Source organism: Triticum aestivum, chromosome 3A, assembly GCF_018294505.1.
Source record: "Triticum aestivum cultivar Chinese Spring chromosome 3A, IWGSC CS RefSeq v2.1, whole genome shotgun sequence".
In the NCBI taxonomy this organism is placed as follows: Eukaryota; Viridiplantae; Streptophyta; class Magnoliopsida; order Poales; family Poaceae; genus Triticum; species Triticum aestivum.
This window is the reverse complement of record NC_057800.1, coordinates 643,145,975-643,217,504: the sequence shown is the minus strand read 5'-3', so window position 1 is coordinate 643,217,504 and position 71,530 is coordinate 643,145,975. Positions and strand designations below refer to the sequence as shown.

The 71,530-nt window shown below is 45.0% G+C and overlaps 4 protein-coding genes across 4 annotated transcripts; all 4 read right to left on the bottom strand.

Moving 5' to 3' along the window:
- Positions 1-13,887: 13,887 nt before the first annotated feature.
- LOC123062845 (probable methyltransferase PMT19) lies at positions 13,888-17,770 on the bottom strand. Its single transcript, XM_044486518.1, has 6 exons — positions 17,048-17,770; positions 16,758-16,968; positions 16,340-16,637; positions 15,177-15,566; positions 14,994-15,071; positions 13,888-14,471 (listed from the first exon to the last, which is right to left on the bottom strand). Exons 1-6 carry the CDS (start codon positions 17,693-17,695, stop codon positions 14,258-14,260), a joined length of 1,839 nt encoding a protein of 612 aa, XP_044342453.1. The 5' UTR covers positions 17,696-17,770; the 3' UTR covers positions 13,888-14,257.
- Positions 17,771-36,907: 19,137 nt separating this feature from the next.
- On the bottom strand, positions 36,908-42,388 carry LOC123062844 (uncharacterized protein At3g49140). Its single transcript, XM_044486517.1, has 13 exons — positions 42,112-42,388; positions 40,993-41,100; positions 40,683-40,908; positions 40,394-40,496; positions 40,233-40,297; positions 39,813-39,929; positions 39,610-39,705; positions 38,845-39,001; positions 38,710-38,760; positions 38,522-38,631; positions 38,228-38,380; positions 37,565-37,660; positions 36,908-37,480 (listed from the first exon to the last, which is right to left on the bottom strand). The coding sequence occupies exons 2-13, from the start codon at positions 41,067-41,069 to the stop codon at positions 37,385-37,387; spliced, it is 1,347 nt and encodes a 448-aa protein (XP_044342452.1). The 5' UTR covers positions 41,070-41,100; positions 42,112-42,388; the 3' UTR covers positions 36,908-37,384.
- A 2,455-nt stretch (positions 42,389-44,843) lies between these two features.
- LOC123062843 (extensin-1) lies at positions 44,844-47,429 on the bottom strand. Its single transcript, XM_044486516.1, has 3 exons — positions 47,191-47,429; positions 45,450-46,640; positions 44,844-45,214 (listed from the first exon to the last, which is right to left on the bottom strand). Exons 1-2 carry the CDS (start codon positions 47,414-47,416, stop codon positions 45,475-45,477), a joined length of 1,392 nt encoding a protein of 463 aa, XP_044342451.1. The 5' UTR covers positions 47,417-47,429; the 3' UTR covers positions 44,844-45,214; positions 45,450-45,474.
- A 1,927-nt stretch (positions 47,430-49,356) lies between these two features.
- LOC123062842 (AP2-like ethylene-responsive transcription factor BBM2) lies at positions 49,357-54,218 on the bottom strand. The gene is made up of 9 exons (XM_044486515.1): positions 53,919-54,218; positions 53,142-53,829; positions 52,643-52,725; positions 52,503-52,511; positions 52,290-52,378; positions 51,997-52,070; positions 51,844-51,894; positions 51,643-51,719; positions 49,357-50,652 (listed from the first exon to the last, which is right to left on the bottom strand). The coding sequence occupies exons 1-9, from the start codon at positions 54,031-54,033 to the stop codon at positions 49,730-49,732; spliced, it is 2,109 nt and encodes a 702-aa protein (XP_044342450.1). The 5' UTR covers positions 54,034-54,218; the 3' UTR covers positions 49,357-49,729.
- Between the last annotated feature and the right edge of the window lie 17,312 nt (positions 54,219-71,530).

The following is a 71,530-nucleotide window of genomic DNA, read 5'->3' as shown; positions in this document are numbered from 1 at the left end:
TAAGATTATGATTGCCTGTACGGACTAAACCCTCCAGTTTATATAGGCACCGGAGGGGACTAGGGTCGTACAAAGTCGGTTACACAGAAAGGAATCTTCATATCCGAACACCAGGCTTGCCATCCACGCCAAGGAGAGTCCCATACGGACACGGGAGAGAGTTTTATGTCTTGTATCTTCACGGCCCATCAGTCTGGCCCATGTCCAACAGGTCAGACGTCCGAGGACCCCTTAATCCAGGACTCCCTCACCCACCATGTGGGTTAAAAGTAGGAGGAGCGGTGACATATTGCATGGTCATGATAGCAAGGCATGTTAGAGGGTAGCCTGTCGATTATGTCGGCAACAACGTCGGTACCAAGGGCGAGGGATGAAGAGAACCATTTTCCTGCTCGTTGAACGAGGCGGACCAATAGGCAAAGTTCTCATCCATCGGTGGCTATCGGAATGTCATCAATAATAGTAACAAGGTCTTGCTGACAGAATTGTACACCGAGGTGTTTACATAAGCAGGAGAATATTACTGCTTAGATCATATAGATCACAAGAAACGTTAAACCAACCAATGGAAAGGATAATATTATTATCAAATTAAACATAACAATGGAAAGGAAAATGTGTTCAAACACATATTTCAGGGGTATATCCTTCCCAAGGACAAACAAAGCATGATATCCATGACAGGATAGAAGTAGAAAACCATTTAGGTAAGCGGAGAGGAATTTCATGTAATTACCTAGAAAATTTAGCATTGTGCTTCAAATGTTCTTATTGATGATAGGAGTACCACATACATGCTTCGAGATAGCATTGACATGGTCTTCAAGCAAAGGTCGGACTCTGCGTACATAAAGGATCCATCAGGAACAACTTATAAAATAAGTCTTACGATTTCCTCATGGAAGAATCGCTAAGCTTGCTAAGAAGGGAACTATAACAATAGGTCCTCCGGCCAGGTGTGCTAGGCATGACATCATCTTACCGGGTCATATAAAGACCAATGTTATAACTCTTGGATATATGTTCCAACCATCATATCTGACCGAGATTCAAATCTGATTGGTGTCAGGATACCTCAAACTCAGGATGCTCGAGGAGAAAAGGTGCGACACAAATTGACGAGATGACAATGTAAGATTCTTGGGAAATGAACTATGGGAGCGAGTTCCGACACAAGAATTCATCATTTAAACCAAGGAGAGGATGAGGGGGTAGCTGATGGAGTCAGCGACAATCCTCGAGATTTCCAAAAAGGTGGATTTCCACAGTTATGTGAACAAGGAGATAACATTTGTTGGATCAAATGATATAATGTTGTATGCTCGAGGTAAAGATACACAATTAAACATTGGTTGAAAAGTGTACCCGGAATATGGTCTTAGGTAGCATGATCAATGTTAGAAAGGTGATTCAATAACCAATAGTCTAAGAATGAACGGCCGGCCATTAACTTCAAAGCAATAGGGTTGCTAGAAGTATAGAATCCAAACAGCATAGTTCACTTGTTGGTATCCCGGTTAAAATCAAGACGGGAACCAAGAAAGAATGGCGATGGTGAGAAGTATCACTATACCAAGAATTTTTAAGAGGTGGAGAAATTCTCATGACCTTCTTGACGTAAAAGAGGGTAATACTCCAAGTAAAGAAGAACAGATACTGGATAGCAAGGAACTCAAGATTCATTCCAAAACATGAACACATTTGTATTGAGGGAAGACAAGGATGTTGTCGATGATAACACAAATCATTGAGGGGCAAGGATGGTATTTCTCAACATGAATTCGATTGATATTATGTAAGGAGTCAAAATGTTGATGATGATCGCGACAAATTTTATCGAGAGGCTCCGTGAAGAAGCAATCGAACAACGACTACATCAAGCAAAAGGAGTGTTGTAGCGAAAGATTATTGGAACCACGAATACGTCACCAACTCGGAATCAAGCTTGTTGTTCGAGGTGAAATGATAAGACGAGGAATATCGATGTAGGCTTAGCTCATCTTTGAAAATTGTGCTATGGGAGTAAGGACTAGGTAGCACAGTTAAAATTAGCACGATAATAGTGTAGCCGATCAAGCAAGGAATGACGGGATGGAGTATTAAACTCCTCAACAACAAAGTACTAGGAGTATTGAATCATAGTAATCGGTGTTCTCGATTGACAACAACCCAGAACCCATGGAGTGGCTATGGCGTGGAGAGGTACCATTTCATTAGAAATTCATAAGATGTAGTGCAATGGGCTGATATCCTCGAGATACCAGGGGTTAATACTCGAAGGTAGATTAAAGTAGAGGTTGGGTAGGCGTATTGATCTGCAGAAGTCAAGTACTTTAACTTGTCCGAGAAATGGGATCAAAGGAGAACAATCATTGTCGGAACCACAATTGCAAAGTATCAATTCACAGATATGAGATGATATTTTATCAAGGAAATATTCATTAGTACAAGAAGCTTTCATGATAGGATCTACATCGTGTCCATGGGCATGAACACAAAGTTCAAGGTCGACTCCCACTTCTCCAATGCCTAACCTTTCATTCACTTCTCGTCTTCGAAGGAGCTGTAGAGTAGGAAATTATCTGGTAAAATACAAGAAGGGTATGACTTGTGGTAACTTTTGGGTTCATACGGCTTTAGAGAAGGCATAGGTTCAACCCATCGGGCATCTTAGAAACATATACCCCAAGTTTCAAGAGTAAATATCACCAGCTCGAAAGCAGAGCATGGTTGGACAAATCAGAGATTATAATTTACCAATGGCATTATGTATCAGGGAAGGAACTTCCAAAGTGATTGAATATGAAGGATGTTGTCGGATAAAATCCAACCACGGATCTGGTGGTCCTCAAGGGATCTAATGTGAGCATAGGTACTCAACCAGAGGAAGAAAGAATGCATGGAGATCAGATTATAGAATCAACCGACTAAATCAAAGCTCAAATGCAAAAGAATTATGATTTCCAAATCAATGGATTAGAGGCAAATGCTCTGATGAAGGATGGATAAGTTGAGTAGGATTACGGGTACAATCGGTGGCAATTCGATTGGTCAAGATCCAACCCATGTTTAAAATGATGTCTGAGCCGGAAGGATGAATTCTAGGATTTGATTGAGGATTGCGAACATTAGCAACATATTGAATCAATGGACTCAAAATGATAATGAAAAAGGATGCCAATAAGATTACTAGACTTATGGGATTAATCATAACGCAAGCAAGCAAGAATTTCAAGAGCAATAGGCGGCTGAGGATTTTCAGAAGATCGAATGATATTTTGAAGACTTTTGTGAAATACTTGAATCAACTGGCGATGAGCGAATACTCGATAAGTGCGAGAAATTATTCGTAGGGGTATTCAGGTGGCAAAGAACTGCAAGGGCAGTAGGCACCCAGTATTCTCGAAACAATGGAGAGAATTTTGGGGTATCTTGTAATAACAAGATCAACTGGGAATAAAAGTAAGAATGACATATGTATGTATTTATCCATAGGGATATTTCAGTGGTTGGGAATTGCAAAAGCAACGGGCACAAAGTCTCAAGAGAACATCGAAGAGTATCTTCGGAATCCTTCGATGCATCAAGCAATCATCTGGAGTGAGGGGTTCTTCGGGAGGAAGTAATTACGAGAACCTAGAGTTAGAGTTAGCAAAATCATTTAACCCGAGTAGAAGAGAGATCAGAGTCCCTGAGTAAAGATCGAGGAATAAAAGATCCTAATACCACCCATGTCAACGTGGGCCCATAAGCCACACAGCCAGGTTAGTAAAAGTTTTGCAATGACTAGACTCAACTTCGGCCAAGGAGTTGGAAAGGGGGATTCCTACAGGTAGTCGGCTCTGATACCAACTTACGACGCCCTCGATTCAATTGTATACTAATCATACAGCAAATGTGTACGATCAGGATCAAGCACTCACGGGAAGATATCACGACACAACTTTAGACACAAAATAAAATAATACAAGCTTTATATTACAAGCCAGGGGCCTCGAGGGCTCGAATACAAGAGCTCGATCATAGACGAGTTAGCGGAAGCAACAATATCTGAGTATAGACATAAGTTAAACAAGTTGCCATAAGATGGCTAGCACAAACTGGGATACAGATCGAAAGAGGCGCAGGGCTCCTGCCTGGGATCTCCTAACACGCCTCGAAGCCGAACTCCATGTAGAAACATCCTCGGGATCCTCTGGCTCCTGGACTCCATCATCTGGTTGCGTGCTACCTCTTGAGCACTTGCGTTGGTTTTCCCTTGAAGAGGAAGGGGTGGTGCAGCAAAGTAGCGTAAGTATTTCCCTCAGTTTTTGAGAACCAGGGTATTAATCCAGTAGGAGGCCACACACGAGTCCCTCGCACCTACACAAACAAATAAATCCTCGCAACCAACGCGATAAGGGGTTGTCAATCCCTACACGGTCACTTACGAGAGTGAGATCTGATAGATATGATAAGATAATATTTTTGGTATTTTTATGATAAAGATGCAAAGTAAAATAAAAGGCAATAAAAATGACTAAGTATTGGAAGATTAATATGATGGAAGATAGACCCGGGGGCCATAGGTTTCACTAGTGGCTTCTCTCAAGAGCATAAGTATTCACGGCAGGTAAACAAATTACTATTGAGCAATTGATAGAACTAAGCATAATTATGAGAATATCTAGGTATGATCACTTATATAGGCATCACGTCCGAGACAACTAGACCGACTCCTGCCTGCATCTACTACTATTACTCCACACATAGACCACTATCCAGCATGCATCTAGAGTATTAAGTTCAAGAGAATAGACTAACTCTTTAAGCAAGATGACATGATGTAGAGGGATAAACTCATGCAATATGAAATAAACCCCATCTTGTTATCCTCGATGGCAACAATACAATACGTGCCTTGCTGCCCCTACTGTCACTAGGAAAGGACACTGCAAGATTGAACCCAAAGCTAAGCACTTCTCCCATTGCAAGAAAGATCAATCTAGTAGGCCAAACCAAACTGATAATTTAAAGAGACTTGCAAATATAACCAATCATACATAAAAGAATTCAAAGAAGATTCAAATATTGTTCATAGATAAACTTGATCATAAACCCACAATTCATCGGTCTCAACAGACACACCGCAACAGAAGATTACATCGAATAGATCTCCACAAGAGAGGGGGAGAACTTTGTATTGAGATCCAAAAAGAGAGAAGAAGCCATCTAGCTAATAACTATCGACCCATGGGTCTGAGGTAAACTACTCACACTTCATCGGAAGGGCTATGGTGTTGATGTAGAAGCCCTCCATGATCGATGCCCCCTCCGGCGGAGCTCCGGAACAGGCCCCAAGATGGGATCTCGTGGATACAGAAAGTTACGACGGTGGAATTAGAGTTTTGGCTCCGTATATATAGGAGGAAGGAGTACGTCGGTGGAGCAACAGGGGGCCCACGAGGGTGGAGGGCGCGCCTGGGGGGGTAGGCGTGCCCCCCTACCTCGTGCCTTCCTCGTTGATTGCTTGACGTAGGGTCCAAGTCCTCTGGATCATGTTCGTTCCGAAAATCACGTCCCCGAAGGTTTCATTCCGTTTGGACTCCGTTTGACATTCTTTTTCTGCGAAACCCAAAAATAGGCAAAAAAACATCAATTCTGGGTTGGGCCTCCGGTTAATAGGTTAGTCCCAAAAATAAAATAAAAGTGTATAATAAAGCCTAATAATGTCCAAAACAGAATATAATATAGCATGGAACAATCAAAAATTATAGATACGTTGGAGGCGTATCATTGCGACATCCGAGAAGAAAAGGAAAGGGAGGAAAAGAGGGAGCAAAGCAACCGTGGGTACTCATCCAAAGTACTCGCAAGCAAGGATCTACACTACATATGCATTGGTATCAATGAAATGGGTAGTATCTGTGGACTAAACTGTAGAATGCCAAAATAAGAGGGGGATAGCTAGTCCTATCGAAGACTATGCTTCTGGTAGCCTCCATCGTGAAGCATGTAGAAGAGAGTAGCAAGAGCAGCATCAAGGAACACCGCATAGCATAATCCTACCCGGCGATCCTCCCCTCGTCACCCTGTAGGAAAGTGATCACCGGGTTGTATCTGGAACTTGTAAGAGGTGTGTTTTATTAAGTATCCGGTTCTAGTTATCATAAGGTTAGAATACAACTCCGGGTCGTCCTTTTACCGAGGGACACGGCTATAAACTTCCCTGCAGGGGTGCACCACATTACACAATACACTCGATCCCTCTGGCCGGGCACACTTTCCTGGGTCATACCCGGCCTCGGAAGATCAACACATCGCAGCCCTACCTAAGCACAACAGAGAGGTCAGCACGCCGGTCTAAGTCCTATGCACGCAGGGGTCTGGGCCCATCGCCCATTGCACACCTGCATGTTGCGAATGCGGCCGGTAAGCAGACCTAGCCTCCCTAATACAAGAGCAAGCATTCCAGTCCAATCCGGCGCGCGCAGCTCAGTCGCTGACGTCAAGAAGGCTTCAGCTGATACCACGACGTCGAGTGCCCATAATTGTTCCCGCGTAGTTGGTTAGTGCGTATAGGCGAGTGGCCAGACTCAGATCAAATACCAAGATCTCGTTAAGCTTGTTAATTGAAGTCTTCGCGGATGTCAACCAGGGCCAGGCCCACCTCTCTCCTAGGTGGTCTCAACCTACCCTGTCGCTCCGCCACAAAGATTCACCTAGAGGGCCATTGGGACAAAGGTCCTTTCAGCCCCCAATTCGATAATCACTCGCGGGTACTCTACGAGCCGACCTGTCTTTAGTCATCACATGTATCATGTATAAGATATATAGTATATACCCGTGATCACCTCCCTAGTGATCACGACTCGATAGTATAGCATGGCAGGCGGACAAGAATGTAGGGCTACTGATGGAATACTAGCATCCTATATTAAGCATTTTGGATTGTAGGTAAGGGTAACAACTGTAGCAACAATGACAGACTATGCATAAGAATAGGATTAACCGAAAGCAGTAACATGCTACAGTACTCTAATGCAAGCAGTAGAGAGAAGGAATAGGCAATATCTGGTGATCAAGGGGGGGCTTGCCTGGTTGCTCTGGCAAGAAGGAGGGGTCGTCAACAACGTAGTCGATCGGGGCACCCGTAGCGATGTCAGTCTTGTAGTCTACCGGAGAGAAGAGGGGGGAGAAACAATGAATACGATGCAAACAAATGCATATCGATGCATGACATGACAAGTAACGGTGCCAGGTGTGCCCTAACGTAATAGGTCATACCAGTGAAAGGGGGAAACATCCAGGAAAGTATCTCTGGTGTTTCGCGTTTTCGGACAGATGAACCGGAGGGGGGGAAGTTGCGTGTTTCCTATGCTAGGGATGTGCGGCGGACGAAAGGGCTGCATCTTCGGATTCGTCTCGTCGTTTTGAGCAATTTTCATGTACAAAGTTTTTCCATCCGAGTTACAGATTATTTTATATTAATTTTTAAAGTTTTAGCAATAATCAGAAATTATTATTAACTCGAAATTAATTGGAAAAATGCTATGCTCACCCAGCACAGGGTACAAAGAAGTGTACCCAGGGGATGACAGGTGGGCCAAGGGGGCCCAGTTGACCATTCAAAGTTTGACTGGTCAACAGGGGGTGGGGCCCCCTTGTCATTCACTACTTAGTTAATTAACTAGTAGTTAGTTTATTAGACAAAATTAATTAAGATAATTAATCATTTAATTAATTAATTGACTGATATTTTTATTTATAATTATTAAAAAAACATTTTCCTGTGGCATGGGCCCCGCTTGCCATAGGCCCAGGGGGCATAGCGGGGCGGGCGCGTAGCGGGCGCAAGAATGGAGCGGGCGCCCAGCGAGCACCCGAGGCCACGACAGGGCGCCGGTGGGCATGGCGCCGGCCAGGGGAGGGCGGGCTACGGCGCGGCTGCGGGAGGCGGGTGGCTGCGGCGGTCGGCAAGGGGGCGCGGGGAGCAGGGGGAGCATGGCCCTGAGCGGAGGCGACCGGAGATGGGCGCCGCATCGGCGGGCGCGGCAAGCAGCTGCGGAGGCGGCGACAGCAGCTAGATGCAGGGCCAGCGAGCAGGTGGAGGAGCGGCATGGGGCGGCTGCGGCGCAGGGGCAGCGAGGCCACGGCGCGGGCAGAGCTGGGCGGCCGCGAGCGCATGCGTGGATGCTGCGGCGGACGGGGTCGGCGATGGTCGAGCTTGACCCGAGGGGTGTAGCGCTGGCCATGCGGGCTCGGCCGGTGCCCACGGGGCACGGGACGCTGGGCATGGCAGAACGGCGCGGGCGGACTGCAGGCTGCGGCGGCGGCAACAGATGCAAGCGGCGACGGGGAGGAGAAGGGGAGGGGGTGGCCAGAGCACACAGGGCATCGCCGGGCAGCGGCGATCGGCTCTCGAACGCTGTGGGGAACAATGCTAGGGGATGCTATCTACGACGCGAGGAGGGGAAAACGTCAAGGAGCTCACCGGGACCTGTACGGGTGCAAAGATGGGCTCGGGGGAGGCTTGGAGCAGACGGACGGCGGCGACGATCCACGACGGCTGAGGGCGTCGATCCGTGCGAGGCAGGGGGTCCGGAGCTCAAATGTGTCCACGTAGTCGACGAAGACGACAGAGGCGGTGCTCCCGGCGCAGTCTCAGACGGCGGGGAGGGCAGTGGCCATGAGGATGAGGTCGGCCATGGCGGCGTGGTTTGGCTGCGGGCATGGTGGAAGAAAGCGGCGCAGGGGGAGGGGGGAAGGGTGCTAGGGTTTTGGGGTAGGGGGTCACCGCCGTTTTAACCATCTAGGGAGCCGTGGGATGGCCGGCACGTGCCAAGGCGCCCTGGATGCCCTCCACGCACTCCCAGCTTGCATCCCTGTAGCTGGAGGTAGAGGAAAATGGAGGTGGGTTGGGCTTCAGTGTCGGGTGTTGGGCCAAAGTGCACATTGACTTTAGTCTTTTTTTAGTATTCTTTGCTATTTTGTATTTTCTACTACTGTTTTGCATCAAGTTGGGCCACCAAATGATTTTTGCTTTGAACTAAACTTTGCACATAAATCTAACACAATAGCTAAGGGTGGCACAAAAAAGTTTGGGTTCTGTTAGAATTCATTTGATTTTGTTTTGAATTTAAAGGTGGTGGGTAGGTGCTGTTGGGTCAATTCAAAAATAGCTAGGGGCATTTTTAGAGTTCCGAATAATGTTCGTTTCTACATGATAATTCCTTAGTGAATATTTGCAACCCAACAAACATTTTTGTTTTACCGTTAATTCAAATAATAATTTCACTTGGAATTTAAATTTGAATTTGAATCGGGTTTGGATCAAAGTGAGGTTTAGCAAATTAACTGCGATGACATGGCACCATTAGGAGGGGGCCACTGTAGCTTAATTATCCGGGCGTCACAGTTATGGAGGTGATAAAGAGTTTGTTGTAAAGAGTTACGTCGATGCAAGTTTTGACATCAATACGGATGACTCTGAGTCTCGATCTGGATACATATTGAAAGTGGGAGCAATTAGCTAGAGTACCTCCGTGTAGAGCATTGTAGACATAGAAATTTGTGAAATACATACGGATCTGAATGTGGCAGACCCGTTGACTAAACTTCTCTCACAAGCAAAACATGATCACACCTTAGTACTCTTTGGGTGTTAATCACATAGCGAGGTGAACTAGATTATTGACTCTAGTAAACCATTTGGGTGTAGATCACATGGCGATGTGAATTATGGGTGTTAATCACATAAATATGTGAACTATTGGTGTTAAATCACATGGCGATGTGAACTAGATTATTGACTCTAGTGCAAGTGGGAGACTGAATGAAATATGCCCTTGAGGCAATAATAAAGTTGTTATTTTATATTTCCTTATATCATGATAAATGTTTATTATTCATGCTAGAATTGTATTAACCGGAAACTTGATACATGTGTGAATACATAGATAGAACACCGTGTCCCTAGTAAGCCTCTACTAGACTAGATCGTTAATCAAAGATGGTTAAGTTTTCTAACCATAGACATGTATTGCCATTTGATGAATGGGATCACATCATTAGGAGAATGATGTGATAGACAAGACCCATCCGTTAGCTTAGCATGTTGATTGTTCGGTTTTATTGCTATAGCTTTCTTCATGTCATATACATATTCCTTTGACTATGAGATTATGCAACTCCCGGATACCGGAGGAATACCTTGTGTGCTATCAAACTTCACAACGTAACTGGGTGATTATAAAGATGCTCTACAAGTATCTTCGAAGGTGTTTGTTGGGTTGGCATAGATCAAGATTAGGATTTGTCACTCCAAGTATCGGAGAGGTATCTCTGGGCCCTCTCGGTAATGCACATCATGATAAGCCTTGCAAGCAATGTGACTAATGAGTTAGTTGTGGGATGATGCATTACGGAACGAGTAAAGAGACTTGCCGGTAACGAGATTGAACTAGGTATGAAGATACCGACGATCAAATCTCGGGCAAGTAACATACCGATGACAAAGGGAATAACGTATGTTGTCATTATGGTACGACCGATAAAGATCTTTGTAGAATATGTGGGAACCAATATGAGCATCCAGGTTCCGCTGTTGGTTATTGACTGGAGAGGTGTCTCGGTCATGTCTACATAGTTCTCGAACCCGCAGGGTCTGCACACTTAACGTTTGATGACGATTCTATATTATATGAGTTATGTGATTTGGTGACCTAATGTTGTTCGGAGTCCCGGATGAGATCACGGACATGAAGATGAGTCTCGAAATGGTCGAGAGGTAAAGATTCATATATAGGGCAATGATATTCGGACGCCGAAAGTGTTCCGGGGGTACCGGGTACATATCGGGTCACCGGAAGGGGTTCCGGGCACCCCCCCCCCCCGGCAAAGATTTGGGCCTATTGGGCCAAGAGGGGAAACGCAACAGCCAACATGGGCTGCTGCGCTCCCCCATGTAGGCCGAATAGGAAGAGGAAGAAAAGAGGCGAAGAGAGAAAGGAATGGGGAGGGATTCAACCTCCCCCTTCCTGTTTCATTCTCCCTCCGGAAAACAAGGAAGGGGGCCGAATTGGGGTGGGAGCCCAAGTAGGATTCGGCCTACTTGGGCGCCCCCCTGGCTGCCTCTTCCCCCCTCCAACCTATATATATGTGGGGACGGGGGCGCCTAGAACACACACAAACAATTGTTAGCCGTGTGCGGCGCCCCCCCTCCATAGTTTACTCCTCCGGTCATATTGTCATAGTGCTTAGGCGAAGACCTACGCGGATCACTTCACCATCACCGTCACCACGCCGTCGTGCTGACGAAACTCTCCCTCGACACTTTGCTGGATCAAGAGTTCGAGGGACGTCATCGAGCTGAACGTGTGCAGAACTCGGAGGTGTCGTACGTTCGGTGCTTGATCGGTCGAAACGAGAAGAAGTTCGATTACATCAACCACGTTGTCAAACGCTTCCGCTTTGGGTCTACGGAGGTACGTGGACACACTCTCCCCCTCTCGTTGCTATGCATCTCCTGGATAGATCTTGCATGAGCGTAGGATTTTTTTTTTGAAATTGCATGCTACGTTTCCCAACAATTAGGCCGAGCCATGTTGTCAGATAGAATATTAGCATCATTGGCTAATCCTTCCTAGCTAGCTAACATATATGTGAAGTTCAGATCAAAGTCAACAGTAGCAAGAACATTCTGCCTTGTGTAGTGCTTACTTTCCATGTATGTTGTAGACTGTGACCTCAACACTCTAGCAATCACATGAGTACCATCTATTGCGTCAATGCAATCATGGAAGTGGCATGAAAAGATGGTGTTATGGCTGTATCAGAATAACACAAGCATGTCAAGGCATGAACTATGAGTAGTGCTCACCTTGAAATACGGATACCATCTTGGGCTCGCACGGATCTTGCTAGGAGTTTTATCGGTTGGTGCCTTGATTATCTCTCCTTTGAGCTTCCCAACAACATACAAGACTTGCCTGAAATACCTACAAATGGTCTCTGTTGATCTCCTGAACGTGTTGTGGATAACCCCAAACCTCTGATTATGACCTACAACATGGAGGAACAATGGCAACTTGCTCTTCCACAGTGGTGTGGATGCTATCTTGTAGCAGCCCCCTTGTTCCTAAACGTCTCCACAAGCCCGATGAAAGGTGCTCTTTTCATTCGAAGCATCCGCGGAGCTCTACGTTGTTGCAGTTGTAGATGTGGTTCAGATTCGTCATCCTCTCCCTATCCTTGATTAACATTGGGTCATAACGGATGACAGGCTTATCACTCCGACAAACGACTCTCTTATGGACCAACATGAGCCAGGCTTGAATCACATCTATCAGCGATGTTGCCTGAACAACCAGCTTCATCATATCGTCCATAACCTTGGCGACAACGATGGTGCAGTGAGCAATGGTGAAATCAATCCTACACCTTACGTGATGGCCTAACAAATGAACTAATAGAGGCAGAGGGGTTGTATGCTGCTTACCCCTTTGGAGCCAACGACCCGTCCATGGCACAGACGAGGAGGACAAGACAGAGTCGAAGATGAAGGGGAGGAGCGGGTCCTGCTGTCGAAGATTGAAGTCGCCACCAACGCCGCCTCCACAGATATGAGAGTCATCGCCACCGAGCAAAGCAAGAACTGAGCTAGAGGTCAACGAGTAAATGGAGGGAGGGGTAATGCCAAATTTCGCTCCATCCCGCGCTAGGCGATTTGTTTCTCCCGCCACCTCCACCAGGATTTTGCCTACACTGCCGCGAATGTTGTGACCCACTTTTGCGCCCGACTCAGCCTGGCTCACTGGAACGGTCGATTCGAGCCTTCCTAGCGAGCCAGGCTCTGGGCTGCTTTAAGGTTCGTGCACATGCGAGCTAGGTTTTTCTCGCACCCACTCGACATGTTTGGAGTAACGCATGCTACCAAACATGCCCCAAAATTTTAATTTAATTTAATTTATTTATAGTATTTTTAAAAAAAAGTACTATTCACATGGGTGCAGGTGGAACCATGTGCACCTTTGTATTCATGAGTCGTGTGGTAAGTATAACCTTAGATAAATTTTACCTAACCACTTGTTCAAAAAAGAAAACCTTTGCGGGAATTTTTTTCGTTAATGCTAAAATTCCGGCGTTAGATTTTTAAGCATCGAAAATTGAATGTTTTATGCCAAATTTATTTGGCATGAGGATGGCAAATTTAATTTACAATCACGACATTTTTCTGGCAGAAAAATGAACCAAGACGGATTTACCATGCTTGCCTACTAAACTCGCCATCCTCGGCAAACACAAATTGCCATAAAAAAAAGGTTCGATTTACCATGGTCAAAAACATCTGTCATAAGATTTGCAGTGGAGTCCAATTTTTATCTATGCTCTTACCGTTGTCAGCTGACTGAAGTTACAACACTCAATTTACAGTTCCGAGCTGTTGAGCAACATCAGTAGTATTACTTGCGAAAGTGTCCTTCTCCTCCCGAGCTCAAATGAGCTTGGTGAACAGTAAAATCCAAAAAATCTAAATATTTTTTTGACAAAAAATTTAAGTGCATACAAAAATTCATCATGAAACCACATTCCTGTAAGGTGTGGCAAAAAAAAATTAGTGCTCCAAAATGCTTTTGAAGTAGCATTTTCAGAGTACTGATTTTGTTTTTGTTTTTGCCACACCGTCTAGAAATGTGATTCCATGGCGAATTTTTGCAAGTACATGAAACTTTTGTCAATGTTTGTCAACAAAAAAATCAGATTTTTTTTATTTTACTGTTCACCCAAGCTCATTTGAGCTCAGGCTCAAAAACTATGCGTCCTATTTTCGTGAGAGATAAAAGGCATGTCCGTACTCGATTTGTGCTTTGCTTGTACGGGCACCCCTAACAACGGGCCCTTTTTGCATCAAGCCTGAACCTGGGACAGATTGTTGTTTCGAAAAAGAGATCACAACAACCCAACATGTATTACATATGTGCTCCTCGCTGGTACAGCTATAATACACCACCTCTCACAAGAATATGTAAACCTATTAACCTATAATACAAACTCAAGGTCACTGTTTCTACAGAGTACCAGGGTAGAGGTTGGTGGCATCTACACACACTCAAGGCCATGCATGCTGGGGGCAATGTACCAAGCCTCGTCAGAGGGTTATTTGCTTATCTTATCCGGACATGTAACTGCAAGTGTAACCTCGCCTTCGGGCTCTTCATTTGTACAGGTAACTGATAAGATCATGGTACTGTCAACGGATGCCGTTGTAGTTGTTATACTAGCTCCCTGGCAGTGGGAGGGAATTGTCGACGATGAGAAGCTTCTGAGGATCTGGGCCCTCATCCTCCGTGTTGACAACCCGGCTGCGCCATTGCAGCCGATCAGCAGCCTCCTTCACTTTCAGAACAACATCAGCTGCATCTCGGATTATTGCCGCTCCCCCTGGCCGGAGAATTCGGTCCATCTCAACCAGTATGTCAAGGATACCACACCTGAAGACAAATTAGTGTCAAAATAGTGCGGTGAACCGCAAGACCTTCCTGAGTTGCATGGTGACCATGTGCTTTTTGAAGGCATCATGTTTGTCAGGCCATGCGTTGAAAAAGGAGAAACATAACTTTAGGCCCCTTTTGCGGAACAGAAATTGACAAATTGTACATATACTGATGGTATTCAGCAATTAAGGGATTCAAGCAATTGCTGTAATTAAGCCGGGCGGATTTCATGTTAGCTACTTTTTTTCAGATAAGAAAATTCAGTAAGCAGATATCCATGGTCCAAGGGTAATGATGGGTGCCTCTTGAAGTCTTTATGTTCAGGGAGAGTATGCCCCTGGCAAAACTACGTGAAGCATAGGGTGTGTAGTGGCACAGTGGGTACTCTATATTTTAGTAGAGTTTGGTACCCTCAAGCTAAGTAAATTAGAAATAGCATTTATGTCTCTTTCTGAGTCTGTTCTGCCTCAAAACAGAACAAGTATACTTGAACAAAGAGAATTATGAGGAGTCACTTACTTGTCGATATACAAGCTGAATACTCCATTAGCATGTATCAGATCATATGTACGTGGATAAGTAGAGAAAGCTTCACACCTAACAATAAAAAATTGACTCGAGATAGTGAGTTCTTGTCTATATCTTAATGGAAAAATAGGAATAGTACTCCATTACAAGATAACAGTCGCTCTGTAACATTACCAGTCCATGTATGTTCCAATCAAGCCACGCTCATAGATGATACCGAGGGTGTTGTCTGTTATATTTGCAGGAACCACGTTCATGACCCAAACAGGGTATTTCAACATGGCTGCAGCAAAGCTACCAAAACCAGCATTCATATCCATGACATTTCTGTAACTCCTGTGAGATAAATCTTTCAAATATGTTCCATAGAGTTCAACTCTTCTCTTCCAAATTGAAAAGTCATGTTTGTATGCCTGGATGGACATCCCCTTGATTTCCCTATTGGCTATTCTTGGTGGCACTGCAGCAAGTCTTTGAGGCCATTTCTCCACTGGGCCACCAGCAATATCACCAACAAGTTCAACTCTTGGAAGACGAGTTCTACACATCGAAATATTTACATACCTGCAAGATAGAAGTACAATAATCCTTTTATGAGTTTGTCGATAAAGTAATCATTCAGTGCAAGCAAGAGATGGCTAATATGTTAGGTTATCCAATGATTCAGCAACTGCCTTCTTTTTGTCCTGTTCGGCGGTGAGCTCTTTGGATTCACTGGTGCTGTACTCATATTCTTAGTAACTCACTTCGATGCACCTTTTTGTACATGCTTTAAGTATTGGGTAGAGTTCTTTTTAGTTATTGAGTTGTCTCCTGAAAATTTCCAGGCACGCTTATGTACAGATGGCTAATATTTTAGATTATCCAATGACTCAGCAACTGCCTTCTTTCTGTCCTGCTCGGCTGTAAGCTCCTATTCACTGGTGCTGTACTCGTACTCTTACACTTACTAACTCACTTAGATGCACCTTTTTGTACATGCTTCAAGTATTGGGTAAAGTTCTTTTTAGTTATTGAGTTGTCTCCTGAAAATTTCTAGGCACACTTATGTTCAACTAACCCGGAGAATTAACATTCATGGCCATACAAGCCCCCGCATGTCATGTACAGAGTGACAAACTTCAGATAAGAACAGCTATAATTTGTATGTTTCTTCTTAGCTTCACAATAACACGCGTGGAGTATATAAACATTAACCCTGGCCAAACTATTCTGTGCAGTGTCAACTTCTTGGGTGGTATTGAGAGGACTATGGAAAATGAAATAGTTAACTATCATGCTTAAAGCACACAAAAATGACTAGAAAGCAAAGTTCAAGCTGCCAAGGAGAACCTTACCAAGCACTATCTGGGTCATCTTCTGTACAGAGTGGTGGTGATCTCAGGAACTCTGCTTCTTGGGCACAATGGAGATGATTAATAGGCTTTCTCCAAACAGAAACTGTGCCCTTATCTGACACCTTTTCCCAACAAAGCTTATTTGCAGTATCTTCCATAGCTAACTGTTGACCATCAAGGTTCTCGATTGTTTTGTTGGGGCCCTTGTAGGGTGATTTCCAGCTTATGGGTGGTCTGGACATAACCCAATACCCACCAGGTCTGAGAAGACGATCAATTTCCAGCATATACAGCCCATCTGGAATCAGCTATAGGTGAATGAGAACATCAGAAAATATGTGCAATCATAAGTTGGATACAAAGAAGAAAATATGTATGTGATTTTTCGCAGTTAGTATCGATTTAGTTCATGTCCTACCATGAGCAGTCCATGAAACATGGCAGTCGGCGCAGTGCACCATGTCGAAGGACCTCGAAGGATACGGCAGCCTGCGAGCGCCGAGCACTCCAATCATCGCGGGCAGTCCACGCTCCAAAGCGAACTGGACATGCGCACCGTGTCTCTCCCTCGGAGCAATGGACATGGTCAGGACGCCATAGCTCAACAGGTAGTCCCCAAAGCTCGCAACCTGCAACGAGCCACAGCATCAGCGATGAGAACGTATGGTAATTACTGGAAGCACGAAGTGATTTAGTCTAGTTACTCACTCCGCAACCGATGTCGAGCGCCGTTCGCACCGCACCGCCGCGGAGCGGCACCACGCGCTCAAGCTGCTCGACGTAATTCCCCGCCCCCTTGGGGAACACCAGCCACTCCCCGCGCGCGTGCACGGGGTCCTGAGAGGCGGCCAGCTTCGCCGCAGTAAGTGGTGGCAGATCCGCGTTGGCGAACCGCGCGCGTTCCCGCCGCGCGGGCCACGGTGGGGGCGGGTGGTACCCGGGGGGCGGGGGGACGCGGCAGTGCGGAGGCGGGGGCGGAGGGTGAGGCGGCGGGTCCTCGGGCGGGTGCGGAGGATGAGGCGGCGGAGGGTGCGGGGGGCAGTGGCGCTCGCCGGAGGGAGGCTCGTGGCAGGGGGTGTGATGGGAGGCGTTGGGCGGGCAGGGCGGGACGGGCGGCGGCGGGGGATGGGGGTGCTCATGGTGCTGCGGCGAGGGTTCGGGCGCCGGGGGGAGCGCGGCGGTAGTGGAGGCGCTGGTGGACGGGGGAGGCGAAGCGTAGTCGTCCCGGGCGCGGGAGACGACGGCGGAAATGAGCAGGAGGGACGTCGCGGCCGCAGCGGCCGCCGCCCCCGCGAGGGAGAGCGCCCGCGGCAGCGGCTTGATGACGGCGTCCACCGCCGGCGCCGGCAGCGGCATGGCGTCGCGTGACGGATACACTGGGCTGGACACTTGGACAGCAGTATCGGATGCTCCGAGCTAGTGCTCGAGGCGTAGTGGAGTGGTTCCGGTGCGGCCGTCGTGTTCGTATTTGAGGCGGGCGGCGGTTACCTCGCAGGCCCGGACGTTGTCGTTGGATGGGGCCCGCAGAAAGTCCAGTCCATCCATTTGCGTCCAAGGCAGAGCGGGTAGGCTCGATTAAAATATGGCCACCCCTTAAAAAACACGGCTTATCTTTTAAAAAAAAATATGGCTTGAGTTTGAGTAGTACAATACTCAAACTAAGTATTTTTTGAACATTAGTACAGACGCAAATAAAGTTTAGTGTATAAACCAGTTCGTTTTGTTGTTTGCTTAGTTTGCATTTATCTTTTAACCTGATGGTGTTTGTTGGGGTTTGGGAAATAAATCCAAATAGATCACTAAATCCATGTATAAAAAATTGGAAAACTCCTTGTCTGGTTGTAGGCGCAAATGGATTAAGCTGGTAAAATTCCTCTCAAAATTCAAATCTTCTTGTGGCAACTATTTTAAGAGGTTGTGATAACTAGACAAGTTACGTCATTCGCCAAACAATAAAACTAGACAAGTTACGTAAAGTAAAATTTATCACGGTAATCCCATGTGTTTCTTTTGCAATCAAGTAGAACCATCCCAAACACTTGCTCTTTTTCTACACTGTTGCCAGAGCGGTTTGGAGAACCATGGGCACTATATTGGGCACTTACCTATGCCCTAATAATTCTTGGCAATTTTTTGGTGTTACGTATTTTGGCGTGCGAGCAACAGTTTACTGTTGGGCTTGCTACTATGGTAGTATGGTCTAGTCCACTTGAAATGCTCCAAACAAAATGACCTTTAAGAGCAAGATGATAAAAACAAACTTTTTAGATTTTTTTGCCATGACGGCGATGCGGCAGTGACAGGCGGTATTCTCCTGCATCGCTTCCTCGCATTGCTCAAAGAGCATCTATCTCCGAACGAAATCGAGCTATCAAGGCCTTATTCAAAGCCTTCCAGCCCTCCAAGGCCACCAGCAAGACCCCCAGATGCCCCGCTGCATCTCAGAGGGGCAAGGGTCGAGACCGACGGGCAGCGGCTGACTGGCCATTTGTGCATGCCACCTTCATCGAGTGCCCCCGTCTTCATGTACATACTCTTCGTGATTAGGGACAGCATCTGGAGCTGCATCCCCTTCCCAATGTATCCATCATGCGAGGTAGTTCCTGCTATCCGGGCATCTTACCCCGGGCCCTTTGTATCTTGCATCATGCTAGTGTATTGTTAGTTATCTATGACTGACATCAACAATTGTATGGTACTCAATTAGAACGTGTGCGGCCTTAATAATCATGTGCGTCGCCAAATTGTGTGTAGTCTTGTTCATCTTCATCACACCTGTCAATTTTCTCTTTGATGCAAACATCGAACTCATTGAATGGGTCCTTGTAATAGAAATCCTCAGCCTGGCCTTTGTTGATTCCTTGTGCTTCCTTCTTGCCATCAGTACACGAGGGGGAATCCTCCTTGCCTTCTTGTCGAACCAGTTTGACATCACTAGCGTCACTAACTCCACCAACTCGATGCCTACCATGGTGGTAATGCGTGCTTCACGCGCTTCTTGTAGTATTTCAGTCGTTTACGGCGCTCGGTCGCATAGTGACAAAGTTGTGTTCATGTAGAGGAGACGATGAACCTCAAGGCTTCCATGCTTCTTGTATGGATTATATCAGGAGACTTCAACTTGGTATGCAAAGTAGAGGATAATAGTAACTCATCTATAAACAGAAGGTTAATGAATGCTTTTAGGTCGGCCTTAAACATTCTAAAGGTCTCTGAGCTGCCGTTACACGATCTAAAACTCACTCGGGGCAGCAGTTGTTGTCGGTGTCAAAACCGGCGGATCTCGGGTAGGGGGTCCCAAACTGTGCGTCTAAGGCGGATGGTAACAGGAGGCAGGGGACACGATGTTTACCCAGATTCGGGCCCTCTTGATGGAGGTAAAACCCTACGTCCTGCTTGATTGATATTGATGATATGTGTATTACAAGAGTTGATCTACCACGAGATCGTAGAGGCTAAAACCCAAGAAGCTAGCCTATGATATGATTGTTGTATATGATCTATCGACTAGCCTAGCCTCGGTTTATATAATGCACCAGAGGCCTAGAATAACAAGAGTCCTAGCCGAATACGCCGGTGGGGAGGAGTCCTTGTCTTGTTCACCAAGTCTTGTGGAATCTTCCATGTATGCGGCAGCTGTCCGAACTGGCCCATGAGTATACGGCCATGGGGGTCCTTGGCCCAATCTAACAGATCGGGAGACGATGTGGTGAGTACCCCCTAGTCCAGGACACCGTCAGTAGCCCCCTGAACCGGTCTTCAAGTTAGGGACGCTCCTCGATTCTTCCGTACTGTTCTTCATCTTCGGTTGACGGTCTTGAAAACTGGTTCAACAAATCTTCTCATCTTCGATCTTGAGGATCGCCGAAATGCATTCAACGAGTTTACACGTCGGGTATCCGAGGAGCCCCTTTAAGTTTCCGACCTTTATCAATGCCTTGTTATTTTATGCCACACCTCGGGTTTGAAGTTGTTCCCGGGAGGCAGTGTCCTCTTGCGTCCGAGCTCTAACGCTGGACTGCATTCGAGGTATCTTTTGCAGCCGGGCACCAATGCCGGACTGCTTCCGAGCTCTAACGCCGAAATGTATCCAAGCTCCAACGCCGGACTGTGTCCAAGCTCCAACACCGGACTATACCCAAGATATCATAGATCATCTTGGTCCAAAAAAGTTGAAGGAGTTTAGCCGAGCTTAATGCTAGAAATGCCCTCTATGGAGCCAGCCACTAGCGCCCGAGCTTTATGCCGGACTGCTTCCGAGGTGGTGCACCACCCCGGCTGTGGGTCGATGTTTTGTCAATATTTTTATTGGTGCAATTTATTCTCTGCCGAGATATATAGCCAGTAGCCCTCAAGGTGTGTATCGGTCTAAAACCCGAGATGCACCTGAAGGATGACGTAAGACCGCTGATCCCGGTAGCCGCTGAGACTCAGGTTGATTTACAAAATCGGCCTGAGGATCAAGTCCTAGCTCGGCACAATACTTCGGGACATAAAAAGCGGCGTGCTCAGTCCTCGAGACTCAGGTTGGGTGAGGCCGACCAACCTGAGGATCAAAATCTCCTCGGCAACTGTATTGCACTTAAAATTTTCTGCATTGAACAGGCAATGCAGTAGCCCCCGAGACACTGGTCGGGTGGCAACACCAGGTCAGGGGATCGATGTGCCCCTTTAATATTTGTAAATAATAAGCCCAAAGCCCAGTAGCCCCCGAGCCTTAATGCGGGCACGGGTGGCCGAGTTAAGGATCAATATCCATAGTAAAATCACAAATTATGTGTAATGACTCTATGTATCCAAGTACTTTACATCATTAATGCTCGGATCCGCATTGTACAAAATTTTGTTGACCGACCATCGGCTTCCACCTCCCCGGCTAGTAGCCGAGGAGTGTTTGTCCTACTTTATAAAGCCTTTATGAGGGCAAAGATTTACGACAAACAAGGCAATCTGGCCATATGGTTTTATAAACAAATGTACGCAGAGAGATATATTATATTACTGTTCAACATAATAAATGTCTTCAAAGAAAATAGTCCCGCTATCGGTTCCTTTCTTTGGGTTGTCATGCTAAGCATGATCATGAAACCTCGGCTCTAATTTAAGAGCAAAATATTGAGGATTTAGTTTCGGCGGCCAGTTACTAGCCCCCGGTAGTGTTCGGCGACAGTCGAGGTCAAGCCGTAAACACTTCGGCCAATGTCATGAATGGCCCGTCATTTAACACAGTCATCGGATTGCTGACCAATTTATGCTTATTGTGACAGTCAGTTTTTGGCTTTCTCCACTGAGGTGCTTAACCATGTGAGATGGAAGCACAATCGCATTGGTTCTCCCTTTGCACACCTAGCCGAACGAAGCGGAACGTAGGAGGCAAGCGCAGGAGCCGGGCAACCCAACTATTGACCGAAGACACAATTCGAAACCGATGCATATATAGCAATATCCGGGAATATTTTTGTCGAATCTCTAAAGGTGTCCGGCGTTGCACTGCGAGACTTGTGCTAAAAACACACAAATAGTTTAAAAGTGCCCTAAGCTTGGAAAACCAAAAAACGTCAGTAAAAACTTGACGTCCGAACAAGATCAAGTGTTCGGTGCCAATCCGAAAATTGGGGAAAATATTGTGCTTCTGTCGTGCATTAATATGACACATCCAATCTCAAGACTTCAAGCGGGTCAGCCTACGGCTGCAGCCTCCTATCCTGAAGGCGGAGTGTTTCTTGTTAGACCAGTTTAGCGAACTAAACTCGAGCGATCACTAGAGAGAAAATGTGTTATCTGGCTATTGACCATACACTCACGTCGAAAAAGAAGCGATAGAAAAAGACTTTGCAACGACCAAGAAGAAAACACATTTACTATAAAATAGCTCATATAAATTTTAAGAGCCCCCAAGTGACTTGGGTAAAAGAATTCTATGTATAATGATTATATGTACCGAAGTACTAATATCATATATTTGTTCACCCGGACTTTAAACGTGTCTTAACCGACCGTCGTCTTCTCCCTCTTCAGTCAAGGACCGAAAAGTGTTATGTACTCCACCTGTCGAGAATATCGACAGTGTTTCCGATAACCAGGCAACCGGGCCATAAGGCTGTAACAGACAAAGCGTGCTCAGGGAACTTATGCTATATTACAGACGAAGTGCAAGAAGCATCTTCGAAGAAAATAGTATCCCCACCGATACCTTTCTTCGGTGCTCATTATTACTATGAGACTTGTGCAATAGATTTTTTGTACTCATGAGTTCCGTTGTGTGCCGACCATGATTAAAAACAATAAGAGCGCTAGCTTTCGGCTTCACCCAGTCTGAGGTCAAAGCTCAGAGGATCCGGTCGTGACAATCACAGAGGTGCTCCCTTTACTCCCTAGTCGAACAATCGGGGACGTAGGGGTAAGCACAGGAGCCAGGCAACCCAGCTTGCAAATCACTTAAGTCAATATGGTGCATATTGTGGCGTAATACACGAACAAGGAACGAAGCCGTACAAGTATAATCATATGCAAGAGGAAAAAGTTTCATGAAGGAAGCCCCCAAGTAAACGGGGTATTTGAATTTGCTTGCAACAAACAAGGCTTTGACAAAGAACTTTGTCACAAACAACTTTTTGCCAAAAAGTATAATGCTTGGTCGAACCGAACAAAAGTTAAAAATTTAAAACTTCGAGCATGAAGGCAACTTAGCTAGGTAATGTGTTCGTTATTGATGATGCGGTCCGAGCTTGATGCGGGACAAGGTTCCATCCCCCAAGCCGGTCCCGAGGTGGCGGAGCAAAGAGCTCGGCACTCCGAAGTGGTGACATAGCACGGTCAATGCAGGCTGGCAGAGTTATGCCAAAGTCCTCGGCATGGGGTAATGAAGCGCTGACGAAGCCCCCCGTCCAGCCGAGGTGATGTGGTATGTCAGTACGCCGAGTTGACGATATGCCCAACCCGGATCATTTTCCTGTGCACAAAAAATAGTGCAAACCGGAGATAATAATAATAATGAAAAAAATGTTGCATAATAAATAATTTATGCAAAGATAGTAATAAAAGAAATATGGCCTGGCGCCAAAGTCAATGTCGATGAAGGGCGTTGGCGTGATGCGGTAAAGGTGTGGCAAAACATGAATTCACAGGTCGGTCCGAGTTCCGGATGCAGCGTTCGCCAGACTATGTACGGAAACTGACCGAACCACCATGCGACCGTCGTTAGTGCGGCCATCATTCGATAGATCTGTGTACAGATGATGGAACAAACCATAATAATAATTTCTTGGGAAAAATAAACCCCAACAAGCAAAAATTACTAGGATTAATAGCACCTGGTTTTATTTGTTGTAGCAATCCAAAGAAAGGTGACTCCCAAAATTGGGACTCGATCCGCACACCCATTGCCTGATGGGCGATAAAGCGACAGCATGGCGATACTGGCGAAGGTTGGCTTGCGGAGGCAAAGCCCTCGGTCCAGCTAACGTGACGAAGCTGGTCGGCTAGTGACGCTGAAGTCTCCGGAGTAGGTTGATGAAGAGATGGCGAAGCCCCCGGTCCAGACGAGATGTCGAAGCCTCGATGTCAGCCGATGAGTCGAAGTAGGTCGGCGTGATGGACATCGGCTTGAAGAAGCAACAGTGCGGCCCTGCCGATGCCGGTCGTGACATGGTCGATGCCGGTTTGATGAAGTGACCGTGCGGCGATGCCGGTGTGACTGCTCTGTGTAATCCGTGGGGCGGCGATGTTGGTGATGATTTATCCTTCGCGATGCTGAACTCTTGTTCGGCTTGCCGAGATGATGATCCGAAGAAGTTGAGCTCGGCTCAACAAAGCGACGACGTGTCTAGCGCAGGTCGGTAGCCTTGGAGCAATATTGCCGGACTGGTTTGACACCAGCATAATGATGAAGATGACCTCAGGGGGGGCTTAAAAATTTACGGGCACGTGTTTAGAAACAACGCAAAATACCTTAGAAGAGAATTCCTCTAAAAAGGTTGTCCAATATCACGTTCATAAAGAAGCATGAATTCAGGTCGGATCCGTATTCGCGCAGAAAACAGATCCGAAAATTGGTCCACTCATCGGAAGGTTTTCGGAGTTTGAACCATCGGATCGAGCTGAAATTTGGAGGGGTGGTAGATATGGGAATTCCGCAGTAGATGAACGGTTGGATCTTCCAAAGGACCTCAGAGATGGGCTCTGGAGACCACACCCTGAACTCGTCCAGATTCCCGTCCAGATTTGACAGGGCTCTGGTATATCATAGATTGTCGGAGATTCCTCCATCGGAACTCGACGAAATTTCGCATGGCTGTTGTAGACGTAATTCCGCACTATTCCACCAAAGCGATCGTCAAACCGACGCTTGAGGAGGTGGTGACGGCGAATACAAGTTCGCTGTCTAGAAAAACAGCACGGTCGCTTGAGGGCAATGTTGACGTTTGAGCCCCCGAGCTCCATGAATGATTCCTCCATGATTTTGATAGAGATCGGAGTTGATGTTTGATGAAGGCCCTCGTCCGAACACGGTGATCCGAACACGGGGCGCAGTTCTTGGTTGAACCAAGGTGACCAGTCGAGCTGGTGACGAAGATGCTGAAGTCACAGTTGATCTGTAGGCGAGCCATCGATCCTTTTGCCGATCACACCCCGAAACTCTCAATGACAATGTCGGTGTCAAAACCGCCGGATCTCGGGTAGGGGGTCCCGAACTATGCATTTAAGGCGGATGGTAATAGGAGGCAGGGGACACGATGTTTACCCAGGTTCGGGCCCTCTTAATGGAGGTAAAACCCTACGTCCTGCTTGATTGATATTGATGATATGTGTATTACAAGAGTTGATCTACCACAAGATCGTAGAGGCTAAAACCCAAGAAGCTAGTCTATGGTATGATTGTTGTATATGATCTATCGACTAGCCTGGCCTCGGTTTATATAATGCACCAGAGGCCTAGGATAACAAGAGTCCTAGCCGAATACGCCGGTGGGGAGGAGTCCTTGTCTTGATCACCAAGTCTTGTGGATTCTTCCATATATGCGGCAGCTGTCCGAACTGGCCCATGAGTCACTAGTAGAAAAAGGGTCAAATGTGAAGCACATTAGTGCCGGTTTGAATTTGAGCCGACACTAATGTGACCATTAGTGCCGGTTCCAACGGCTAGGCGGGCGGGCATCATTAGTACCGGTTCGTGGGCAACCTTTAGTACCGGTTCATGCCACGAACCGGTACTAATGAGGCTGTGTCAGGCTATGGTCAGGCTGGGGCCCCCATGAAGACCTTCAGTACCGGTTCATACCATGAACCAGTATTAGAGTTTCTTTGTAAGCTGATTTTTAGTCCCACATCGCCAAGAGAGAGGCAGTATGAGCGGTTTATAAGCCGTGAGTGCACAGACAATGACGAAGAGTTGCAATGCTCACCTGCATGTTGATTAGCTTCAAGCCTGGCGGAATAGCATAGATTGCACTGAGCTATGTGCAGTGCAGTCTACACTATTCCGAATGGCTTGAAGCAAATTAACCAGCATTGCACCTCTTTTTTATTTTTAATAACTTATTTGAACTCCGGACTTCTTTTGTGTTCAATATGCAGCATTCAAAGCAACATCATCAATTTCCAACATGTTCTGACATCATTTATTGTTTTTCGGTCATTTACCTAATTGTTTAGAGAGCTAAATGACCATGAAATTGAAAATCACTACAAAATGAATCCTGAAAATGTTGAAACTTGGCATGGTATCATCATATCACCCGCATAGTATGCGCAAAAGAGTAGAGAGGGTCACAGCAAAAACTGAACGCACTTCGTGTACAAACTGGACAAACTCTTTCGGAGTATCAGGGTTTCGGACGAGAACTCATCTGTTACACGGCCACTTCAATGTTTTTTAAACTTATTTGAACTCCGGACTTCTTTTGTGTTCAGTATGCAACATTCAAAGTGACGTCATCAATTTCCAACATGTTCTGACATCATTTATTGTTTTTCGGTCATTTACCTAATTGTTTAGAGAGCTAAATGACCGTGAAATTGAAAATCACTACAAAATGAATCCTGAAAATGTTGAAACTTGGCATGGTATCATCATATCACCTGCATAGCATGCGCGAAAGAGTAGAGAGGGTCATGGCAAAAACTGGACGCACTTCGTGTACAAACTGGAAATAGAAGAAAATAAATAGAAGAAAAGAAATAATGCAGAAAAGAAAAAAACTATACAAAAAAATTACTCAAAAATAAATAGAAGAAAATAAATAATGCAGAAAAGAAAAAACTATATAAAAAATTACTCAAAAATAAATAGAAGAAAATAAATAATGCAGAAAAGAAAAATTATATAAAAAAATTGTTGGCGCGCTGCCCAGTGGGCCTGCCAGACCTAGGGTGTGCAAATGCAGACCAGAAGGGCTAGCAGGCTCACAGGGCAGCGCACCCTAGTTAATTAGGCCCAAAAGCCTGCTATATAGAGAAGCTTGAAGGAGCAGTCGCGAATGAGTTTATAAACCAGTGCGGCTGCCCTTCGCTCGGTGAGGTGGACTAAACATTGTGCACTGCGGGTGGCAGCGCACCACCTTTAGTACCGGTTGGTGGCTCCAACCGGTACTAAAGGGGGGGGTCTTTAGTACAGGTTCGTGGCACGAACCGGTACTAAAGGGGTCGTTTCCCGCCCCTTGGCCTGGCGAAAATTGGCCTTTAGTACCGGTTGGTGGCTCCAACCGGCACTAAAGACCCCTCCTATATATATGGACCTACGAAAAAAATTAGTTCATCGACCACCAGTAGTTCTTCTCGATCCAAACTTCTTCGTCGTGCCCGTCGCCCCATCGCGCGCCGCCCTCGCTGCCCGTCGCCGTCACCGCCCGGCCCGTCGCCCCCGCCGCGCCCGTACGTCGCCGCCGCCTCTCGCCCGCCGTGCCCGTCCCCTCGTCGTCGCCCGCCGCCGCCCGTACACCGCCGCCCCCCGGTCGTACGTACACACACACACACAGAGACACACACACACACCACACACACATTGTTTTTACTTATTTTCTATTTTCTGTTGTTTAGATTAATGTTAGATAAATTACGTAGATAATAATGTTAGAATGTTAATGGTTAGATAAATTATATGGAAAAGATGTTAAATATTAAGGTCAAATATATTTTACATGAATTAGAACAAGTTGAACTAGTTGAATTAGTATAGCTAGATATTAATTAGGTATATATATGAGATTATTTGAACTAGTTGAATTAATATAACTAATTTATTTTTAGTATGAAAATTAATAGAACAAGTTTATTTTTAGTAAGAAAATTTAGGTATATGAGATTTGATGATCTAATCAAAATATTACTATATAGAACTACCTACTTTATTTTAGTAAGAAATTAATAAAACTAGTTTAGTTTTAGTAAATGCTTAGTTGAATTAATAGAACTAGTTTATTTAGTTGAATTAATAAAACTAGTAAGTGTTTAATGTTTCACCTATATATGAACATATATGTTAGATATTAGATATAAATTATATGTTATATATATTTAATTTAGTTATATGAGATTTCATTATCTAATTAATTAGTTGAACTAGTTAGTTGAATTAGTTCAATTAATTAGGTATATTCTTCGTAAGTGCTTAGTTGAACTAGTTGAATTAACAGAATTAGTTGAATTAATAGAACTAATAAGTATTTAATGTTTTACCTATGAACATAGGAATGTCGTCTGACGACGAACACGATTTCATTATGTGCGAATACTGCGAAGACCAGCGCGGCTTGTGCGGCCGAAATTTTCTAGTTAATGATAGATGCTTCAGCATCAAGCTGGATGAGAACTTCGAAGTGAGTACAGTAAGTCACAACGACAAGTCTTTTTTCGTAATTAAGCATGACTTATGCTTCATTTTGCTTCACCTTTTAATTTTAATTTTCACTATTCTACTAGTGTATCCCCTGCCATGCAAGAATTTTTGTCTTAGATAAGATAGGTTTCAGTCCTAACGAAACTATGGAGGTAAAAAGAATTTACTTGAAGACCGAGCATGGTTATACCTTCAACGTCAAATTATACAATGCAGACACATACACCTATTTTGAATGCAAAACTTGACAAGCACTATGCAAGGCTTATGCATTTGAGCCTGATATGATTATCACCTTTGATATTCATTCGGAAGATGATATTAAAGGTAATAGAGACATCTGGGTCGATGTGCAGACGCCTCCAGTTCTACCATTATGTGAGTTTCTCAACCATATTTATGTCTTCGATATGAGATTATTTGAACCAGTTGAATAATTAATAGATCTCATGACAGCTTACTTCTAATCAAGCAAACATGTCCGGCGCTTGGTAGACAGGACCATCCACTGTCTCGGGGCTGAACTAAACTGCGAGGAGACAAGTCATTATATTTCATGGCTTGAGGATCTTGATGCTGTCAAGACAAATTTCTTTCCTGCACTTAGAAATGTTAGTACTCAAAACGTGCGACCAATAGTGTTTGTACTGAACTACGGTCACATATATTTAGGAAAGATGGTAAGATTTCTACTATTTCTCCTTAGTGCATCTTTTGCATACATTATTTTTTAAGCTAAACTTTATTGCTAAGTATGTTACTATACGATGTTCTTCAACAGGGACTCCCGATGAATGTTGTGCCTGACTGGATCGAGACTAAAGGTACCACGAATATTGTTAGCTTACGGCCAAGATATCCTAAAATGCACTTTAGTGCATTCAGGATTTCTAATAACAAGGAATGCTTAATAGTAAAAGACTGGAGCAAAATTATGAACGATCACAGAGAAGTACTAGGGGTCAGCAATCAGAAGCGCAACCCACGATTAGGAGACAGGTTCATCTGCATGCTCCAATATGATGAATCAGCAAAGCTATACATGTTCTATGTTATTTTACCTGAGAGAGAGCAGCGGGAGTGATTAATTAGCTAGTTCATGCTCTTAGTACTTGTCCTCCCATATCCGTGTTCTTCGTCCTGAACTTAATCTCAAAGAGTGATTTGCTTTTGTGGTGTTATGAACGCTTATAATATCATTACCATGTTGAACTCGATGATATCTTTGCTATGAAAACCGTTGATGGTGATATATATGATGCAAGAGTTTTTATATTAATTACTATGATGATGATGATGAGTTATTATATCATTTATGAAAGAAATTGCATATTAGTTTCAACTGGATGGATTCTAGCTAAGTGATCAAGTATATATATGCCATATCCATATTACCTCGATCACTTAAGTAGGTGATCAAGTATATATAATATGGATATGACATATACTTGATGACTTAGCTAGGATCCACACGCATCCAGTCAAACTAATCACCTAATGATTTAACAACTCATTATAATGTAAAACAATCACTAAATTAAATTGAAAACACAAAACTCATTATAATGTAAAACAATCACTAAATTAAATTGAAAACACAAAATTAAAGTAAAAATAAAAAATAAAACCAAAACACACCAAAACATTTAGTACCGGTTGGTGTTACCAACCGGTACTAATGTCCTACGCGCCCACGGAGCTGGCTCGTGCCACGTGTTTGCCCTTTAGCACCGGTTCGTGCTGAATCGGTACTAAAGGGGGGGACCTTTAGTGCCTATAATTTAGTGCCGGTTACCGAACCGGCACTAAAGCCCCTTATGAACCGGTGCTATTGCCCGGTTCTGTACTAGTGAGTATACGGCCATGGGGGTCCTCGGCCCAATCTAACAGATCGGGAGACGACGTGGTGAGTACCCCCTAGTCCAGGACACCGTCAGTTGTCAAGTACAAACTAGAACTAAGACTGATCATGTCGTTTGCACTGACGAATGAGGTTTGTTGTTTCCCCAATGCCACATGCTTTCAATTTCTTCATCTATCTCTGATCATTGTGCAATGGTGTTGACTGGGCAGGTTTTCCAACACCAATATAGTGGCAGGCAGCTAGGCGGGATCGATCTGCACAAGCGGGAGGTGGAGGATGAAGACGCCAGGGACCTCATTTTGATTTCCTTTCTCTATGAGGTTCTTACTGTAAGTTGCTCCACTTAGTATTGGGTTTTCACCAAGTTTTAATGAAGACGTTTCATTACAGAAAAACTTACATTTTGGCAGTGCCCGTGTAGACCAAAACGATCTGAATTGCATAAAAGCAGCGCCTAAGAGTTGGAATGCGCAGGATGAGGAGCAAAGAAATTTCTGGAATTGGTGTGCTTCCAATTAATCATACCATCCTCACCATCTGTGAATCGCACCTCTGCCCCCTAATTCGGTGCCATACTAGGAGGAAATAATTGATCAGACCGTTGTTGAGCCCGTTTCTCATATCCTTGATCCATTTGTTCGCTGCAGGCGCATTTGGCACAATTGTTTTCCCTTATTGAGTGTTTGAACAGAGCTGACACCAACGTGTGCAGCGGCATGTTCAGCAGCCATGCATACCGAGGCCCAGAAGGGGGCGCGGTTATAGTTGTCGGTCTCAGAGCATCTCTACCCAATTCCTTATAATTTAGCCCTTCAAAAAGGTTCGTGTTACCTTACTCCTTACATTTGAGGAGTTAAATGAAAACGGTTTCTAGCCGAACCCCTAAACTTAACTCCCTAAATCACCAATTCTTTAAGTTTTTTAGGTACTACATACTTGCGCACATATGACTTAGTAATAAAGTTCACACAATTCATGAATATTACAAATTTAAAGTTTACAAATCAAATAATTCGAATTCAAACACATGGAAGAGTCCAAATGAAGTAAAGAACATGATAGAAGCACAACAATCAAGTGATATGGAGTAGCCACTGATGCTCAACAAGAACATATTGGAGCTGGGTACAAACTTCTTGGTTCTCGATGCTTCAATGCGCTGGGAGGAATCATTGTATCCTATTTTCATTGTGTTCCGGCTCAACATGATATCCATTGGAGGTGTACGAAAAGTTCTCGAGCATGCCTCTCTCATTTTCAATGACCATGTTATGCAAGATGATGCAACATGTCATATTTGCCATAGGACATGTGGGTTCCAATACTCGCCAAGGCCACCAATAATTGCAAAGTGTTTCTATAGCACATTGAAAACTCTCTCAACATCCTTCCTTACCAACTCTTGACGCATTGCAAAGTGGGTTGTCTTGTTGCCTTGAGGGCGTGAGATTGTCTTCACAAATATGGTCCATGGAGGATAGATGTCATCTTCAAGGTAGTAATCCATCATGTACTAGCGGCCAGTTACAACATATAGTTGCAAGTATGAGCATGTCCGGCAACAAGCCTTCTGAACAGTGGTGATCTTGACAACACATTTAGGTCATTATCAGAGCCAGGCAATCCAAATAATGAATATCAAATCTTTCGATGCAGCTGCCTCAAGAGTGATTATTTGATCTCTGGAATGCCCTTTGTACTGAAATTTCCATCTTGTGGAACAATTCTTTCATGTTTAGTGCACACAATTAATTGACCCAAGTATTCTAGGCCATCATCGTTATTCACTCAAACCCAATGGTCCCTTGGTGTCTTCACAACTCGGTGCCCTCAAGTACTCCACCCCATAGATCTTAATCACAGCTTGTGTGTATCTCCAAACGACCTCCAGGATTGGATCTTCCACAATGCGGACATAGTCATCAATGGTGTCGGCCAAACACCCATAGGCAAGCACTCGAGCATCTACGACACACTTCATCAATGTGCTCACACTTATATCCTCTGATGCACCTCGCCTCAGTTTAAACCATGCATCATGCTTCTCTACAACTTTTTCAATGGTGGAGAAGAGACTTCAGTGCATCCGAAAATCGACGAAAAAATACTTCTCCGTATAGGTTGCATTGTGGCTGAAGTAATCCTTCATCAGCTCGACATGACCCTCTTCTCTATCTCGATTGATGTACAAAAGGACGAACTGTGATCCTAGTCTCTTACTTCTCCGGCTAGGTTGCATTGTGGCTAAAGTAACCCTTCATCAGCTTGGCGTGACCCTCTTCTCTATCTCGATTGATGTTAAAAGGCCAAACTATGATCCTAGTCTCAGTCATTGGAAGTCCTCGTTACTGATCATGGTCATGGCCATTTTGAAATCATCATCTTCTTCTTCCTCCTCGTTCGATGAAGAGTTGTTGAAGAACATCTCCCTCAACCTCTCCATCTAGACTATGCAATTTTTTTTGTTGAATTTGATTGTAAAAACATCAAAGCATAATGAAAATAGCTAAAAGAATGCACCTAATCAATTCGTCAAACACTTTGAGGGCAGAGGAGGTGAGAGCCTCGGTGAGTCGATGCTGGAGTTAGGGGTAGACGGCAGGTCTGCGAGACGACCAACAGTAGACGTTGTGGCTTCAAGGAGGAAGATTCCCCTCAAACCGATCCCCGGACGATGACAAAGTTCGCCGGTCTTGCCGTGATAATGGCGCTGCCAAGCTCCTCGACGGGTCCTCTACATCATCTCTATCGTCCGCCAGCTTCGTATTGGAAGAAACGAAGCTCCTCGATTGGGTTTTCTCGTCCACGAGATCGAGGTGACGACGAGTTAGATATCGGTAGATTCCAGCAAAGGCGGAGGGAACCAAATCAAAGTGGGGTAGGAGGGGCAGTGGAAGCTACGGGCCGGCGGGGAGCCGGAATTTATCCTGAGAAACAGTGTCAGTCGAGTATATTTGAGGGCCAGCCGAGCCGTTGCTTAATTTTTTTAAGGAGTTAGCTAGATAAAAGTTTGGCTAAATCGGGTTTAACTCTTCAAAACAAAAAATATATAAGAAGTTAAAGCTTTTTAAGGGATCTACTACGAGAGATGCTCTCACAAGGACATGGCGAATTGATCATGCCTATGTTTTAAGAATTTTGTGTGTGTGTGTGTGTGTGTGTTTGAAAGAAAGAACTTTCCATTAACCAACGGGTGCAGCAAAGTCGCTAGCAACCAAGTCTAAAACAAAACCTGGCATGTGATCCAACCAAACAGTGGATGGCACAGCCGCATGATAACCATACTGCGCTACGGAATTACACACTCTCGGGCAAAAAACAAATTCATAAGAATCAAAGTGAAGAATACAACTACTTCTGGCTTCATGGAACAGGACTCCAAGCTCAGCACTATCGTAGTCACCAGAGTGGGAGAGCTTGTACCAAGGACAGAGAATCGGACTCCAGCATGATATGATGAACACCAGCATTGCTCGCCCCCTCGATTGCAGCTAGACACGCCTCTGCTTCAGCCTGTAGAGCATTTTTGACATGCGTAAACTTTCCCGCCCCTGCCGCAATAAGCTCGCCCTCGTCAGAGCGCAGAACATATCCGTACGCCCCATCGCGTGCATCCTGCTTAAAAGCCGCATCGAAATTAACTTTGACAAAGTCCCTTCTTGGAGGTTCCCATCTTGTAGCAGGAGTATCAATTCGGATCTGTGGAAGGACAACAGGAGCAAAATCTAGCAGGTGCCTTTGGACCATAGAGGTAACCTCGCTTGCAGACCAAGCTTTCTCACCGGCATAAATTTTATTGCGGGTCGTCCAGCAATCCCACAACAAAACGGCCACCTGACACTGAACTTCAGCTGATAAGGAACAGACTGCCTCAACGACAACTACGGCATTTGGTTTTTCCATGAGCTGCAATCTGATCTCTTCCAAATTCATTTGCCGCCACACCTGTTTGACAAATTTGCACCGAAGAAAAATATGGCCTCCGTCCTCATCCAGCCGCATACACACTGGGCATCGAGTGTCTAGCTCAACATGTTTACGTTTGATGTTCATAAGTGTTGGAAGACTATCATGGGCAAGCCGTCATAAAAAGATCCGCACCTTAGCAGGAAGTTTCAAAGCCCATAACTTATTCCATCTAGAGACCTGCAACCCTGTGTTTCCTGAAGTACTAGCATCCCTGTAATTTTGTGTGTTTTTGTTATACCTATGTTTTAACAATTTTGCGAATGTCGTGAAAAAGAAAAAAGAACTCTGTGAATCAAATCAAAGAGACCTTAAAGTAGACATGGCTAGAAGTAGCTAGTAGCATAGGTCGAACTTTGATGAATTCGATCGGAGCGGTACGTGCACCGACGGAGCAACCACAGTAGGAAACTTGCCGCCCCACGCGCCAAGCAATCTTCAATCTTGCGCTCGAAGCGATCGATCTGCAGCGTCCGCCCTCCACGTACTCCTCGACGGCGACCGGCGGGCGGCGACGCATGCATGTTCCGACCATGGCAGCGACGGCACTCGACCCGACCGGTCTCCTCGCCGTGTCACTGCTTCCCCCCGTCGCGGCGCGCCTGGCCGCCCGCGCGCGCCACCGATCAGTCGGCCTCTCGCGCTCGCGCCCGGAGGCCGACGTGCCGCGAAGGTGACCGGCCGGCGGCCGCTTGGCCAATTTCCACGGATTCTTGGAGGGCTCTCACGATCCGGCCACAGTTTCCGCGTGTGGTTCGGCTGCTGGGTCCTCTTCGTCTTCGATCGGCGCCCGCGGCGTCGCTCTCTCCCGCACAGTCGCCGTACGTACGGACCCGGTTACAGCGAAACGACGAGAGGAAGTTTCGGCTCCGTGTGAATGGATGCATCTCTTTCGTGTCTCGTCATGTCTCTAAGCGATAGTGGCATAGTTCACGTCTTTTTTGGCTGCTGCTTTGTGCTTGATGGACAGGCAGAAAGGTGCCACTGTCGATTTACGTCTTGGAATCAACGCGTAGCATGATTTTTCTGTGGACTTGCGCGAAATTCTCGAGAATTTCTTAGGCTCCAAACGATAATGATGGCAGCCGGCTCCATTCCTCTTGTGAAACCCTTCCTGATTAGCCTCTTTGAACTGGATTGAAGAAATTTCATTCACAATTCCTATGTTTTGTCGTAATCATGTACACAAATTGCACTTATTTTAGATCGGAGGGAGTACCTCCATTTCGTGCTATGTACTAACATCTAAGAGCATTGACATTCGGACTTGGCAAATTGGATCCTTCAAGCACCCGCGAACGTGACCGGACGCGGTCATGGACAGTGACCAGTCTCGCCTTAAATTTGCTCTTATGCGTCCAAGTCTCTCATATTTCATCCACCAGATCCATACAAACCATACAAAATAAATCTACTACCTCCGTCCTAATTTATTGGTCTCTATTGTATTTTATGTCAAATTTTGATCATACATTTAACTAACAAAATGTTAATGCATGTCATAAAAAATAATATCATTGAAAATTATGTTCAAATACGAATCCAACAATATAATTTTTGTGACATGTATTAACATTTTGTTAGTTAAACTTTGGTCAAATTTTGGCACAAAAATATAAAAGGGACCAATAAATCAGAACGGAGGTGGTACATACTGCGACACGCTAGCTACGATCATCGTCGGAGTTGTCCATGACGTCGGTGTCGAGCGCCGGCTGGACGAGCGCGTAGGAGGGCTCCGGCTCCTCCTCTTCCTCCTCCTCCTCCTCCTCATCCATGTACGCGAGCAACTCGTCGACTTCCGCGGCGTGCTCCGCCTCCATCTCCTGTCGACGACGACGTCTGGCCTTCGCATCCGACTCCAAGCTGGCCTGCTGCTCCGCCTGCAGATCACGTCCCCAGTGTCCCCCAGATTCTCCTCCTCCTCAACCTCATACTCCTTCGGATCCATCGCATACGGAAGTAGCCCCGCGGCGATCTGGGCTTCGCGCCTTGCCCGGATCTGATCAAGGAGCTGCAGCCGGCGCTCCGGAGTTAGATATGGGTAGCTCCTTACCCGGCGGCATGGGGGCATGGCTACTAGTAGTGGCGGGCGGCGAGTGGAAAGTGGCAGCGACGATAGACGGCAGGGGGAAATGTGGACGGGTAGGATTTCAGCGTCGGTGCGGTCTGAAGCTCGTCTTCTTCGTCGGATCAATGGCGCCGCGTGACACCGCCAGCATCAGTCTAACGTGGCGAACATGCCTGGGCGTCCCACGTTTGGACTGGATATGAGAGGTGCCAATCAACCCGGGCATTTGAGCCATGTTTAAGCAATCCGTAAGGGTCGCATTTTTGTGACCGGTTAGTGACCGGGCTGTCCGCCCGGATGTTTGAGGCGGGGTTTGGGTGCCCGGCTGCGGATGCTCTAAATCCTGCGTTTCCTATTCCTGCGTGACACGATAAAGTGATAGAGGCTCTCCCACCAGGCCAGTCCAGCGACCTCTTTCATTCTGTCAATCTACGCTCCAGATCTCCCGAGCTTTCTTTCTTCATCAGCTTCCACCGAATCCGGCACACAGAAAAGGCGCCACCGGCCAATCCAGGCAGAAAGAGACGACGAGAGAGCGTCACCATTTTCGTTCCAGGACGGCGACTGCCACTACCTCACTAGCATGAGCAAACACTATCTTCTAATCCCTCCGGTCACAATCTTATCGGACAAAACACAGCACAGCACAGCATCAGAAAGGTACTTCACTGAAAAGAAAGCTACACACCAACAGACAAAGCAAACAAACAAACATGCCCAGTTACACCCCGTTCTGCACGATAAGCATGTCTCATGTCTGATGTCTCTTGAAACTAACGGCAAAGTAATACTTTATTGCCGCGACGCCATCGATGTCTCGACAGCGGCATGTTGGCGCGAAATATAACTGCATTTTTATTCAGCATGTAAAGGAAACGGATGAGAGCGAGTTAGTTACATGTAAGAAGACGTCGTTTATTCAGGCCAAAGAGGCAGAGCTGTCACTTTGTATCCTGTGTTTCCTGCACCTTATTTCTTTCATAGGGAAACTTATGACTGATGAAACCTGGTCGGTTGCAGATTGCAAACCGACACCGGATCGCCTCGCGTCGCATCCAAGGATGCTCCTCTATACATGTCCACCACCTTATTTGTCAGAAACCATGGGTGGTCGGCCTTCTATAGCCGACGAAGCCGAAACCTCGATCGAGCACTCTAGCACTTGAGGTCATTTCATGTCGACGGGTGTTAGCTTCTCCTAACGAATTGGGAGCTGACTGGGTGCACATCTTCTGTTGAGTTCCCTGCACACCCTTTGTCCTCACCAGTTTACTGTTAGGCGTTCGAAGCTAAAATTAAATAAGTTGGCTAACATTCATCTTCAGCGGAAGCTTTCACGGTCTTGCGATAACGCGGAAAAAGCATTCGCTTGATCTTCTTTTCAGCTGAACGTTCAGATAACGCCTAAAACCAAAAGTCCGGAAAGGTTATTCTGGATTGCATGGAAAGGCCAGAGGTACTTTGAAAAGTTTAAGCCCAATAACCCACCTGGGCATTGAATGAAAATCGAACGGTCCGAGCTTCCAAGCCAGAAAAGGCTCTGACGTCGATACCAAGACTATCGACACCTATCAAACTTGCATCCTGCAAAATGAATAAGACTGAGCTCTATGAGAAAATCAAATTGAGTCATGAAGGTAGAAACAGCAATGTCACAACCAACATATGGAAAGGTACTGTTATAATCTCACAAAATATAAACAAGGAGAAAATGTCTGTTGATGCCATTTTTTATACTGAAGTATTAAGTTTGGAGCTGTAGGCAAAGCAGAGCTTCTTGTATATAAGAATGATTAGTTTCAGATATTGTACTAGATGTAAATTCACACATATTACCAGGATTAAATTTCAGGTAAAGTATGATAGTTCCACTAGATGTAAATTCATGCATATTACCAGGATTAAATTTCAGGTGAAGTATGATAGTTCAACTCCAAAGTTCAACTATATGCAAATTCACACATATCACCAGGATTAAATTTCAGGCACCGTATTTTTGAGGAATTTTTATTTTTTCAGGAATAAATCAGGTACAGTATGATAGTGCAACTCCAAAGTTCAGTTGATGGTAAGAATTATCCTATTCATCATGCACAATAACCCACTTAGGAGTATTGAAGCTGAGTAAAGCATTACTGAACAGAAACACACCTCTACTGTAAGGCCTTTTTTCCGGCTACAGAGGGACCTTAGAGCCATGGTACACTGATCACTGTTTTCTTTGACGCGTTTTATAATGTCCGAAGCATGATTTGAAAGAAGATCTGGTTCTGCATCTTGAAAGTCTTGTGGATCAATCATAAACTGCAACAATCAACATGATGACTACCAAGCCAAGAAAAATGATGCTGATTATTTACCATTTTCACTTTACAAAGTAATACATCGATTGAAGTATCCTTTACTTGTCAACTGAAAGCATTGGGCTGAAGAGGGATGCTTTACCTGCTTACCATAGACAGAAAACAGCTCAATTGACATCATTTCCAGCTTGTAGATGGTTGAATCAATGCTACTTTCCGTATCGTTGATGTCCGATTTCGATTTATCACCATCTGAATATTCAGTTACTATAAGTTATACAGATGTTCAAGGCAAGTGACTGAATGAAAGATTTAAACTGATCAAATTACCAATTAGGCCATTGGTTCCAGAAGCTGGCCGGGGTTCTCTGTTGTATTCCTCTGTTAGGTTGACTCTTATTAGAACAAATAACTGGATAGAAGCAGATGACTGATAAAAGCAACTATGAGCAAGCTGAGAAGCACCTCTCCAATTAGATGAATAACCATCGGCACTGCATTCAGCACCAAATAAACTCCTCAAATAAGACTCTTCTTCTATAAAAGCAGGTCTCAGGTATCCTACAATAGAGACACCGTTTGATGGATTATCGATCTTCTCCCCATGATTATCATGAACAGCCTGCATAAGAAAAGTGTGCTTAATGTGATTAAGGAATGATGGAGATAAGGTAGTGCTCCATGTGACAATTCAGGCTATGAAATATGCTAGCCAATGCATCTACCATTTACTTTTCCGAAACGGAATGCATCTACTATGTAATAAACTTCTACAGCAAAATTCAGGATAATAGTAAAAAAATAGGTGGAGTTTTGCAGATTTTATTTTGTTCTGCACTTTAAAATGGCATGTTTCAGCAATCCACTCCAGTTTTTGGCGCAGCTTTTATACACCATAGTAACTGACGGAATGCGTATAACAGAGCAACAAAAATATCTATAACTCATTTATGTCTGTCTCTATTCTCCTTTGACTAGCTGAGTGCATATCTTGATTATTATTTTTGTTCCGGTTGACAAAGAGCATGTAGAGAGAAATTTTAGCAAATATTGAATTCTTATACCCTTTTTAGTCTTAATATGCGTCTACCTGATAGGCTAAGATTGTTCTGGGTGTGTTATTTACCTAGGACACCCCCACCCCCACCCCCACTTCCCCTCCATCGCAAGAGAAGGCACTTCGATTTATTTCAGGAGTTGCTTATCACACAGTAAATGTTCAGGACTTACCTTTGTCAAACACTTGGCAAAATATATAGGATGTATTGAACGCATCGTCACTGGCATTCCCCACTCTATAAGAATATCCGTTATTTCTGTGTCAACCTGTGGTATTTCACAGCGGAGAGCATCAATAATGACACGGTTTGTTGTTAATGAGAAAACTGACAGATAATGCCAGCTGAAAGCAGCTACAAACTTTCTTAGCGAACCTTGCTGTCATTATCATGCATGTCCATAGAATCCTCAACGACCACGTGGTCGCTGAAATCACTAGTTACCGCACTAGTTTCACCGATAATGGCACCATCCGTTCCGATCAAAACTGTCTGCAATAAAAATGCCATTTCAACCGTAAGAAAAATATTCTTGCAGCCAAAACGTTGATGCACACTACACTTGAGAATAGCGTTCATGTCAAACAAGATAATATTATGATGACTTCATCACAAAATGCAGACTCAAGAACTAAGTTGACGATGCACCACAGGGTCCTTATAATGCCAACTCAAAATGGAATTTGGAAGACAGTGAACCGTTTTGGCCTGTCAGTAGACCATTGATAATCATATTAAAACATCTGTGCTTGTCAAGAGACACACCGATGGAAAAGGAAACAGAAGTCATCTTACCACAGGGTTGTTTGCATCATCATCTTCCAAGATGTTCCCATCATCAGGTACTTGAAAGAAAATGTCTGTATGCAATTTCGCCAGTGTAAGTGTTAGATGCACAACATGGTAAATGATGAAGATTCTTCTGTAAAATATGTGCTAGCGCACCAAGGAGTTACCTCCATAGTCATCAACAGCATACTGAAATTCTGACCAAGAAACATGTCCATGAGGTTCATTATGGACCCTGGCAGGAAATACGAGCAATCCCTTGCTATTTGCCTACGCAAGATGGAAACATTGTCCAGCAAACGATAAGATATTTAGTACAGCAGGGCGGATTTATGTCAGTTATTTACAAATGTATGCTCGGACTTAAGCCAGGGCACTTTATAGTCATTGCTATGCCGAATTAAAACGACCGGATGCACTTAGCAACAAAAGCACTGTTTTGCTATCATAGGTTACCTCTACTACTGTTCTAGCTGTTTCTACATCTGTCAGTGAAATGTCTTTTTTCTTTGGGCGTTCTTTGATTTCTTCAAGAGGATGGTATCCCCGATCTCTCATGTACTTGGAATCTGGCACTGAATCTGAGTAGTCTGCAGCCACACGGACTTTGGAGAGGGATGAATCCTGATCAGTTGCCAACCAGGAAGGCTGAATTGATCCAAAAGTGTTTCGGCATCTAAAACTACAATACATTGTTACATCAGTCAGGTCCAACCAAAAAGCGTCATTTAAGGGAGTAAGTTGAAGCAATGAAGGAGGGAGTGACCTTAAACTTGAGAAGTCATGAAATCTCTGGGCGTGAAATGGGGTTCTGATCCAGTTTATAGTGGCTCCTGCCGACATTGGTAAACTCCAGCGAAGGACAATCTTATGTCTGCGAAAATACACCAATTGGTAACTAAGAAAATCACTGTATAAACATGAAAAAGAAAATAACGAATAAGAGATTATGCAGTAGATATGATTTTTCTTTTACGACAAACGAAATTGTATTTCTTGCAAAACAAAAGTGGCATTAATCGCCAACTTACAAGTAAAAATGGCTAAAGCAGGGACTGAAACAATTAATCAATGGCATGACTAGTCGCAAAGCAAAATGTTAATTCCTTGGGCAAAGGCAAGGTGCACAATCAGCATTCCCCCTTCTCCAGCAGTGATCCCAATTCAGAGTACAGAACAAGCCAACCATCTAGAGCTCCTCAAATCACAGCAGTCTAACAGAGCACAGAACACTGGATACAAATTGGGAGAAAGATGATTTTGAAAAGAATAACAGAGCACAGAACAGTGGATACGAATTGGGAGAAAAAGGATTTTGAAAAGAAAATTCAACAATTCATGTAAATCCAATAAAAGTGTCAGCATTCCTCCTCCCAACTGCAATTCTACATGTCCCCGAAGAAAAGAGCCACTCTGAATTGTGCGAATTGCCGCTCACACTAACCAGCAGCACAGTCCGCAAATTCTATTTTTTGTTTTGGTCCCTTCAATCCATAACCCTAGTTCCTGAACGCCTCGCTTTTTGGTGGGGCCTAGCGGATCAAGAACACTGGCAAAACTGAAGCCGCTGCCGCACGCAGCACAAAATCGCACGCTCCAACACAGAAGTGACTCGAACAAATCCTCCAGCGTGAACCAGGAGCTGCAGTGAACGCTCACGTCTTCAGGAAACAGTTGCACCGATGAAGAGACAGCCGTCTGGCGGCCGCCTCCGCTCATCCCCTGTTCCTCCGACGGCGGTAGAAACAAGATTACTTCTGTTCTCCTCCTCCTGAGAGCAGTTCTTTGACACCACCGCCGTCCCCCGAGATCACGCAGACAGACGCTGGTCGCGACCAATATTAATTGGAGGGGAAAAAAAGAGAGAGAGAATAGCAGCACGCACCTTCACCTCGCCAGCAAGCCGCGGTGGGATGGTTTGGTCCCTGAGACCCAAAGCAGGGACACGGAGAGGGCAGGATCGGAGGAAAATACGGGACGGAGGCGGCGAGGCCGGCGACTCGCTCGCTCTCTCGAGCAGCCCCGGCACGGCGGAACCCGGACGGAGGCGGTGGCTGGCTGCAGAACACGGCCTTGGCGAGCCGCGAGGAGCCTATTTTCTCTCCTCTGTTTCCTCTGCCCCTTTCCTCCCTCTCCCCGTGCGCTTTCAGGCGTGGGGCAGCGGCACCACGGGAGGGCCCTTTTGGTAATTTGAGTTTATTATAAGTTTTTTTTTTGCCGCTGTGCTGACTGCTGACCCAAGTTCCAAACCAATTTTTTATGTTCCCAGCTGCAGATTCTTCTCTCTTTGAAACTGCAGATTCTTGTGTATGTCTCTCTTGTTTTCTGAATGTTTTTTTGTTTTGTTTCTGAATGCAACGCACAGCGGCAGTGAGATGTTTTCGGTCCGGTTGGGGTTGGTGAGGAGTGGATCTCGAGGGTAATTTCCGCATTTAAAGTGTACTGCGCTGGCCCCACTGCTGCTAAAATGAGCGAGTGAATGATGTTGGCAGGGACACTTTGGGCGGCTCACGCTTTAATTATTCTAAAGATCACATGTGTTGGCGGTTTTGGCACACAACTCTACGTACAACTCCCCGCAAAACAAAACACAAAATTCCACTCCATTTCCTTCGATTTTTCTTGCCAAATCCCGTCAAATTCCTACGTATTAACATCACTTGGCAGTAGAAGAACTGTGTAGGAGTAGTTTTTTAGAGGAAAACGGAAATTGGCAGGGTCTCACTCATCATGCAGCATGTTGGTGTTGGGCGATAAGCCTCGTGCGCAGCGGATGAAGGATGTATGGATGGCATTCGAGTGAGAAGATACCCGAGATAGGAGAGCATCTTCTATTGCACTATGCGCATGCATGTCAGTTGGGATGGGATGGGATGGGATGGGATGGGATGGACGTGTGCCATGTGTCGTACCTAGCCTGAGACCTCCAATCGCATCGCAGGAGCGGCCGGGGAATATGTCTTCCATGTTGTACCATTCCGTTGGCATCAAAGTTTGGGCCTCCGGGCGGAAGGAATCTGCAACGCCAGCCTCACGCTCCTGATCGGCTGGATTATCAGGCGAGGAACAAGACATTTTCCACAGCTGCAACCTATTTTTGCATCAGAAAACTTTCCGTTTTGCTAGTATTTAATTGGTATGTTTGTATCCTCGCTTTTTGTTTGGGAAAATGACGTGTAGGGCCATGTGTTTTGGTTAAGGTCACCCGTAGTGTGGGGACATGTACATCTACATATACTGCCGTGCCGCCAACAGTATGACACGGCCCATGTGATGTGAGAGAGACGCTCACGCTCATGCTCCGAGCAAGCAAGCAACGCTCTTGTACGATACTCCAGCACTTGCTGTTACAAACAACAAGCTTCGAGCACTCACCGATTTTGCCACTCTCATTCCCATCTGATGTGTGGCGTCGAGCCATGACGACGTAGTACTGTGTTTAAACATAAACACACAGTACTACATCGTCCCGTTGGCTAGTCGGCTGGGATAGCTGTCAGCCCATTCGAGTTTGAGTCTCGACTTCTATAAAAAATGCCAACGAAAGTTAGCCTTTGGGCTATTTTTTTTTTAACATAAACTAGGCAGGCAGGCAGGACACGTATGTTTTGCACCAGACGGCAAACAATCTTTTTCAGTTTCTACTACTCGCTGTCGCTGACGACGCAAAATCGTGAATCGTGCCGTGCGGCGGGCGCTGAGCGCCTTGCACCGGCACCGAAATGGAAATCCAACCGCCGGCGCCGTGCACGGCGTCGTCGTCACTCGTCACTGCCCGCCGCTCACGAGGTGGCCCAGACGGCCCAGCCCATAATATACACGTGCGGACCATCTACGGCCCAAGCCCACCCAAACTGGCCCGGGCCTTCTCTCCGTCCCCGACGCCGCCACGCCAGGCTCTGCTGCCCGCAGACCCTGACCGGAGCGGACCGCCGGCCGTCCGCCAACTCCGGCGGTAAATTCTCGCTCAGAGACCGCCGCTTCCGTGGTCGCCGTCATCAATCTGCGGTGGTTTACTGCAGCCAGGTCAGTCCCCGGGCTACTCGTTCCTCTCGGCACAATCTGCGTAGGTCTCCCCCCTTCGTCGCCTGTACACGAACAATCGATGGTAGACAGATACCGCGAATTCCAGCAGGAGGATAAACTACTGCCGTTGAGCAGTCGAGCGCTGTTCTTGTTGTTTACTCCCGTTTAGCAGCCGAAATTTCTCTGAAAAACCGCCGTTGTCCACTGAAGAAATGTGCCTTGCGGGCTTGCGGCGCGTGGTTGGGTCATGGATCCTGTGATTTTATTTTACCTAAGAACTGCGCTGCGCTGATTTACTGGTGATATTATGCTTCCCCTGAGGCTGAGATGATGCTGACCGGTAGTGACTCGTGAGCGCACTCTATTCCAAGCTCGGGTTTTCCAACTTTTGATTACTGAACTGAATTTGAGCCATAGAATTTCACGGTGGAGAAGCCCCCCCTGGATTCGTTCTACTCCTGGAGTATCTTGGATAGATGCCGCGGCATAAAGCATGGAACGAAACTGGAATAAGTGGAGTGGCCAGTCAAGCCACATCATCTCTCTATTTTTGTTCCAGTTTCTCGAGAAAGAAATGCACAGTAGAAAATATTTTAGGGATGTAAAGGAAACCTCCGCCGTATATTGGATTGAAAATAGAACAGTGATATACTAAGAAAAGCTCACAGTACAACTTATGGTTACATTGCTGGAATAGCTCTAGGAAACAAAGGGAAAGCTGAAACAACACTGATACTTGGGTAAATAATACTCCCTCCGTCCGGAAATACTTGTCATTGAAATAGATGTATCTAGATGTATTTTAGTTTTAGATACATCCATTTTCATCCATTTTGATGACAAGTATTTCCGGACGGAGGGAGTATTAGAGACTGAGATCCACAGCTGAAAACTCCAGCTGCGGTGCTTCTTCATCTTGAGATAGTCTTCAACTCTTCTGTTTATTCTTCCCACGTCTCATCCTGAAAAGAGATGGGTCAAGCGATATGGTTAACATGTCCCGTGACTATACTTTGGGAACCTATTTACTTGACAGTCATCTAACCAATGCAGTCTTTTTATGTTGAGTTTATGTAACTATCTTGAAAGTTTAAACTCTGTATTACAGCAATTCAAATTCAAAGAGATTATATACATTATGTAAAATTTTGAATGGTACTATACTGTTGCCACATAAAAGCCCACCAGGAAACTTACATTTCGAGAAATCCTTCCTTGATGCTCATGACAGGCGATTCGGTGGTGGCGGGGATTGGTGGGAGTTCATAAGTGATGGTGGTGGAGAGCTGTAGTGGTGCAGAGGCTGTGGAGATGTTGAAGGAACTGGTGGCGCTTTTGCATGAGGAAGCTGAATCGGTGGTGGTGGGGATTGGTAAGAGCTCAGATATGGTGGTGGAGAGCTGTAGGGGTAAAGAGGCTGTGGAGATATTGATGCTGATGGTGGAGAGCCATAGGGGTAAAGAGGCTGTGGAGATGTTGAAGAAACTTGTGGCGATTTTACATGAGGAAGCTGAATCGGTGGTGGTGGGGATTGGTTCGAGTTCAGATATGGTGGTGGAGAGCTGTAGGGGTAAAGAGGCTGTGGTGATATTGATGCTGGTGGCTGATTAGCATGAGGAACATTTGGTTGTAGATGTTTTGGTGGTACAGGTGGAGAATATTGGTAAGGTGGGGGTGAAGATCCATAGTTAGATGGAGGTCGAGAGTTATAATGGCGAGGAGGCGCTGGTGACAATGGTAGAAGAGGCGACTTGTAGTTGTACGGAGGTGGGGACTGCAGGTATGGCAGCGGTGGAGCTACGTGGCTGTTTGGAGGTGGGGAGTTGTAGTAGTATGGAGGTGATAAATACTTGTGGGTTGGTGTTGGATTGTTAGATGTTGGTGGAGCTTGGTAGTTGTTTGATGGGGGTGGCGAAGAGTAGAAGTTCTGGGGAGGTGATGGATACTGATACGATGGAGGTGGAAACTTGTTTGAAGGAGGTGGTGAATGCTGGTGCAGTAATGGTGGGGATTTGTAGTTGGATGGAGGTGAGGCATGGTATGGGAGTGGCTGTGAATTAGATGGATACATCGATGGTAGAATGTGAGGTTTTGAACATCCAGCAAATGTTTTCTTTGATCCAAATGCCATTACTTGGTTGGCTTGGAGAACCACTTCTTCATTGGACTTTGAGTAAACGCTAACTCCAGAGAGATTTAACTCCATGGGCACATTGCAGTCAGATCCTCCTGCTGCTGCATGGAGCTCAACCTTGCACGAGTCAGCCCCAAAGGTGCCGCTAAGTGGCAACCCGGTAATGGCCACACTGTATTTGCCATTGCTTTCGGTGTAGCCAAATCTCACTATTGCTTGGTCATTGGCCTGGCAAGTGACCTTGACCATGGCTCCTGCACCAGATAATGATAAAAAGTATTTAGTTGCAGTATGAAATGCTGAAAGACATTTAGGAAGAATGAACAATTTGTAAAACATCATCCATCTTCTAAGTAGTTTTTCTCTTCGATGAATTTAGCTACAATTTGGGTTCACGGTCCATCATGGTATTAGTCGCATATCCATATATGTGTATCCTCGGTCTACTGTACTTTGGCCTACCTGGTAGCAACTTTAACTTGATGTTTTTATTTAAGCAAGAATGTATAGGCTTCTATAAAACACTAACAATGCCCTGTACCAAAGGAAATGTGCAGATCCTTCTTGTGCAGACTTTGGAAGATTCTCTTTTTGTAAATATAGCAGATAATAATGATAACCAAGCTCAAATTTTTCCTCTAGCCATGTTCTTGGATCTTCTGTATGATATGCTTGAATACATTTTCTTGTCACCAAGTAGTGTTTAAGCCAGAAAACTATGAACAAGAAGAAACTCGACGTATTTCCAAGCTGACTGCATTAACGTGCTTAGATAAAGAGAACTGCAAATAACCAAAATTTTACCTTCCAGGTGCTCCTTCCCATGCGATTCTTCTGGGTGTGCCTCATTGAAGCATCTATAGCAGTATGCTTTGCCTATCACCTTAATGATAGGAGCATACGTTGGCGATGCTGAAAGAGAAGGTGGTGGCAAGCTTCTGGCTGCCTCACTGAGCATTGCAAAGGCAACCAGCACGGCTAAGACCAGCCATAGCTGACCCTTTGGCTGGTGTCCAACGCTTACTTTCATGGCTGGACAGTGCTTTCTCAAGTGAGAGGAGGAGATGGGAGAATGTGAATGATTTTGGCTTTGGTATGGATGGGTATTTATAATGTTCAGGGTGGCACTTGGCAGGGTCTCTGGGGAAGCAGGTGGAGCTGGTAAGGTAGTATGGCCATTTGAGTGATTAGAGCCTGTACTTCCCTAAAAAAAATTAGAGCATGTACTTTGTCAACCACTTGATTTCAGGGAAGAAATGTGGAATTTAGTTATGATTTATGATAACCTTTGGTGGTTGGGGTATGCGTATATAAATCTGCTTGTATGTTATTTCAGAGAATTACTATTGTAGATTTTGAAGTAATCGCAGATACACAATTATGTTAGCCATGAAAACTTTCACCGGCCTGATGCACATATTTATTCAGTTGCTTGTAAATCCTCAAGGGTCTTTGTACACATCTTTTGCAGTTTATCCTGCATACTGAATTCATCTCACCTGAATGTAAAAGAGCAGAGCAGTTTTGTATTTTTTTTCTACTCCCTCCGTTCACTTTTATAAGTCGTTTCAGACAAGTGAAATTGAGCTGTTTTGCACAATGTCTGAAATGTCTACAAAGCCTTATAAAAGTGAACAGAGGGAGTATTTATCTTAGAAAAGTTCATGTTTCATAGTACTCGATAGCATAAACTGGAAGTTTGTGATGGAAATTTTCCTATGTTTCTTTTAGAAATATTCAACCTGAATTGTGTAAACTCGGTGTCTTCGAAGGTATATCATTTATCAGCTCTGACCACGGTAGATCGAGGTGGTGAATTTATTTTTATTTTTATTTTTTGCCGGGGGGGGGGGGGGGGGGGGTGAAGGTGCCTTATTTACCAAAACTGGCAAAGTTCCAGGTGTGTCCACTTGGAATCGGAAGAAACACATGATTTGTCAGGCTACGGTATCAAATGAAATAGGCCTGGCCGTCATCATCGACTTCGATGTCAAGACCGCGGCGGTAACAAGGTTTGGTTTGATGTCAATTGCGCCGGGCACCTAAGTTTCCACTCCATGGAGCGTTCACAGTGGTGCAGTTAAACCGAATCCATTCTGGTAAACATCTACAGTGCGGCATCTTTGGTTGTTCCTCATAGGGGTGACCTGATGCTGATGCAAGGTAACATTTCCAGTCCGTTGATGGCTACCTCAACCATTTTTTAGACTCCGTCTGTCAATATTTATTCTTAGCTGCAGATTCACCCTTGTTTAAAAATAATAAAATAGTACAGGAAAAATGGATTCACCATTTTTTTTGGCAGCTGGTGGTAGAATCTGACAAGAAGTCGGAGAAAAAGGTTAAATGAACTGCCACATTATCTTTGTCGGGTGAGCCGAGGAGAGTGAGTGGCATGTGTAGCTTCAACTGCTCAAATATACTAGGCCGCTGACCACAATGTAGCAGCTCACCAAACCAAACCCAGGGCAAAGAAAGCAAAAGGTGTATGTGCGCCCTTGGTCAAAGGAAAGCTTTTGCATCCATGTCTTGTCTCCTCTGCTCCATGAATGAATTGAGCAGGTTTAACTAACATGCTTTGATCTTGTTTTTCCTTCTAGTTTGTTCTCTTGCAATCATCTGCGAGACTGATGTTTTAGAGTTGGAGACTTATATTTGATTAGTAAGAGAATAAGAATGGATTGATATTTGTATGTTCTTTTTTTGAGCTGGATATATGTATGTTCTTGTTTGCCTCAAATGGATGGCATTTGCCATTTGGTGGCATCCAGTTCAGAGACCGAGAGCTATTTGCATTTCCGGGCTTACTGGACTTCAGTATTAAACGACTCAGCCCAACCAGCCCAACCCAGCCCCATGGATTGTGTCCATGACATGTTCGGTTCGCTACTAAAATTCTTTTGGCCAAATAATACTTTTCTCACCACATTGTTGGAACCACATAAAACACTAAAGGAAACAGAAATAAAGTTAGAGAATTTTGTTAAAAAAAATCGTTTGCTCATTGATCGCCATCATGCAGTGCCATCCACCCTAGCAATTCAAAATTTACAAGCAGGCTAGTTTTACCTCCATTGATTTCTAAACCATCTAATTCCCTAGTCAATATGCCCCCATATATGTTCTTCTGAACTTAACCCCAAAATGATAACAGCTCAGCAGATCCAAGAACAATGCACTGCAATGCATAGCCCCCTCACAGGCCATTACCTTCCTCCAGAAGAACACCGTCCCAACTAGCTACCGAGTAACAATAATTGAACACGACAGTAACACCTTAATGGCCATATCATGCATGAACCCTAAGTGCTATGTGATGTTAGTGTTTCTCTCTCTAGCTGACCTAATTAGAGTCGTTCCAGACGCTGAAGAGCTGCGCGCCGGTCATGTCGCTGCTGCTTGTCGCCGGTGGAGCTGAGGCCTGTGCCCAGGCAGCCATCCTCCCCCCGCCGTAGGCTTCTGCGGTGCTCACGAGGTAGTTCTCGTAGGCGATCTTCCCGTCGTCGTGATCCCTGCTCATGTTGCCGCCGCTGTATGCCTGTGCCGCCACCGCGCGTGCGTGGGCATGCGCTGCCACCTGCTCGCGGGCGTGGCTCGCCGTCGCGGTGGTGGTGGTGCTCATGGGAAGCATGTAGCTCTCGACGCCGCCGTTGTTGTACACGACGGAGTTGGAGCCGGTGCTGTGCTCGAGCGAGGCGCCGGCCGCGTTGTGGATGCTGCCGAGGCCACCGTGCTGCTGCTGCATCGCCTGGGCATGCTGCGAGAAGAAGTCATGTGCGCCGCCACCGGCGCCGAGGTTGAGGTGGTGGAGCTCCTGCAGGCTGTGCGCAGCCGCGATCACCGCGTGGTCCGGCTCCTGCTTACACCACCCGCGCAGCGGCTGCGCATGGGCGTAGGGGTGGTACATGTGTCCACCACCGCCGCTGGAAACCTGATGAGGCGGCGCCTGGAACGCGATGGTCGGCCACGCAACAGCGCCGGCGACAGAGGGGTGATGGTGGTGGTATGCGGCACCGTAGGCGGCCAGGGCGCCCATGTCATAGCCGCTCACCACGCCTGCGTGCTGCTGCTGCTGCAGCGCGAGGGACGACGCCGTAGCCGCCTCGGCGTCCTTGAGGCGCTTGGCAGCGCTACCGATGGGGAGCGCGGTGCTGTCGAGGATGCTCTTGACATCGTAGCGCGTCATGTCGAAGTTTGTGACAGCATTGAGCCCCCGGAACTTGATCGCCGCGATGTCGTACGCCTCCGCAGCCTCCTCCTGCGTGCCTACATTACACATGGACGACCATAGTTAGGTGCCAACGCAATCTACCACTCGACGCCATGCATGCATGCAAGGTGTGACAGGCTAGCTTAATTATTTTAGTTGATCATTAGTTTACTGCAAATGCATGCATGCATGCAGACGCAGCTCGAATATTTTGACTAGATGCACCGGCAGGGGGAGACAGCGGCAGCACTAAACATGGAAGCTACGCTTAATAAAGCATGCACTCATGCACAAAGTATAATAGTAATATGCTCGATGCAACTTGACATGACTTGCAAGTCCATTTTCAACGGGAAATCTACCATTTTGTCGATCCATTCATTGGCATTTTATGGACACATCAGTTGGAATTTGGAAAATGAACGAGTACCGTCCGTATAGAGCTCATAACTAGTTTGCACTGGAGGATATAAATGTCAGCATAAAATGCATCTAACTGTATTTGTTTTTTTGAGAAACACACAGTACAAACGCATACGCTCTAATGTCTCTGAAAGCCGAGGTTGTAATTTCATGGCAACCAAATGTTTATCTTTTAAATTTTGGAAAATCAACGAGTACCATATGTATAGAGATCATAACTAGTCTGCACTGGAGGAGGATTATCAATAAATGCGAGCAGAAAATGAATCTAGCTGTTTTTTTTAAGAAACACAGTACAAACGCATACACTCTAATGGCTCTGATAGTCAAGGTGGTAATTTGAGTGTAACCAAATGTATCTTTTTTTCCTCAAAAAAAGTATATATATTTTGGAATCAGAATTCGGAAAATCAACGAGTACCATCTGTATAAAGATCATAACTAGTTTGCACTAGAGGTTTATAACAAATGTCAGCACAAAATGTATCTAGCTGTTTTTTTTTGACAAACACAATGCAAAGGCATATGCTCTCATGTCTCTGATGTTGAGGTGGTAATTTCAGTTTAACGAAATGTATATATTTTGTACTGGACGTGGACAGATGTTGAGTATAAATACTTACTGAAGGTGCCTAAGTAGAGATCCTTGTTCCCTGCAACTCTCCCTATCCTCGCTTGCCATCTCCCATGTTGGTGGTGCCTTTATTATACAAAATTCAAATGGATCAGCAGCAATAATCAAATTTTTATGTAGCTAATGTAAGTATTGTCCTCTCAACCTCTACACGATACGATGCAAACAACCAAGAAAAGGAAACACATACCTAGTTACTCCACGATAAATGGATGCGCCTCTGGAGAAACCACTGCTCTTCCTGCACATATACACATTAAACAACATTAGCATTAGTTGATTTGAAGATTGATTTGCTAGCGATGTACCTACATTCACCATATATAAAAGATAAGAGACCAACCTTCGCAAAGACGCCACAAACTCCTGCCTTGTCATGTGCTTCATCTCCTCTAGCTCTTTTTCGTAGTTGTTTACCTAGAAAAAGAAAGAGAAACAGATGCATGTCTTTAACTTCAGTAAGCTAGGCTTCCCAAAATAGAATAATTAGAGATATATATGCAGCTATGTGGTTCACCATTACATTGATCAACGAATGATCAAATGGTTTTTTTTGACGGTTAAATGATCAAATGGTGATAAATGACAATATGGCTTCTTCCAAAACAATGACAAAAAGATGAGTGTGATGCTTACTGGGAAATTTGTCGTCGTCGTCGCACCCCAATATTTGAGAGCAGCCAAATCATAAGCTCTTGCAGCTTTCTCCTCTTTGTCATAGCCACCTGTGTATGCATTTAAAGATTAGAAGGCATAGAAAAAAAGTAGCTTAAAGAACTGATAGCAATGAATGCATCTACAAAATATGATTAAAACAAATGTAATTACTTCAATATGGATCTTGCTTACCTAGATAGACTGTATGGAGTCGAAAGGCCGAGTTCAAACAAAGTTGGATAAACAATCAAAGAGTAATTTTAATTAGCAACATTGGAGGGGGTTCATCATATATATGTAAGCATATATGTAAAAAGATGGCACATCAGTACCTTGACGACCCTTGCGTGTTTGCCCTTCTCTTCTGCAACTGTTGTCCCATAAGTGAGCCTCATATCTCCCAGTCCATCTATGCCTATTAAAGCCAATAATAAAAACAAAAAATCACACTTTGTAAGCCTATCATAATCATGCCCACATAACGGCATTCCACATTTCCCATGCATCTACATTATTAATTTATCCTCAAAAGCAAATGGCACTCATTTGATGCAAAGAAGTCAAGAAGAGAAAAATATGAAAACGATACTAGCATCATATATCGTAAAAACAAAAAAAGGAAAGAGACCACATTAGCTAGATCCATGCTTAGCAATATCAGTGTTTGAGTTGATTATTAGCTAGAAAACAAAAATGGCCGAAACTGTATACATTACCTGGATGCTCAGTATAATGACACAAAAAACAATCAAATCTTCCACTTTTCATATATATTATGTTCAAATACATTCATGAATGGTTGCACTGCACTATAGTACGTATACTACATACCTGGTCACACCACGGTAAATCGAGGTCCGCTGCCCAAACGTGTCAGCCGTCTTCCTGGACGCCGGCGTCTCCACCACCACGCCACTGCTTCCGCCAGTGCTATCCGCACCACCGGCCGACACCACGGCGCCAGAACCAGCGCTGCTGCCACCGGCCGTGTCATCCTTCCGGACAATCGCCAACTCCGGCACACCACGCTCCCCGCCAACGAGCGGCGGCATGCACGCCGCCATGTTCATGGACAGCGAGAGACCCTGTGCCGCCGCATCCGCCCTCTGCTGCTCCGGTGGTTGTGCCGGGGATGGCTGGCTCCGCAGCCAGCTCTTGATCATGGACAGCCCGATGCCACCCCCGCCGCTGCCATTATTAAGGTCACCGTTGGCTGTGGTGTTCGCCATGATGCCAGCGCCGTCGTGGTGGACGCCACCGCCGGAGGAAGCCACCATGACGGAGTCGGCAAACTGGAGGGAGGCCGAGCTGGGGTGGTACAGGTAGCCCACGCTACTGCCGCCCGAGGTCGTGTAGCATGCGGCGCCGCCGCTGCCGCTACCTGCAGGGACGACCATGTTGTTGCCGCCGGCCTGCTTGTGGTGGTGGTGGTGGTCGGAATAAGATATGCCGCCAAGGAAGTCCTCCAGCTTCGGCTCCGCCACCAGCGCTGATAGCTCCGATCCCCTCATGTTCCAATCTGCGAAACAAACCAATCACAAGATTTTCATACAACTGCTTGATGCACTTAAACCAATCAGAAGAATACTACGATGTGTATGTATCTACCTTGCGGGATGTTGTAGCAGACGTCGGCGCCGGAGACGTCACCTGAGGCGGCGGCGGAGGGAGGGAGCTCCTGCGGGGAGAGGGAGAAGCCCAACCAGTTGTTCACGGTGGCCATGGTCGAAGCTACCTAAAAGCAACACAGTACGTGGAAGTGATTAACTGGTCTCTACTTAAGCTTGCTGTTGGATAGGCCGGGAAAGGGAGAGCAGCAGATCAAGAAGCCATTGTTGCTGGGAGCCCAAGGTTAGGAGAAGCTGGAGAGGCCAAGACCCAAGAGAGCTTTGGAGTTTGGAGACTTGAGGAACTGTGCTACTAGTAGTACAAGTAGTAAGTACTAGTACTGGGGCAGATATTTATACAAATGATTATAGTACTAATCCTTAACGCCATTAACACTCCTATGTCGGAGTGTGAGACTACTGTGGATGGTTATGCACGTATGATTTTTTTTTTGCGGGGAATGCATGTATGATATTAATTCTACAGAGAGGCTACTCCTTGATTAATTAGTGAAATGTACTCTGCGTAGTAGGAAGCTTTTTCCACACATAAAAAAGGGTACTATGTTTTAGTATCTTTGTGCAATACAAAAAACAGTGGCATGGTTTAACTGAGCAGGGACATCTTTTTGCTTGTGCTTTCTGGTGGGAGATCGAGTCCACCATATTTTGTCTCATTTCCCCCAAAAACATGTCAAGATATATGCCTACATGAGTGCACCCTGTTGCCTGCATGTACATGTACTACTAAAGCGGCGCCCTTTACTCGATAACAGTATGAGTTGTCATGCCCTTTTTTGACTGGAAAGCTGGTATTCACAGGTGATTAGAAAACTGATCACCCCCTTGAAAAAATTAAGAAATGTCGCAAGATCTAGCTTCATTCTATTTGTCTAGGATCTCAATTCGATCGCGAGCAGATGTTCTTTGCGTACATAGTATCTCCTCTCTTTTTCAATTGCGGAGGTGCACATGCAGGCGCACGGTTGGGTGCCCTGGACATATATGCACGCAGTTGGGCAGTTGACATATGCATATGTGCGTGTGTATATAACTAGTACTGGTAACATTGTTAATGAATTGCTAACTATGCGCCAAAACACTGTTCAACAGTGATGAATCCACGTATGAACAATTAAGTCTTGGCCGGCTTCGTCTCTCAAACCCTAAAACCACTCGCCGCTGCAGAAGCCGAATCCCTGACAAGGTTTAATTTCTTTCAAAGCCCTAGGCTCTGCCTCCCTCCTCCTGACACACACCAACACACACAATGACACAAAGGGTGTGGCATGCACAGTGCATGGCAGGCGCCCTACATTTGGATGTACTAGCCCCCCCCCCCTACAAATCGCCGATAAAAATCTCATGAAAATAATACTGATTCGCAAGTGACAATACACATGATGAGATTAAGCTCTGTAATTCGCACATAACAACTTATATAGTTTACTAAATACTTATTATTTGATAGTAGGGATATAAAATTTCAAAACATATTTCGCCTCAATGGAAAGCATAAGCTAGCTACATATAGCTAGTATAGCAGAACAAAGAGAGGCTGGAAATGGGGAAAGGAAAGAAAATCATCACTTGTCTCATACCGGTAGAGTGATGGGTGAGCGGGGAGTGGGGAGGAAGAGGAGAGGAGATAATGTGCTACCTGCACCCTAGAAGAGGACACGGACCCTCGTCTTCCGGCCATAGAAAAACCTTGGCATCGATCCTCTCCAGAAACGCATAGAGAAACGCGCGAGCGGAACCCTAAACCTCGCATAGGATCCCCCATGACAACTTGTTACCAGTACTAACAAGACCCACCCAGCTAACCTCTCTCTCTCCCTAACAAGACTAGAGAGAGAAGCAAGCGCCAGTACCAGAGATAGAGAGAGAGGGTGGGATTAACAATGCCTGTGTTGCTTTCTTCTTCTTCTCTCTCTTTATGGGGAGAAGGAGAAGCGGAGGTTAAGATAGGCCGGGTGTGTGTGTTTTCACCTTGGTAATTGCACCGCTTGCCCCCGCCTAAAACTTTGACCGTCAAAGCTGGATCGTATTCAAACCGCAAGCAAGCGTGCGAGAGGTGTGTGTACGCGCGTGTCTCTTTAATTGCCTATTCTGTTCAGCGTTCAGACTGGAGCCTCATCATCTTTTACTGATTAACCGCGTGGTTAGTTAATTACTGGTACAGTACTACTCGATTAGCAGTACTCCTCGAGATTCTCTCAGAAATGAAGCATACGTACGCTACACATGTATATTCATAAGCGTACGTATATATCTACTAAGTGCATTGTGGACTAATTAGACATGGAGGTACGCCTGATGATAATGATATGATATGATTTAGGAAGAAAATGGAGGGTGTTGTTAACTGTGAGCGACGATCAAGTTGGGCTTCTCACGTGCACACACTGATCACAGTCCACCGTCGTCGACCTCGACCGCCCAATCTTCTCTTGGAACGATAAAGTGCATGTGCGAGGCCATTGGCATGTGCATGCATGCCCTTCTTCTACTCAAGTCTGGACACGCACACGTGTGCCTCTTAGATGATCGGGTTAGTCTCCCACGGTACCAGAGGGATACCACCCCCACATGATCGCCACTATGCTAATTGCTTGCTTCATCGGTTGATCGATCCATCTCTTGTGCGCCTAACATACACATATAGTATGATCTGGCGACAATCTTCTTATTGTACATGATCTTTTTTCTCTTAGTGCCAGTCACCATGACAATATATAGGGTATGTATATGAACGTGAGACAGGGCATAAATTGGTTCTTCACTCTGTCACATATGATCATACCTGATGTGGAGGAGAAGGAACAAATCTGACGCATCAAAGCCAAAATTCCAAAACCCTAGAATGATCAACATCAATGTCTTTGTGTGCTAGTGTCTCACTCCTCATGCAAAAACAGCTTAAGAGACAACCCATTGCTATGTGTTTAGTGTCGACACCAGTGTATGGCATGGAGCGATGAAAGCCTTAACGACTAACTCTACGTGCCTACGCTTTGGACATGTCGTGACAAGTTGCCACACTATATGTTATTTGGTCTTATGTGCAAGCTATATCTAGGAGAAACAACTTTGCCTTGTGAAATTATGCATGAATTCCTGGAGATTTTTTGTTGTTCTTACTCAATATATTGATGTACATAACCATATAGGGGCCAAGCAGAGAGTCCACTTACTGTGATGAACCATATATGGCACTCAGATCATGTGCAGAAAAATATAATTTTGCCTGTCTAATCCTAAAATAATCCGTGGGTATACAATGAACTTTGAACCTGCAAAGTTTCGTCCAATAATGTGTATGTTCGTAGAACAAATTGAGTACTTATGACACTCTTCCTTCCCTTTTTTTCTTACATAACACAATCATATATATTTTGATCAAATTTGTATGTTCATACTATATCCACCAATATGTATCCCGTCTTTTTTTGGGAATGTTTAAGAACTTACACATGTGCATCTGGTTATTTCAGGCAACTTACACAAAATTTGCTCCCATTTTGCGAATCATGTCATCCAGTTTTAACACTGTAGTGTCTACGTACATCGATCATTTGTCAAAACATGTAGCTTCTTCATTTCGGGACTTCTCCCTTCTCCATACATGTGGTCCTTAAGCATATATATCGTCAGAAGGTGGGGGTGTTCTCAACATGTCATTGTAGTGGTTTGTTGGTGTATTTGCCATGGCACACATCCGAAATCCACTACACGGAGCGTAAGCTCTTGCAATTGTGTGACTTTGTCGACATATCTGTAAACTCAAGCCCGCAACTAGTTGTACGTAGAAGAACTCTCTGGCCATTGACTTCATCAAGGATTTGCCAATATTTTACAACCATCCCTCCAATGCATATCCCCCCCCCCCCCCCCCAATTGAAGCGCCTCACATTCGTCAATAGCCCTCAAACTTCTATGCATATGAAAATTTTACAAACTAGATACGGCTTTGGGTGGTTGATTAACAAGGAAACAATAATTCCATACATAATTCTTCCTCCAATAATAATCAAATAGACATTTTGTACATCTTCTTCCCAAACATATCATAAATGACCAAAGAAAGATTTCACACGCGTATTCTTCCCATTTAAAACACCACAAGAATTTCATGAACCTGCAGGGTGTAAGTGCAAACAAACTTCATAAGCCCTTGGATGCACGATCGATGGACAGGATAGTTAAGCTCCAACTAGTCGTGAGAAACTACTCTCTATTGTACGGGAAAATACATCATCGAAACTAGTTCTGAGTTATAACACGACCCAAGGTTATGCCCTAGTTCTTTTTGTTAGTCAAAATGATATTTTGTACATTTACACTAGTGCGCGTACTACTAATTAATTTTTTAAAGGAGAAACACGAATATTTGGTTTTGAATAAGATGGCCTGTGTATTTTAGATCCGGATCCTTTTTATTTAAAAGTTGTGAAAATGTTAAATAACATGTGTTAAGTTTTATAAAATTTAGGCATCTAGCTATATTCTTCTAGTGCGGAGTAGCATTCCCTTTCTGAAGGAACAAAATTCATCCATTTAATCTCAATGATATAAATATCATAAAGGTAAAGGTTTATCAATCCATGTATACGCACAATGATATTTTAGACGTCTTGTTTAAAATGTAATTTTGAGTGCTAGTTTATGTTGCAACTATGTACAATCACCAACAAAATCATAATATTCTAAAACTACTCCCTGAGAGATATCTGTACATATGATTTTCAAGTTTCATACAAACATGTGGAGCAATATTGGTGGCTAAAATTTGAAATCTGACTTAGGACCCCAAATGTTAAAAAAAACGTGAAGTAGAGGAAGTACTCAGTGGCAAATACGCTCGGCGATCAAGAGATGCATCCGTGCAAAGACATGGCTTCCTTTGGGAAGTACTAGTATTTGTTTTTTTAGGGATTAAGTACTAGTATTTGTAATAATTATACCCCCGTTAAAACTATATAAAAGTTATCATAAAAAATGATGAATTGTATACATTTCTCTCACATTGACATGCAAACTTGTGTTGGGTCCAGGAATGGATGCATATGTTTGGTGTTTCTGCCACTCCAAGACTCCAAGTATGTATCCCCATTGTTTTTGAACAACTTGGTTTAGGTAGTTTGAGATGCAAACCAGAGATGCCAGGGCTGCACGACGCTGGTAATAGTAGAATAATACTCCTGGTAGGGGATGCACCGAGCATGCATGCATGGGTCATTGAAACCCTAGTGAGCAGCATGCACTGGCCTGGGAGAAATCAACGGAGAGCGAGCGCCCGTGCCGCCTCGTAAACACTGTAAAGATAACCTTGTGTAGACTAATTAATACTCCATAATTAGTGGTACGACTACTACGCTTTGCATGCAGTTAGGGCATCTTCAATGGTTGTAAGATAGTTGTTGATAAACTTTGTTACATAAGATTTTTGATGATGTATCATACAATAAATGAGAAAAGAGAGGAAGGTTGTATGTACATGAACCAACACTCTTTACACGAGCTCCAATGTAGAATGAGAGAGCATCTTATTTATTATCTCACATCCTATTGGGCAAACTAAATACAACCAATTGAAGTTGTTGTATGTTAAATTATTGGTTGATGACATGTCATATTTTACCAACAAGCTAACATACAAACTGTTGGAGATGCCCTTAACCTTTAGCCCCGTGCCATGGGGAAGAGGGAGGGAGGAGAGGGTAGGGTCAGGGGAGGCAATCCCACTGAAAACACTTGCATTGATTCGGGCAGCTTTCGTGGGAGACTAGCTAGAGTAGGGTAGCCAGTAGCTAGGCTGAGCTGAGCAGCGACCCGTTTGATTTTGAAGGCTACGTAGATTGGCTAACATTCTTATCGCCCGCAGCTGCTGTCTGCTCAGAGTGCATCCAAGACCTATGCTACTGGCTAGTGGTGCTAGCCCTGCGACAGGCTTAGCAAAGGTCTATCGCCGCGTTTTCTGATCGCCCGTGCTCACTTTTTTCTGATCATGGTGTACTGTATGCGTCTCCTTACCTTCTTTTCTGACAGACAGTCAGTCGGCCAGCCAGCCACGCATGCATGGTATGCAAGCATGCTTCTGGATTGAAGTGCTTTTCTTTTCCAAGAAATGTATTACTCCCTCCGTTTCTTTTTACTCCGCATATAAGATTTGGTCAAAGTCAAACTACACAAAGTTTGACCAAATTTATATAAAAAATTATGAACATCTACAGTACTAAAACTATATAGTATGAAAATATGTTTCATGGTGCATCTAAATATATTGATTTCATATTGTGAATGTTTATGTTTTTTAATATAAAGTTAGTCAAACTCTATAATGCTTGACTTTGACCAAACCTTATATGCGGACTAAAAAAAACGGAGGGAGTACTTGGCTTGTGTATACAATTTTAGCTCTTGTGTGTGTGTGTGTGTGTGTGTGTGTGTGTGTGTGTGGAAAAAGGAACGACATAACAAAAGATTGAAGTACAAAATTGTTGCCACGATACACCAGAGGTGTGTCCTTCCTAGTCCACGAAACAAAGAAAAAATGTAGGAATCTAGAAGAGCGGACTTCTATAAGGAAAATTGGTTTGGTATCACATTTCAAGCAAATAATCGGTTATCTCAGGGATTGTTAGGTTCTCTGGATTCTGAAAACATGGAATAGTAAAAACACATTAATATCATGGGAATGTAGGTGCAAAGCAGATGATTTGAAAAAATAAACTACATGAACTTGCACTTTTGGTTGCCTATGTTAGTACTCCTTGATGTTTTGACCTCGTTACCTTACATCAACTATAATAAAATATGATTGTGTGCATCACAATAATGCAGAGGCTGAGGGTTTCAACCTCCTTTTCAATAAAAAGGAGATCCAAGCGGATTGTGTGTGTGTGTGTGTGTGTGTGTGTGTGTGTGTTTCTTTTGACTGTGTGATCAAAGCAATTTTTCCTGCACTTTTCATTTCCTATATTCCCGTGAACCAAACAAGCCCTTAGATTCATTTAAAACCCCTATGGAATAGCATTTCCTAGTGGAAACCAAACATGAGCTAACACATCTATATTTCTCCTTTCTCGCTCGCGATCCATATGTTTTTCCCGTGTGACCGGTGCTCTTGAAGTTTTCCTTTATGCATTTGGTTAATATAGGAATCTAAAATATGTTGCATCCCAATTCCTGCATTTTTGCTATTCCCGCTTAAGTTTCTGCATTCCAAATGGTGCATTCTTCTAAGAAATAAAGCAAACCAAAGTTTTCTCCAAGTCAAGTATTGATATCCATCAACTTAAGTGTTGTAGCATCAACGGAAATAAAAAAAAACATGTGTTTTCTCCCTCCCGCCTCCTCTCTCTCTCTCTCTCACTCACTCACTCTCATGACACCTTGGGAGCTATGACAGTGACACAAATCTACCTTCCTCTGGTGAGATCAGATCCCCCTCTCCCTCTGACCATCTCTTCAGCAATGGGAGGTGGCCGTTGTTAGAAGGGAGAGAGAGGATTGGTGGAATAGTTGATGTATTGTTTGAGCCTCATGGCCATATATATAGGAGTACAATGATCAACTTGGAGTACAAGACAAGCCAGAACAAATCCTAGTCTATCTCGTCTTTCCTAATAATCAATATACTCAACATCCCCTCGCAGTCACAACGGTAGCGACGCGGATAGTGAGAATGGAGAAGAATCCAAAGGCAAGCCGATGGACACCGCCCCCTCCCCACAGTCGTAACGGTCGACGCATCGTGGAAGTTGTGACTGGAGTGGGAGTGAAAACCGACGAGGTTTCTCAAGCAAGGCGGTAGCCCTATGTGTCGTTTGTCGAAGTAGCCGAGGGCGTACGTGGTGTAGCCGTGGTTGAGGTTGTCGTGCGAAGAACACCGTGGTCGATGTCGAGTCGGGGTAGCTGGTGTCGAGGAAGTTGATGTGGAGCCGCGGAAGAAGAGTGACATCGGCGGCTAGGAAGGGAGTGCGGCGGCGATGCTTGAAGTAGGCGAGAAAGACCCCAACAGCGTGATGAAGACCGGTGCGGACAATGGTGTTCCCGCTCCAAGGGAGGCGGCATGGCGCATAACACTTGAAGTCGACGAGCGGGGATAACGGTGGACCGCGGGCCGCACCGCTACGGCCCGAAGGGGCGACACAGCGGCGGCGGGCAGGTCGGGGCGACGGCGGGGAAGACCTCAGGGCGGTTGCAGGGATCGCGTGCCACGCTCGCTACAGCCCGATGGGGCGATGCAGCGGCAGCACGAGGGTCAGTGCAGCCTCGGGGACGGCCTGGAGCGGACGGCCTCGATGCGGCGGTTGACCGCGGGCCGCGGCACTACGGCCCGAAGGGGCGACGCAGTGGCAGCGCGCGAGTTGGTGCAACCACGGAAATGGCCTTAGGGTGGCAGCAGGGACCACCGGCCGCGACGGCACGGATCGGTCCAGCCACGCGAAGAACCACGTGGCGGCGGCGATGCGGTCCAACGGGGCGACTCAGCGACAACCCGTTGCTCGATCGGTGAAGAAACACGTTGTACTCGAAAACAATCTTCGTGAGATCCTACCAAGCTGCGCGTAGACGGTTGATCTGACCATAGACGCGACGAGTGAGAATACAAAAGACGTGAGCCGAAGACGAAACACCCGCGACGTGCCTCTAATACCATGTTAGAAGGGAGAGAGAGGATTGGTGGAATAGTTGATGTATTGTTTAAACCTCGTGGGCATATATATAGGAGTAAAATGATCAACTTGGAGTACAAGACAAGCCAGAACAAATCCTAGTCTATCTCATCTTTCCTAATAATCAATATACTCAACAACTGCGATCTCCCTGTTTCAAACTAGTGGTGGTAGTGTAAGGTTTTTCGTTTAGGTTTTGGTCCTCAGTCGTTGGTGGTAAGGCGGTGGCACCGCCGTTGGCATGGAATATGTCCTTCATGTCTCATCCTCGTTGCGATTGTGCTTCTTGGCATCATTAGGAGGCGCGTGGAGAGTGGTGTGTCTCCAGATTTGGTTCTCTAGTTTGGTAAAAAAAAATCTTTGACATGTTTGTCTTGGTGGCGCTGTCAGGCGAAGCGGATAGTGCAGTTGCGTGACTTGGTTCTCCGACTCCAATTTCGACACACAAAGATTGGGAAACTTTGGACACATAAGGGAGCATGCGAGAGTTGCGTTCACAAACTCCATCTAGTCGGGCATGGGGCGTTATACGGGCCATCTCCTACATTTTATTCCCTGGAGCGAGCAGCCATTTGCTACGCAGATAACGGTTGCCCACGTCTTCTGTTCTACATCAATGACTTCTATGCCGCTATTTCTACAAACTTTTGGGTTTAAACAAGTTTTCTACGCTGTGATGGAGGCCCAGGGGTGGCAATGAACTTTGTTGCACACCATCAAAGGATGCAGGAGGAAGAAGACTTCATCACCCAAAAAGATTTGGATGTATATTTTAATTTATGCAAGGGTGTTTTTGTAAGTGTGTGTGCTACTTAATGTACATGGCCTTTGGCCTTTAAAAAAAGATAGCCATCAAATTAAGGCTTTTCCATCCCGTTTCCACTGCATCCATCTTGAAGTATGGCTGCAACATTCTTTAACAACAACTTAAAATACATAGTTATTTTTAGTCGGTTTCTAAAAATTACAGCAAAACCGAAACAACCTCATGAATGTGCATAAATAACTTATATTTACCCCCTGCAAAAAAAGTACTTGTGTGTTCCTTTAGTCATCGCCCATCTATTCGCTAACTAGCTACATATAGCCAAGCCATTTTATTTCACCCCGAGAAAGAAAGAAAGGCGATCTCATTCGCCAAGAGAGACGAACCTTCTCACATCGTCCTCCGTCTGCTCCCTTTTGCCAAGGACCTCTCGATTGTCGACGGTGAGGGAGGTAGACCGATCCGGCTGATTCTTTCAACGGTAATGGCTTCGTCTTTGGCGAGCTGTTAGAATAAATCCGAGGCATACTGTTGATCATCCGAGGACCAAGCAATCACACAAGCACAACGCCGAAATTTGTTAACGAGGTTCACCGATATGGCTACATCCCCGGGGCTTGACTATGGGCGCTCCTCCCCATGACACCGCTACAGTACCGTACCCGGTCGCCCTGGACGCCGGCACATGTCGCCGGCTTCCTCTGTGTTCCGGTGCTATTATGTTGGCATAGGTTACATCGTGTGTCTACCCCCGCTATATATGAGAGGCCTAGGATACAAGTGTCCCACTTGGACACGACTCCATATCCTATCTAAACACAATACAACTCAGAGTCCAACTATAACCTACCTTGTACACTATATTCGACACAACTCTAATAAACTCCACCTTGGCGAATATTCCCCACCACCTTGAATTTGTCCATCCGTCAAACTTCCATGTACATTGGACTTGAGTTTATCCCATGAGCACCGCTGCTACTTCAAAGACTCCATATGACTCCACCTGCAACTTGTAGTCCCTTCTTTTCTTGACCACAGTCAACACTCGAGCAAAATCAAGTTCCACATTACTCTAGTTTGTGCTTCCAACTTCCAGAGTATCAATCCATCTTCAACACACACTGATCACTAACCTGCATGAAAGTGAACAACTCACATATTGGGTGTCACACATAAGAGTTACCTGAACTCAACATCACCGCTCCTTTCTTGACCGCTTGTCTGAAACTTGAAGGAATTTCACCATTGCTTGTAGTCATTCCGAGTCAAATTCGCAGTTGTCTCACTACATGTATGACCACCAAAGCCCTGGTCCGTCTCCCTGTCTCATGCGTACCGCACGCCTCGTCGCTATTACCGCGTCGAGCCTCCGCTGTCCCGGTCGAGTCTCAAGGGTCGCGAACCCACACCACTCAACCCCGACTGCAGAATACCACCGACCATCACCGACCGATGACGAGTTTCACGCTTCCATCAGACCACCGGGCTCCAGTCCGAACTACATGTCCCTCGCTTTTTTCCTGGTGAATAGGCTTCGACTCCATCGACTTACGTCGTAGCCCCTCAATCAGCACCAAGTGAAGTCTTCTGTCAGACTCCAGCTCCACCTTCAACATGAATCCATGGTAGTTGTACGTCCCACCCCGCGCCCCGTCGACTTCAATCTCCGTGTGTACACCACCTTGAATCAACCCCGCGTCATAGTCTTGTCGAAGTCACATAAGCCCCTGGGCCTGTGGTGCGTGTTTCCACGCCCAGGAGTCGGTCACCGTCAGCACCACGCTCCTATGTTGTCGTCACCGATCCCACCACCGTCTTCAGTATCAACCGACTCGCGGCGATCCGTCAGACTGTCTAGTCCGACCCAGCCAAACTTATTCGACTGCAACGACACACTCCAGACTCCTCAAGCCTTCACCGTAACCAATGCCATCCATACACAGAAGTGTACCAGCAAAGAGAACCCAAAGCACAATCCTTCATAGCCTTCCCGCGTGAACACCAAAGAAGATTAACAAAGCAAGCCAAGTTCCTAATTGACCACATGTACGTAGCTGTTGAACGAGCTTCTCTATTTCTTTCATGATAGCATCCTAGTCTTGACTAGTCTTCGTGTCAACTTTTTTCCCAAACAAGATCTTAGTTGTATCCTAGACTCCAAACCCAATTGTCTCTGGCCTACTCATACAGCTCTCAGCAACCCACCGACTTGTCCTCTCGAGAGCCAGCCCGCCCCTGCTAGAGCGGACTTGCTCGCCTCGTGCATCATCCACATGGCCTTGAAAGCACGCCTTCTACCTGGGCTTTCATGGGCCGCTGCCTGTAGCCTGCCGCTGTGCACCGGCCGCACATATGCCCACGCCCAGGGACTCCTGTTGCCGCACACTAGGTTACGCCGCCACAGTACCGCCTTACAAAACAATCTCGAATCAATTGACCCGTCGAGTTGCCAGGACTGTAAGTGCATCTAGTGCCACCCCTAGTTGGTTTTGGAGTATTGACGACAAACCTGGTTGAGGGACTAATGTGTTTGTGAGAATTGCAGGATAACACAGGTAGTAGTCCCTCATTGACTCGGTTTACCTACCAGAGATGACCCCTAAAAATGTGTGAAGACATTGAAGACAATGGTGGTCTGTGAAGAGTTTCACATTGAAGACTATGACACTAGAAGACATTGTATGAAGACTATGGATTGCGAAGACATAGTTGTTTCGTAGTTTCCTTTTCTTCTTCGTTGAGTCATAGGAACCACCGTACTGTTAAGTGGGGTCTAAGTGAACAAAGTCAGAGTGACTGAAGTGATGCTCAACCAAATCCTATGTCTTCGAGCGAAGACAATGAGAGCAAATCTTATCCATAGCTGGATAAGTCAGCTTTACTTGTAGCCCAAGTCAAGTTGTCGCGCGTGTTTGAAATCTGACCGTTAGACACATGTCAGTTTCTTAGTGACCCAGGGTCATTTCGGACAAATCAGGTTGGGTTGCCTAGTGGCTATAAATAGCCCACCCCCTACACCATAAATTGGTGGCTGCTCAGAGTTAGTGCACGGCTTTTGTCATTTGAGAGCAACCCACTGATGACCCACAAGTATAGGGGATCTATTGTAGTCCTTTCGATAAGTAAGAGTGTCAAACCCAACGAGGAGTAGAAGGAAATGATAAGCGGTTTCCAGCAAGGTATTCTCTGCAAGTACTAAAGCAAGTGGTAACATATAGTTTTGTGATAGGATAATTTGTAACGAGCAACAAGTAACAAAAGTAAATAAGGTGCAGCAAGGTGGCCCAATCCTTTTTGTAGCAAAGGACAAGCCTGGACAAATTCTTATATAGAGAAAAACGCTCCCGAGGACACATGGGAATATCATCAAGCTAGTTTTCATCACGTTCATATGATTCGCGTTCGGTACTTTGATAATTTGGTATGTGGGTGGACCGGTGCTTGGGTACTGTCCTTACTTGGACAAGCATCCCACTTATGATTAACCTCTATTGCAAGCATCCACAACTACAACAAAAGTATTAAGGTAAACCTAACCATAGCATGAAACATATGGATCCAAATCAGCCCCTTATGAAGCAACGCATAAACTAGGGTTTAAACTTATGTCACTCTAGCAACCCATCATCTACTTATTACTTCCCAATGCCTTCCTCTAGGCCCAAATAATGGTGAAGTGTCATGTAGTCGATGTTCACATAACACCACTAGAGGAGAGACAACATACATCTCATCAAAATATCGAACGAATACCTAATTCACATGACTACTAATAGCAAGACTTCTCCCATGTCCTCAGGAACAAACGTAACTACTCACAAAAGATATTCATGTTCATAATCAGAGGGGTATTAATATGCATATAGGATCTGAACATATGATCTTCCACCAATTAAACCAACTAGCATCAACTACAAGGAGTAATTAACACTACTAGCAACCTACTAGCACCAATCCCAGACTTGGAGACAAGAATTGGATACAAGAGATGAACTAGGGTTTTGAGAGGAGATGGTGCTGATGAAGATGTTGATGGAGATTGCCTCTCCCGATGAGAGGAGCATTGGTGATGACGATGGTGATGATTTCCCCCTCCGGGACGGAAGTTTCCCCGGCAGAACAGCTCTGCCGGAGCCCTAGATTGGATCCGCCAAGGTTCTGCCTCGTGGCGACGGAGTTTCGCCAAGAAGAAGGCTTCTTATTTTTTCCCATCGAAAGACTTCATATAGCAGAAGATGGCCACCGGAGGGCCACCAAGGGGCCGATGAGGTAGGGGGCGAGCCCAGGGGGTAGGGCGCGCCCCCACCCTTGTGGGCAGGGTGTGCCCCCTGGTGAATCTCTTCCACTAAGTATTTTTTATATATTCTGAAAACGTCTTTCATGAAGTTTCAGGACTTTTGGAGCTGTACAGAATAGGTCTCTAATATTTGCTCCGTTTCCAGCCCAGAATCCCAGCTGCCGGCTGCTACCTCTTGATCACTGCAGATTTCCCCGAAGAGGAGAGGATGATGCAGCAAAGTAGCGTAAGTATTTCCCTCAGTTTTTGAGAACCAAGGTATCAATCCAGTAGGAGGCTATGCTCGACTCCCTTGTACCTACACAAAAACAATAGCTCAACGCAACCAATGCGCTTAGGGGTTGTCAATCCCTTCACGGTCACTTACGAAAGTGAGATCTGATAGAGATGATAAATAATATTTTTGGTATTTTTGGTATAGAGATGCAAAGTAAAAAGTAAAAGTAAAGTAAAAGCAAAGCAATAATAAAGTGATGGAGATTGATATGATGATTAAGAGACCCGGGGGGCATAGGTTTCACTAGTGGCTTCTCTCAAGAGCATAAGTATTCTACGGTGGGTGAACAAATTACTGTTGAGCAATTGACAGAATTGAGCATAGTTATGAGAATATCTAGGTATGATCATGTATATAGGCATCACGTCCGAGACAAGTAGATCGAAACGATTCTGCATCTACTACTATCACTCCACTTACTGACCGCTATCCAGCATGCATCTAGAGTATTAAGTTCATAAGAACAGAGTAATGCATTAGGCAAGATGACATGATGTAGAGGGATAAACTCAAGCAATATGATATAAACCCCATATTTTTATCCTCGATGGCAACAATACAATACGTGCCTTGCTGCCCCTACCGTCACTAGGAAAGGACACCGCAAGATTGAACCCAAAGCTAAGAACTTCTCCCATTGCAAGAAAGATCAATCTGGTAGGCCAAACCAAACTGATAATTCGAAGAGACTTTCAAAGATAACCAATCATACATAAAAGATTTCAGAGAAGAATCAAATATTGTTCATAGATAAACTTGATCATGAACCCACAATTCATCGGATCTTGACATGATGTAGAGGGATAGTTTCATGCAATATGATAAAAAAACCATATTGTTATCCTCGATGGCAACGATACAATACGTGCCTTGCTGCCCCTTCTGTCACTGGGAAAGGACACCGCAAGATCGAACCCAAAGCTAAGCACTTCTCCCATGGCAAGAACAACCAATCTAGTAGGCCAAACCAAACTGATAATTCGAAGAGACTTGCAAAGATAACCAATCACACATAAAAGAATTCAGAGAAGATTCAAATATTATTCATAGATAGACTGGATCATAAACCCACAATTCACCGGTCTCAACAAACACACCGCAAAAAGAAGATTACATCGAATAGATCTCCACAAGAGAGGGGGAGAACGTTGTATTGAGATCCAAAAGAGAGAAGAAGCCATATAGCTACTAACTATGGACCCGTAGGTCTGAAGTAAACTACTCACACTTCATCAGAGAGGCTTGGATGATGATGTAGAAGCCCTCCGTGATCGATGCCTCCTCCGGCGGAGCTCCGGAACAGGCCCCAAGATGGGATCTCGTGGATACAGAAAGTTGCGGCGGTGGAATTAGGTTTTTGGCTCCTATTCTGATCGTTTGGGGGTACGTGGATATATATAGGAGGAAGAAGTACGTCGGTGGAGCTTCGAGGGGCCCATGAGGCAGGGGGCGCGCCCTAGGGGGCGCCCTCCACCCTCGTGACCGCCTCGTGGCTTTCTTGATGGAGGGTTCAAGTCTCCTGGGTCTTATCTGATGAGAAAATCACGTTCCCGAAGGTTTCATTCCGTTTGGACTCCGTTTGATATTCCTTTTCTTCGAAACCCTAAAACAGGCAAAAAAACAGCAATTCTGGGCTGGGCCTCCGGTTAATAGGTTAGTCCCAAAAATAATATAAAAGTGGAAGATAAAGCCCAATATAGTCCAAAACAGTAGATAATATAGCATGGAGCAATCAAAAATTATAGATACGTTGGAGACGTATCAAGCATCCCAAGCTTAATTCCTGCTCGTCCTCGAGTAGGTAAATGATAAAAACAGAATTTTTGATGCGGAGTGCTACTTGGAATAATTTTAATGTAATTCTTCTTAATTGTGGTATGAATATTCATATCCGAAAGATTCAAGACAAAAGTTCATATTGACATAAAAATGATAATACTTCAAGCATACTAACTAAGCAATTATGTCTTCTCAAAATAACATGGCCAAAGAAAGTTAATCCCTACAAAATCGTATAGTTTAGTCATGTTTCATTTTCATCACACAAGAATGCTCTCATCATGCACAACCCCGATGACAAGCCAAGCAATTGTTTCATACTTTAGTAATCTCAAACCTATAAACTTTCACGCAATATATGAGCGCAAGCCATGGACATAGCACTATGGGTGGAATAGAATATAATGAGGGGGGTTATGTGGAGAGGACAAAAAGGGAGAAAGTCTCACATCAATGAGGCTAATCAATGGGCTATGGAGATGCCCACCGATTGATGTTAATGCAAGGAGTAGGGATTGCCATGCAACGGATGCACTAGAGCTATAAATGTATGAAAGCTCAACAAAATAAACTAGTGGGTGTGCATCCAACTTGCTTGCTCACGAAGACCTAGGGCACTTGAGGAGGCCCATTGTTGGAATATACAAGCCAAGTTCTATAATGAAAAATTCCCACTAGTATATGAAAATGATAACATGAGAGACTCTCTACTATGAAGATCATGGTGCTACTTTGAAGCACAAGTGTGGTAAAAGGATAGTAACATTGTTCCTTCTCTCTTTTTATCTCATTTTTTGGGCCTTTTTTATGGCCTTTCTATTTTTTTGGGCCTTCTCTTTTTTATGGCCTTTCTTTTTTTATTCCTCACTTGGGACAATGCTCTAGTAATGATGATCATCACACTTCTATTTATTTACAACTGAATGATTAGAACTCGATACTAGAACAAAGATGACTCTATATGAATGCCTCCGGCGGTGTACCGGGATATGCAATGAACCAAGAGTGACATGTATGAAAGAATTAAGAACGGTGGCTTTGCCACAAATACTATGTCAACTACATGATCATGCTACGCAATATGACAATGATGAATGTGTCATGATGAACAGAATGATGGAAAGTTGCATGGCAATATATCTCAGAATGGCTATGGAAATGCCATAATAGGTAGGTATGTTGGCTGTTTTGAGGAAGATATAAGGAGGTATATGTGTGAAAGAGCGTATCATATCACGGGCTTTGGATGCACCGACGAAGTTTGCGCCAACTCTCAATGTGAGAAAGGGCAATGCACGGTACCGAAGAGGCTAGCAAGGATGGAAGGGTGAGAGTGCGTATAATCCATGGACTCAACATTAGTCATAAAGTACTCACATACTTATTGCAAAAATCTACAAGTCATCAAAAACCTCGGCACTACGCGCATGCTCCTAGGGGGATAGATTGGTAGGAAAAGACCATCGCTCGTCCCCGACCGCCACTCATAAGGAAGACAATCAAATAACACCTCATGTTTCAAATTTGTTGCATAACATTTACTATACGTGCATGCTATCGGACTTGCAAACTTCAACACAAGTATTTCTCAATTTCACAACTACTCAACTAGCATGACTTTGATATTATTACCTCCATATCTCAAAATGATCATCAAGCATCAAACTTTTCTTAGTATTCAACACACTCATACGAAAGTTTTATTATTAATCTTGCATACCAAACATATTAGGATTTTAAGCAAATTACCATGCTAATAAGGCTCTCAAAATAATCTAAGTGAAGCATGAGATATCAATAGTTTCTA

Excerpts from the sequence above, each read along its gene's own strand:
- LOC123062845 (XM_044486518.1), bottom strand. The coding sequence starts at position 17,695 with ATGCCGCTGCCGGCGCCGGCGGTGGACGCCGTCATCAAGCCGCTGCCG. Across the intron at positions 16,969-17,047 it reads CGCTCGACATCGGTTGCGGA|GTTGCGAGCTTTGGGGACTA; the intron begins GTGAGTAACTAG and ends GGCTCGTTGCAG. Across the intron at positions 15,072-15,176 it reads ATTGGAACATACATGGACTG|GTGTGAAGCTTTCTCTACTT; the intron begins GTAATGTTACAG and ends TTTTATTGTTAG.
- LOC123062844 (XM_044486517.1), bottom strand. The coding sequence starts at position 41,069 with ATGTCGGCAGGAGCCACTATAAACTGGATCAGAACCCCATTTCACGCC. Across the intron at positions 40,909-40,992 it reads CATGACTTCTCAAGTTTAAG|TTTTAGATGCCGAAACACTT; the intron begins GTCACTCCCTCC and ends AATGTATTGTAG. Across the intron at positions 38,761-38,844 it reads TTATTCATCTAATTGGAGAG|AGGAATACAACAGAGAACCC; the intron begins GTGCTTCTCAGC and ends TCAACCTAACAG.
- LOC123062843 (XM_044486516.1), bottom strand. The coding sequence starts at position 47,416 with ATGAAAGTAAGCGTTGGACACCAGCCAAAGGGTCAGCTATGGCTGGTC. Across the intron at positions 46,641-47,190 it reads TGGGAAGGAGCACCTGGAAG|GAGCCATGGTCAAGGTCACT; the intron begins GTAAAATTTTGG and ends TATCTGGTGCAG.
- LOC123062842 (XM_044486515.1), bottom strand. The coding sequence starts at position 54,033 with ATGGCCACCGTGAACAACTGGTTGGGCTTCTCCCTCTCCCCGCAGGAG. Across the intron at positions 52,071-52,289 it reads CGACGACGACAAATTTCCCA|GTAAACAACTACGAAAAAGA; the intron begins GTAAGCATCACA and ends TTCTTTTTCTAG. Across the intron at positions 50,653-51,642 it reads TCTCTACTTAGGCACCTTCA|GCACGCAGGAGGAGGCTGCG; the intron begins GTAAGTATTTAT and ends TGTGTAATGTAG.